The sequence below is a fragment of the Leiobunum rupestre genome, chromosome 3, assembly GCF_980474605.1.
Source record: "Leiobunum rupestre chromosome 3, qqLeiRupe1.1.hap1, whole genome shotgun sequence".
Taxonomy (NCBI): domain Eukaryota; kingdom Metazoa; phylum Arthropoda; class Arachnida; order Opiliones; family Sclerosomatidae; genus Leiobunum; species Leiobunum rupestre.
In genome coordinates, this window is record NC_143386.1 from 50,295,426 (window position 1) to 50,367,514 (window position 72,089).

The 72,089-nt window shown below is 34.5% G+C and overlaps 1 protein-coding gene across 1 annotated transcript; it reads right to left on the minus strand.

Moving 5' to 3' along the window:
* Positions 1-9,823: 9,823 nt before the first annotated feature.
* LOC149952510 (cytochrome P450 3A5-like) lies at positions 9,824-54,991 on the minus strand. Its single transcript, XM_090170184.1, has 15 exons — positions 54,876-54,991; positions 53,422-53,572; positions 27,463-27,562; positions 26,765-26,817; positions 26,297-26,393; positions 25,270-25,389; positions 24,170-24,258; positions 23,949-24,094; positions 22,261-22,376; positions 21,561-21,687; positions 20,590-20,750; positions 20,224-20,312; positions 19,669-19,812; positions 17,886-18,048; positions 9,824-9,973 (listed from the first exon to the last, which is right to left on the minus strand). Exons 2-15 carry the CDS (start codon positions 53,502-53,504, stop codon positions 9,896-9,898), a joined length of 1,566 nt encoding a protein of 521 aa, XP_090026310.1. The 5' UTR covers positions 53,505-53,572; positions 54,876-54,991; the 3' UTR covers positions 9,824-9,895.
* Positions 54,992-72,089: the final 17,098 nt, after the last annotated feature.

The following is a 72,089-nucleotide window of genomic DNA, read 5'->3' on the forward strand; positions in this document are numbered from 1 at the left end:
CTGACACCGAGTTTCCATATTTAGTTAACTGTCGTCAAACCAATATGTTAAAATTAAAGATATATTACATGTACTTCAAAAATAAAAAAAGTCAAATTTATCATGAATCTACAGATACCATAACCAGCAAGAGCTCGGATATTTAGAAATTTATATCAAAGGAGCTTAAGGAAGTGAAGTCATCTTTAGCAATATACACCATAGTTGTTAAAAACTATTATAATTGTTGGAAGTTTTTAGAAATCAATAGAGGGGGCGTTGATTCAGATGTTTTAGAGATAGAAACAACGGACGCCGAATCTGTTCATTCTGAGGACGATGAACAATCTAACTCTGATGACGATTCTAAGTCCAATGATGATTCTACGTCACCTTCCGATGATGAGATCGGATTTACGATCACATTAACAACAGAAGAGTATATGAAAATTGCTTCGATAAAAAAGCTATAAATTAAAATTAAATTATTTCAAAACCTATTTCTAGAGCAAAATTTAATTGCAGTGTTGTATAATAGTGCAAAAGGAGACGAATCTAATGCTCTAAATAGTTTTTGAAATGAGTTAGATTTAGGGGGGCTAGTTATGAAGTCCCCCGCCTCAATTAAAATTAAATTATTTCAAAAACTATTGCAGAGCAAAATTTAATTTTAGTGTTGTATAATGGAGCAAAATGAGACGAATCTAATGCACTAATTAGTTTTTGAAATAAGTGAGATTTCGGGGGGCTATTTATGAAATTAGCCCCACTCAATTAAAATTAAATTATTTCAAAACCTATTTCTAGAGCAAAATATAATTCTAGGGTTGTATGATGGAGCAATATGAGACGAATCTAATGCACTAAATAGTTTTTGAAATGAGTTATATTTAGGGGGGCTAGTTATGAAGTTAGCCCCCCAATTAAAATTAAATTATTTCAAAACCTATTTCTAGAGCAAAATTTAATTGTAGTGCTGTATAATGGAGCAAAGTGAGACTATTCTAATACACTAGTTAGTTTTTGAAATGAGAGAGATTTAGGGGAGCTAGTTATGTAGTTGCCCCCCAAATTAAAATTAAATTATTTCAAAACCTATTTCTAGAGCAAAATTTAATTGTAGTGTTGTATAATGGAGCAAAATGAGACGAATCTAATGCACTAATTAGTTTTTGAAATGAGTGAGATTTAGGGGGCTAGTTTTGAAGTTGGCCCCCCAATTAAAATTAAATTATTTCAAAACCTATTTCTAGAGCAAAATTAAATTGTAGTGTTGTATAATGGAGCAAAATGAGACAAATCTAATGCACTTAATATTTTTTGAAATTAGTTAGATTTAGGGGGGCTAGTTATGAAGTTGGCACCCAATTAAAATTAAATTATTTCAAAACCTATTTCTATAGCAAAATTTAATTGTAGTGTTGTATAATGGAACAAAATGAGACGAATCTAAAGCACTAATTAGTTTTTGAAATGAGTGAGATTTCGGGGGGCTAGTTATGAAGTTTGCCCCCCAACTACAATTAAATTATTTCAAAACCTATTTCTAGAGCAAAATGTAATTGTAGTGTTTTATAATGGAGCAAAATGAGGCGAATCTAATGCACTAATTAGATTTTGAAATGAGTGAGGTTTAGGGGGGCTAGTTATGAAGTTGCCCCCCAATTAAAATTAAATTATTTCAAAACCTATGTCTCGAGCAAAATTTAATTGTAGGGTTGTATGATGGAGCAAAATGAGACGAATCTAATGCACTAATTAGTTTTTGAAATGAGTGAGATTTAGGGGGGTTCGTTATGAAGTTGGCCCCCCCAATTAAACATAAATTATTTCAAAAACTATTGTAGAGCAAAATTTAATTTTAGTGTTGTATTATGGAGCAAAATGAGACGAAAATTATAAGTTATTGCGTGTTCGTCTAGAGTCAAAGGGGGGGACAACTTAAGGGACCCTTTTCTTCTTAAGAGTGTAAATTAGTTTTAGCGCTAGAAAACTTGGAACCAAACTTTTCCTTTAATAGTTTTTTTTAATTAATTGGCATTTTAATATTTTTTTTCGCCTTTTTAAAATTTCATATTTCTATATTTTAATTGCATTATTCGGCAAGCTTAATTATAGTACAGCTACTTTGAATTTGAAAGAAATAATATAACATTCAATGTAGACCGGAAGTAGGTGATACATTTTTCTTAGAGAAGTACGTGTATATTCGTAGGTTTCCATGTTTATCAAAATACGTTTTACAAGAAACATAGTGCAGGGCAAAATACAACGTGTAATAAGTTCCCTAAACTAAAATAAAGTGTATAAATAAGAAAGTATCCTTTGGCTGGTAAATCTGTGCGTTTTACATCGCTAGGTGAAGTAGCGCACACAGTTATGTTTGTGGCGTGATGCCAGGGCCGTGTAGAGGGGGGGCATAATCCCCGGGGCCCGGTTGAAAAGGACCCACGAGGGGGCCCGTAGCTGTAGGGCTCATCGAAGAAGCTCAAGGGGGGTTGCAAATCAAGATAAGTTGAGATAAGTTTTTAGGGCGGGGGGGGGCAAATCGAAGGGGCCCGCGAGTAAGTTTGTCCCCGGGCCCCAGGATACCTCTTACTTACATTGGTTATTGGCAACGGAGGATTGCACGCTAGAGATTGACGTTGAACAATTATTCCATTTACGGGGTGGAAAGTACGGGCTCCACTCAAAACTTCTTCCTGACGATCAATGTTATCAAATGCTTATACTGTAGTAACATTTGGGTGTAAGCGGTACTAATTCCCTTTCGACATTATCTAGCTGTTCGATACATAATAGTAGAAGGAAAGTAAGGTCGACCCGTCAGTCCCAGGATCGAGGATCGAGGATCCAGGATTTAAGGGGTGAAATAGGGGTAAAATCGTCGAAAAGTCAAGGTATTTATGATATTTCTCGCGACGATTTGTTTTTTCGTATATCAACATATTGTGTTCAGGCCAGCTTGTTCATTTATCTCCGCATATCTCGAAAGACACTTGAACGTATATATTATCAAGTTTTATCGTACGTAATAAGATGAAATGATGTAAAAATTGATAACCTAGGCGGCGCGCGCGCGGATTACCCGGGGGACGCGGTTAATTTAAATTTTAAACATGGAGTGTTTTGACGTCATGGAATATTTGTTGTTAAAGTGACGTAGAATGGAAATATTTTTAAACTTATTTTAATATCATTGTAGTACTTAAATATGCTTGACACTTGAACCTATATCACGAGTATTTCTTAAAACGAATATCTCAATCGCGTTTTATCGTACGGAATAAGTTGAAATTATGTAAGTTGAATGATACTTGATAACCTAGGCGGTAAGATAGTGTTCGCGCGCGCGTGCGTGGATTACCCGGGAGACGCGGATTGCCCGTGAGACGCAGATTGCCCGTGGGTGCGGTTAATAATAATTAATGTACCCAAAATTGGACCGCAAGTTTTTTTCTTTTTAGCGGAATCTCTATGGGAGTTTAACCTTACAATAAAGTTAATAGGTCCAGTTTGGGGTACTTTTGGTCCGAAATGGGGTACATAGGGCCAAAAATGATGACTTTGGTCGTTTTTAGGGTACTTTTGGTCTATTTTGGTCCATTTTTGGGTACATCAGAAAAGCAGTTGGAAAAACGAAGAGCCTTAATTTTTTTCCACCCATCCCCAAAAAAATACGATAAAAACCACTTACCTATATTTTAATTACGGTAAATTAAAAATACTTAATTAATGTACTAAGTTACGTTTCAAAAAACCTTTTGTAACAATTCCAATATGTAAATATAGGTATAAGGATTGAAAAAATACTTAAAGTAAGTGGTTTTACTGATAAACTCTAAAGGAATTTAACATTAATAGGTATCTTAGATTATTGTTTTTAATTTTATTCAAGTTCAAAACTTATTAAGAGTCCTTCAAAGTGCTATAAAAGGATTTTATTTACAAACTAAATTCATATTTTTTTCAAATTTTCAATTCGTTATAATTTGAATTTAAATGAAAACGTCGTGGATTATAGGTGCGTAATCTACTATTAGACCGAACGGATTATAAAATACTTAAATTAAGTGATTTTGCTGATAAACTCTAAAGGAAATTAACTGTAAAGGGTATCTTAGATTGTTGTTTTTAATTTTATTCAAGCTCAAAACGTATAAAGAAACCTTCAAAGTACTATAAAAGGATTTTATTTACGAACTAAATTCATATTTTCTTCAAACTTAGAAGTTAGTTTGAATGAAATACTTACTAATACCTGAAAAATGGACTTTAGAGTGGATAAGATTTGTAAATATCATTTTGAAGCTAATAATTTTCACGCTTTATTTAAGTCAAGCAATTACAATTTTAAAAATGAAAGCTGTTAAACAAAATAAAATTAGCATTTCTGAACTTTTTATATTAATTATGTTTTATTACTTATAACCATATGGATTTCAATACATTTGAAGAAGCGAGTAAAATAGTGGAAGAGTATAATGTGACGTGGTTAGATGCGCAAGAAATAAGAAAGCATTTGGAAGAAATGGAAAAGCATATTGAAGAGTGTAAATTTAAGCTAGATGAAGCTAGTCAAAGAGAAATTGTACTGATAAATAAAGTTAAAGATATAAAAACAGATATAATTGGATTGAAAATATTGCAAGATAGTTGGAAGAGAGCAGAAAACTTAAAAGCGTGTTTACAAAAGGTTCTTTTAATCGTAACTTAGTAAATTTTTTAAGTATTTTTAAATATTTGAATATCGGAATTGTATTTTGTTGCATTAAAAGTAGAGTTTAGATGTTTTATAGTATTTTCTATGTATTTGCATATCTGAAATATATTATAGTATCTTCCCGACTTTATTTGTGTATAAGAATTGTATTTTACCGTATTTAAAATATAGGTAAATTGTTTTTATCGTATTTTTATACCTTTATTTACATATTGAAATTGTTACGCATACGTGGTTACCATTAAATTTTGGAATATGTATAGTTTTAAAAGGTAACTATTGTAGAAAATAAAAGATATTTTAATTAAAACATTTCTTAATTTCTTTATTGCCTAAAAATATTTACAATATTTAAATGAAATTGTTACGCATACGTGGTTACCATTCAATTTTGGAATATGTATAGTAATAAAAGGTAACTATTGTAGAAAATAAAAGATATTTTAATTAAAACATTTCTTAATTTCTTTATTGCCTAAAAATATTTACAATATTTAATTTTTTTTATATTGTTTAACTTCTTTCATTTTTAAAAATGTAATTGCTTGATTTAAATTAAGCGTGAAAATTATTAGTTTCAAAATGATATTTACAAATCTTATCCACTCTAAAGTCCATTATTTAGGTATTAGTAAGTATTTCATTCAAACTAACTTCTAAGTTTGAAGAAAATATGAATTTAGATCGTAAATAAAATCCTTTCTTTATACGTTTCGAACTTTTATAAAATTAAAAACAACAATCTAAGATACCCTTTAAAGTTAAATTCCTTTAGAGTTTATCAGTAAAACCAGTTACTTTAAGTATTTTATAATCCGTTCGGTCTAATAGTAGATTACGCACCTATAATCCACGATGTTTTAATTTAAATTCAAATTATAACGAATTGAAAGTTTGAAGAAATTATGAATTTAGTTTGTTATAAATAAAATCCTTTTATAGCACTTTGAAGGACTCTTAATACGTTTTGAACTTGAATAAAATTAAAAACAATAATCTAAGATAACCATTAATGTTAAATTCCTTTAGAGTTTATCAGTAAAACCACTTACGTTAAGTATTTTTTCAATCCTTATAACTATATTTACATATTGGAATTGTTACAAAAGGTTCTTTTAAATGTAACTTAGTACATTAATTAAGTATTTTTAATTTACCGTAATTAAAATATAGGTAAGTGGTTTTTATCGTATTTTTTTTGGGGATAGTGGGAAAAAATTAAGGCTCTTCGTTTTTCCAACTGCTTTTCTGATGTACCCAAAAATGGACCAAAATAGACCAAAAGTACCCTAAAAACGACCAAAGTAACCATTTTCGGCCCTATGTACCTCACTTCGGACCAAAAGTACCCCAAACTGGACCTATTAACTTTATTGTAATGTTAAACTCCCATAGAGAATCCGCTAAAAAGAATAAAAAACTTGCGGTCCAATTTTAGGTACATGAATTATTTCAGAGGGAATCCATGTTTTAAATTCAAATTAACCGCGCCCCCGGGCAACCCCCACCTCCCGGGTAATCCACGCACGCGCGCGCGAACACTATCTTCTCGCCTAGGTTATCAAGTATCATACAACTTACATAATTTCAACTTATTCCGTACGATAAAACGCGATTGAGAGATTCGTTTTAAGAAATACACGTGATATAGGTTCAAGAGTCAAGCATATTTAAGTACTACAATGATGTTAAAATTAAGTTTAAAAATACTTCCATTCTACGTCACTTTAACAACAAATATTCCATGACGTCAAAACCCTCCGTGTTTTAAATTTAAATTAACCGCGTCCCCCGGGTAATCCGCGCGCGTGCCGACTAGGTTATCAATTTTTACATCATTTCATCTTATTACGTACGATAAAACTTGATAAGATATACGTTCAAGTGTCTTTCGAGATAAGCGGAGATAAATGAACAAGCTGGCCTGAACACAATATGTTGATATACGAAAAAACAAATCGTCGCGAGAAATATCATAAATACATTGACTTTTCGACGATTTTACACCTATTTCACCCCTTAAATCCTGGATCCTCGATCCTCGATCCTGGGACTGACGGGTCGACCTTACTTTCCTTCTACTCATAATGATGTATCTATTTCTTCTAGCCTTGAATAGGAACAAGAATGGCCAAGGCGATTGATTATTTTTAGCAACTCAACATTCCCTGTTAACGTTTTCATGACCCATGGAAGTAGAATATGCTTTGGCGTGTTTACCTGGCCGGAACTAACAGCGTAAATAATGTCTTGGGCTATCGACCAGGAGACCCTGTAGATACGATCCGAATACTTTAACTTTTTACCGCCAATCAAATTGTTAAGAAAATCGGTAAGGTGTGTAGGTATATTTAAAGGGATCCCTCACTCACAACAGGGGGAGGCAGAGGGGTAACATAAAATCCAGACTTGCAATGTGCTTGAAAACCAGTTTTTTTGTGACCCCTATGCCTTCGCCTGTTGTGAGTGAGGGATCCCTTTAAGTATTCCGAAGACAGTTCTTTAGGGTGAGGGGGCCATTTTTGTTCTTGGAAAATATTTTTAATGTTTTCTCGAAGTGCTAAAGCTGCTCCGCGAGTTAAAGATAGCGATTCCTTCGCTTCCACTATCGCTAACATTAAACGAACGTACGACTCTGAGAGCAGGTCAAGCGATAGACAGACGCGTGTCGTACGTAAATTTTTCTGTTATCGTTAAAAAATATTATGGACTCTCCAAACTCAATTTTAATTTTACGGAGCAGGTTATTCTTAGTCGAGTCAGATACTTCATGATCAGCTAATCCGTTATTACCCATAGATAATATAACCCTTTTCGTAAGGTCATGCAGATAAAAAAAATTGGGCTTCTTACGAATATTTCATGGTGTAGATCGTGAAACAGTTCTGCTAAAGCTCTGTTTTTAATTCTTTTGTAACGATCTGCCTCTTCTGAATCCAGTTGAACATCTTGATTTTTTGGTTTCCATTTTGTATAGTATTTGTAACACGACTTATGATAGTGAGCTTCTGCAGCCCCTATGTCTCGTGAGGTTATCGCGATTAGTCTTTCATCACATAGTTCTATTGCCGTCTTTCTGAGTGTTAGTCCCTTTAATATACATAGACGTTTTATGACAAAATATGCAAACCTTCTCATAAACTCGAGAGTGTGATGGACCTGGCCTCGAAGAACGTCTCGAATTGTCATCTTTCGCCGACGTTGATGGGTCTGGAATTCGTTTTTCGAATTTACCCAAAGTTTTTTTAGACGTAAACTTGTTTCTGCAATTTCGATGGCAGTATATCTCGCTAAATAGCGTTGTATTGTCATTAGCTAAGCGAAGAAGCGGTTCAAAGTTCCAAATCTTAGGCACATCACAGAGAGATTTCCATGACCGTTCGTCTTTATGGCGGGTAAGCTCCTGTGAAGGCGATCCTATATTGCAAAGTACGCATGTTTCTCTACGCTGCCCACTTTCTTTTCTATATTTTTTCAATATTATTGAAGTTAAATTTTATTAAATATAATATTTATATTTCACAACAAAAGGTTTACTAAAATAATGACCCCAACCTTGACACATACAATGAGAAACTATCTGGGCGTGTATTAGTTTTTCAAAATAATATTAGTTTTGGCAAAAAGAGCTGCGAAACCTTTGTGGTGGTTCCACGCCCTTTGAACTCCTTTTTGTCTCACCTCTTCGACCCCCCCCCCCTATAATTGTCTACATTTTACCACTACACTCCTCAAATGTCCGATTTCTACTTGTCCAAACCTCCCTTAAAACTATTCAACGTTGACCCGTCCGTATAGTTTTTCCGCCGTCTCTCTGGTAGGTTTCAGATTGTTTCTCTTTCGGGTCGCTGCCGAAAGCGAAATTCTGCCATCCCCCTTTGAGTTCTCTTATCGTAACACTATTAATAAGTACTCTAGCAACTAGTGGAATACCTTAAAATAAAGATAATTAGATAAAGAATACATTGTGTTCGTTAATAAAAATCTAGGTGGCACTTGTGAAGCCAAACGTTGATGTATTACGGAGTAAAAATGTGGTTTTTTGAATTTAACAGACAAACTAATCTATTAACGATAAATATTACGAAACATATATTGAAGAATAGATTATTATCTGTTATTTAAGGTACTGCATGTTGACCTGCGATATTAGGCGACAGAGATACGACCGTTTGACGATATGTTTCCGACGCCATCTTTAATGGGGCTCCATTTTTAACAGCTGGGCGCTAGAGGGCGCCGCCAAACGGTTCCTGACTCCTGATACACTACTGTACAGAGAAATTATATTTTCCTTTGGTCAGAAGATTTATGGTCGAATGGTCGATTTTAGGCACCTGGCTCATGGACTATAAAAGGAAGTCCCACCACTGTCGGGTTAGTGACAAAGGATTTAATAAGGTCACCTACTCTATGGGTTTTAAGCGTTACAATTACAGGCATATTTATGTTCTTTTAACCTAGTTTTTACGGATCTTTGGGTTTCCCCAATATAGGAGTTATTGCAGGTTTTACAATTAATTTTATAGACAACACCTTTAACATTGGGATTTTTGGTTTAAATTTACTTAATTCATTTTTAGGGTTTTATTATTTTACTGATAAATTTAATGTTAAATTTACTTTTTATCAATCAATTAATATTTCAGATTTGTTTTAATGTAAGGTAAAACCAACAGTTTTTAGAGGTTCCTGCAGTAGAATCCGCATTATTTAAGTTGTTTTTTATTATATTGTTATTAAAAATTCAGTCAATAACATTACCTGGGTAATCAGATTTTAAAAGCTGATCTTTTATTTTTTCTTTATCAACGATTGGTTTTATTAAATTCTACGAGTTTCTTCTTTTAAATATTTTATTTTAAATTTATTTATCATGGTATCAATAGGTAGTTTTATGGTTTAAATTCACGATAAATTTATTTTGATACCCAACATTTCGGAAGAAAAATTCGTTCTTCTTAAAGGATATTTACTCGTGTAAATATGGGTATTGCTTATGCCTAAAAAATGATAGTCGTGGCCTAACTATTTATGGTGTCAGTTAATTATTTGTAATGTTTACTAACAAAAATAATTGCTCTAACATTCTCATTCAAACAAAACTTTCTGAATACAAACTTTCTATACGTATTTAGACATTTAATATTCAATAACATATAAAATTTTTTTAAAAAAATTTAGTTGTGCAATTTAATGCTTTCTATTTGTTACACTTAAAATAACGTCTTTAGGTTGAAGTAATCCGCTGTTGTAATATTTCATTGGTATCTGAAAAAAAACCAGAAATAATTATCTCGTAATTAAATTAGCGGAAACAAAATTACAGATATATCCTTTCCATACAAATGCTTTCTTATTTTGTTTTAAATAGTATTTGGTTTTTACACTTTCACGGATATATACCATTTTAAAATGATTTTTGGAAATATTTTTCAAGGTACAATACAAAACATTTGGACAGATACACTTTGCTTTTTCCATTGGCAATATTGTGTAGACACGAAGTCTTATAAATCATAAGACGAGTGAGCGAGCGCAAAAGATTTTGACCTCAAATATGCGTAATTTGGACACGCAATATTTCACTAATTTATTAATTTCGGCTGCTCATTTTTGACAATAACCTGCTTACAAAGTCTTGTCTAGTAGCAGATCAAGCCTTGAACGCTCCCCTAAGATGCACTGATATTTAGTAACGGTCATCATATCTATGTTTGTGGCCTTGGATTGGTAATTTTATAGCTTCTCCAACCTCTAAGGCTTAAAGCCCACTCAGTGATTTTGATCACTTTTCTAGTTTCATCGCACATTCAACTAAACCACTCTATTCTATCCGTTTGTTATCATTTATTTCCATTAATTTTACTAAGTAAATAATCTGATTTCTGAAATAGGTTCACTAAGCATTTTGCAAAAGTGACATAATTGTCAAAACTGTGCCAGTTCATATTCTTTCCAATGCTAAAAATTTATAGATACCATCGAGATAGAGCGAATACGAGGTAAGAATAGAATGGACGATGTACCAACGGACATAGATGGCAATAGCGTTTCTATTGAGCAGCTAAATTTCAATAAGCGCACTAGCCTTCTTAGTTCTCGAAGCTCTCACCAGGCGACACTACTTCTACTTTTGAACTTCATTCCCTTCTTCCTTCCCATTTATTTCAAACACTTTTCCGTTGCACATTTTTGCCAACTATGGTTACTATAATACTTTTGGTAATATTTATTGTGAAATGTTGCCAACTTATTAAATTAATTGATTTTCGTGAAAGAATCTTTATAAGATTTTGATTTTGATTTGTAATTTGTATATGTCTTTCTTTGGTTTTTTGTTTTCAATATTTTTACCTATTTGTTTGCTGAACTTGAAATTAATTATTTATATTCAACAGTTCCTTAAAACAGGGCCAATGAAAGTTTCAACGATCTTCAAATTGTTAATAATTTTTCGACGAACAATATCGTTAAGATATGGTTGGCTATTTAGAATCTGAAACACTCAAACGGCATACAAATTTAAAGTCTAGCCAATAGGTGTTTTTATAAATTAAGGTGGACTTCTTGTTTGAATGTAGCTACTACGTCACAACTTTAACTTTGGTAATATAAAGAGCGCCCGCTTAGGGTGCGAAAACCTCGTATTTTCAGGTGTGCGTGCAAACCACGCGTGTGAAAACTATTCTAATAAAGATATGACATTGTGACGTAAGAGCAGCATAAAAACGATTTTGGCAAACTTAGCTGAATTTATAAAAATAAATATAATTTAAAATTAAATACTATTGAGCTTTAGCTTTTCCTTTTAATAACGGCACGTGACGCCCGCCGGTGTGACGTATTTAGTGGAACGTGCTTACGAGCATGCGTCGCGCGCCGTTCCTAAATCTTCATTAGCCTAATATATATTTATTGAAAATATGTAATAAGAACAGAATAAAAATTGACAGATATTTCAAAATTAACGTGTTCTAAATATTTTTCTAAGAATTTTGAAGTTCTGAAGGTCACCTCCAATAGGAAACTTTAAGTAAGGTGCTACCTGATTAGAGCTCGGCATTTGGATAAGAAATAATCACTTTATTTATTTTTATCCACAAACGAAAATTATCCGAAAAAAACGATTATTTTACACGTTAAATTGCTATATAGCCGTGGATAATATCCATGGATAAACAGTTAATCGTAATTTTTATGGTTAATCAAAACTTTAGTGGTTAATTTATCTGTTTCGCCGAGCTCTATACTTGATCTCGAACAACGCTTTGTTGAAATCTGTCACGTCGCCTTCGTTTAAACCATTGGCGACGGTTTATCGGTAAATAGCCATAACAAAAAAATTACGATTGGTGTTATGGTTGAACCTTTTTGAAAATAAAATTTATCTTCATGAAATAAATGATTTTATTTAATTAAACAATAGAGCGTTCTATAAAATCTGCCCAAAACCGGCCAAGCGTTTCATACAGACTATAGAGCTAATTCAGCAGGACTAACAACTTTTGTTATTCTTTGGTTTAAGTGAATTCGGCTTATGTCCGGTCCTTATATGAATATTTTAGCGACGTACCTTTTAGGAGTTGTAAGGCAGACCCTAGGTGTTGAAGTATGTTTGGGATTAAGCATATTTTCATAATCTTTGTTTCTTTTTAAACCCGTGGATTTGGGACAAGTATTTTGCTTTTTTGCCATCATACATTTATTACAAAAATCATTTAAAATAAGAAAAACGGCGTGAAAAGTCGGAAAATAGTGAAGCCTAGGCTAGCAACTACGCTACTATCGGGATCGCAGAGGCATGTTTAGCGTACTTTCGTCGCTTTTAAGCGCACTAATGTTTCGTAAACCAAGTGGAAATGACGCCAATGTCGTTCGTATATAATTGTCTACTCTAATTTGAATCTGTTGAAGAATCGTTTTTTACCGCTCAAAGTTACATATATGGTTAAGTATATTCGTAACACTATTAGGCACAATTTTGATCTTCGTCAAATATAAAAAATTGTTGTTACCAGCAGGGCCGTGCTTAGAGGTTTTGCGGCCCCGGGCGAAATGCATGGGCGAAACTGACAAGGAGACTACCCGAGGTGGCTATCTCCGATTTCGTTCAAACTCGGGTGGTAAGTAGACCTTCGTGTAACTTTAAAATCCCTAAAAGGGTGGACAAGAATGGGCTTTCGTTTTGCCATGGCAACCAAATATGTTTTTCGCAACTTTAAAAATGATTTTCTCTATGAAAATTAACATGGGAAAATCGAAGATTTTAAAGGAAAGTTCCAGATTTTGTTTTAGCTCTTATGCATAATATCGAAGACGTCTTCGAACAAGGAAATTGACTATTAAAATTTAAAAATTATCGATGCAATTAAAATTATTAGCATAAAATTAAAATATACGGGCGTCGCCATTTTCATATAACGCGGGCTCTCAGGTCGCAGCATTCTGATTGGCTCTAGTTCCCAGCGGTAAGAATTTTACCAAAATAGTAAAATGCTTAGTTTGTTTTGAGTGATTACCTCGGTTTTTCTTTACATAGTTATGGCAGGGCGACTTAATCCTTATGATTTAGACCCTTTATATACCGATTCAGAATTAGAATTGATGCAAAATGAGGCAATTCAGGAAGAAAATGGACGAAACGTCTGCATATAAAATATAAAACATTGACGAGGTAAAAACTGACTGCCAATGTGAAAACTGTATACCATTGTGCTTAGGCCTTGGCAATAACGATATCATTATGGAAAATTTAAAACAGTATCTTACTCATCAAGACATAAGTGGTGGTGTTATCTGTTGTAAACGTGTTAACAGGATAAGTTTGTTTCTACAGCAGCACATGCCAGCGAACCCGTCAACCTGTATTACATTGTTTCAGGGGTTTACGAATTTGGTTACAGATAGGCTCTCTCTAGAAACTGGCTATAGAAGCTATATGCACAACAGGAGACGACCAGTAAGAATAAAAAAATACTTAATGCGTAACTAAATAAGTGCAAATTTTAAATTTAATTGCTAGGTCATATAGGTATGCGGCTTATTGTACTTTTAATCACATGATATACCACAAATTGGGAAGAAATGTTAGACGTATCATTCCGTTATGTGTACTTCTAAAACCGGTTGCTGAAGTATTAGCGGCATGGGATTAAATGGATAAAAACCTCCCCTATGGTTAAAAATACTTATTTAAACGTGTAACCTTAATCAGAAATAGCCACCGCCGTAATATAAACGGTTTAGTTAGATGTTAGCATGCTGTTTTTACATTTAATTATTTATGTCAAAATATCACCTTAGTTCATTTTTACTCATTTTAAAATATCAAACCTGAAAAAATAAGTTAACACCAAATTTGTAAACTCATGGAAACTTACTAACAACTTTTCACTCTATGGCAGTTATTGTTAAAAAATGTAAACAAACTCACGGTTAAATTCCTAAATTCATTTGAGCTAGGTTTGGTATGTTTGCTATCTGATTATTTCATTATTTCAAATATTTTCAATACAATTTTTGGTTCATATCTGACTGGCCTCATTTTGTAACATTTCTTCATTCTGAAAGGGATCCGAAACCTGCGTTTCAGAAATTTGCAAAAAAAATTATAATGGGACTACGAAGTAGGTGCCGAAGATACAAATTAATCGTACCGATAAATTCAAATGTGCAATGTAGGTTGCAAATCCTTTAAAAGTACAGTAATTGAGAGCAAAAGTATATATTTCATTTTTTTTTAATAATTTACCATATACACCAATTACGTTATATCCCAGCTTCAGAAATGTATGTTATTTTTAAAAATATAACTTTAATAAATTTCAATGTAGTCGACGTCTTTTTGCTGCATTTCTCAATTCTTCTTTCTCCGGTCTTGGTATAGGAGCAATATTCTTCGGGAGCACTTTTATTAGTTCTTCATTCGTAGCTTCTCCATTAGTTTGCCTCTTTACAATATTTTCCATCAAATTGAAAATATAACTGTAAGACTTTGGCTCTTTCAGCGGTCTTGCATTCCATTCATTCGTGGCTTTGGAGAAGAAATATTCAAAATCGTCTTTAGTTTGGCTTTCTACTATCTCCGTTTGTATTTCAAAAAGATTTTATCTGCCTACATTATGATTTTGGTCTAATATTGTCAAAATTATTCTTGCCTCCATGATTGTATAATCAAAGTCATATTGTTTTGAACAGTACTTGTTCATTAAACTATGGAATGACTCAAGCGCAGACGTATGGGAAAAATTATTAACTTGTTTCAAATCTTTTAGTAACGGTTTGTTATTAATAAGTTTTACTACATTATTGTAGGCTGCGCTGTTTGGTTTTATCCACTTTATCCTCCTTTCTCCATCCTGAGTTAACCTAGCGTGACCACATTCTGGATACTTTTTAAACTGAGAGAAAGTGTGCTTATTAATTATGTGATACTGAAATGATTTCCACATTTCAATCAACATTTCTGGGTCATTTTGACATTTCTCCGAGCAATACCACAAATGTCTGGAAAGTGCTTTCACCCACGGCTGTAGATCTTCGTTACATTTTAATTTGGCCATTGCCCTAATTTTTTTACCAACTCCTTTCGCCAGATGCCAAACGTCGAACTGATGATCAATTAGTGGGTGCTCATTCCGTAAATAGGCTCTGATTTGAAAATGGCGATCGGTCGTTAATTGATCAATCTTTACAGTACCTTCCATGCGATTTAGAAATTTTTTAGCCCTAATAATTCCATGTTGGTTGATTTGAATTCTACTTCTGTTTTTTGGATAAGTTCAAAGTGTACACATTTACTCGTATTTTGACACATGAAATAGTAGGTACAGTAGCGGGCACTGTGGCCGGGACTATCACAACGACCATCCGCTGACAACTTAACCTCTGGACTAGTTTTCAATTCTTCTAATATTGTTTCTTGCTCCCTTTTCCAAGTTTCTTTTATTTCGGGAACTAGAATATTCTTCTGTATGCCATAGAAAGTTGTCTTCCCAATACCCTTTAATCCCAAAAATTCAAAGAAGGAGTGAAACCTGTGAAACGTCCCACCACTTAGTAAAACTGCTGCGGCAATAAGTAAATTTCCAGTGGGATTTCTTCCAATGAGAGGTTGTGATTTCCAGGTATTTAGATGACCATTTAAACAATAAAACTTTATAGTTACAAGGCTACCTTCATTTTGAGATTTTTCAGCGTCGGAAATATCCACTGGACTTGAACATCCATCATGGTCACACATCACTTTCGATAAAAGTTTGTCCAATTGACTTTCAAATACTCTATACTTTCGTTCACGCACTTAAGTCTGTGGTATTAGATCTCTTTTTAATTCTTCTAAAACCGCTTTAGGGGAAAGTGTGTGGTCATCAGACTCCTCACAGCCAGGTTCGTAGAATGAAAGCTTGTCAAATTCCGTATCACTTTGAGAAGATGATATATTAAAAGGACTACTACAATAGTTTTTTGGCGTTGATTGAAGTATACGGTTACACAATGGATTACAAAGTGGACTATTTTCCACGTTGCTTTGATGTGATTGATATATATGTCTGGAGTATGAATGGTCACGAGGCACATGAATTTTTCAACTATCTGTTAACGCTTTCATTTATTCACAAATTGTCTGTGGAGTACAAGTATCTGTGCCAAAATCTACAGTTTCCAAAACTATTTCATCACACTGCACACCTAAGCTTATAGGCCGTGAAACCATTTCTTCACACTGCACACCTACACAGTACACAAATCGAGAATCACTACTAATGTTACTTGAGTTCGCTGTAGGGGCTGTAGATATTTCTAAATCATCACTCTCATTGACCAGTAGCTCTTCACTCTCATCATTCTTTGGTGTTGCACTCTCAACTTTGGACACCAGAAAAAGCGTTGGAATCGAACCATAGTTCAATTTTGTATATGTTTAATTTTTTTTATCTTGAAGAATTCGAAAACACTCTTTGGCAAAATGCTTTCCACAAACTCGGTAAATGTTTTTAGGAAAATCAGGCTTTTTTAAAGTGCCTATTTCATACCCAGCTATAGAAGTTTCAATTTTATCTTTTGCTGATTTCTTGGCGTGGTTGACCCATTCTTTAGTTAGCTCTACATTTTTTTCTAAATCAGGAAGAGTGAAATATTTTACATATGGTGTACGACGACTATTATTGTCACAACCGTTAATCATAAAGCTTGGCATTTTGAAACAGATATGCGACCTAATTTTGGCCCCCTAACTTTTTTCTCTCGATATTTGGCACCAAATAGCCCCCTAACTCAATGACAACAACGAAAAAAATTTAAAACAAAAACCACGTGATCCAAGCAGCTATCCTTCTATTGGCTAATAGACGCTAGCATAAACTCTATTTATGTCTTATTCAACTTGTTAAAAAGTTCCACGCGCGTCTTGATATTTTAGCGTAAACGGGATCGAGCGATTTCGAGCGTGCTCCCTAAAATAAAAAAAATGCGCGAGCCTTTTACCCTAAAATATTAAAGAGCGCGTGGAACATTTTAACAAGTTGAGCCAATCAGGGAGCTGCGACCTGAGAAGCTTTAAACTTAAATAAAATGGAGGCTATTATGAACATGTAACTAAAAATAAATTAATTTAATTTTAAGTTTAATTAATTTTTTCTCGACAATTTTTAGACATATCTAAGCCCGTCTAATATTTTAAACAACAAATTAATGAAACCTGAACCTTTCCTTTAAGGGTCCCCCCTAACAATATTTTTCAAAAAAATAAAAAAAGGTTCATCAATTAGATACATAATTCAGATCATGGCTAAATCTGGTACATTTGGACCAATATACGTCAATTTTGGTAAATATGAGTAAATATACATATATTGAGTAAATACGAGTAATCAGTTTTTAAGTTGTGAAAAACATTTTTGGTTGCCATGGAAAAACGAAAGCCCATTCTTGTCCACCCTTTTAGGGATTTTCAAGTTACATGAAGGTCTACTTACCACCCGAGTTTGAACGAAATCGGAGATAACCACCTGGGGTAGTCTCCTTGTGAGTGTAGCGGCCCTCCGGTATATACATCAGTATGGTAAAATTTTAGCGGCCCTGGGCGACCGCCCTGCTCGCCGCCCCCTAAGCACGGCCCTGGTTACCAGTACCATCACTTTCGAGTACTTCTCATCAAATCAATATTAAAACGTCTTACCGGTGTTTTATCAGTAGGCGAAAATTGAAAATTCCGTAAGATATGTAGCAGACACAGTTTGACCTCCGTCAAAGCCAGTCTCATGGCAATGCAATTTCTCGGACCGGCTCCAAACGGCATGTAAGTGTACGGTTCAATGTTGCTCCTTTCTTCATCCAAAAATCTAAATTAAGCGGTAAAAATAATTACTCGATTTACCGAGGTATTAAATAAGTTAAATATGTAATAATTAAGTTATTCATTAATTCGAATGCCCAGTAGTGTTAAATAAAATATCAGAGGAAGAGCAGTCATTTTCTGATACAAGTTGATTTAGAAATAAATCAAATTAAGATTTTTTTGTTATTTTATTGGTATGGTTCGTGGGCTGTCTACAATTACTTACTTGAAATGATGCTAAAGAACCGAAAAAAAAACAATGTTATTTTGTAGAACTTCGAAAATAATATAAGTTAAAATTAATCAAAATATTTTACGGAGTTAACAAATGTTATGAATTTTGAATAATAATAACCTTTCCCTTTATCAAAAAAAAACAATTTGGCTCATTTCGGTTTAATTTCAGAAAACGAGAACCGCTGTTGGTCTAACGATAACAATGAATACGGTTGAAGAGGTAAAAAAGAACAGAAACGTTTGAGGAAGGCGTGATTTCACCATAAAGGGGTCTTTCAGCTGCACGACTGCCAATCTAATCTACGCTCTCAGCTGCAAGGTTTGCGATATTCTTTACATTACTGAGATTCAGAGGCGGCTCGCTGATCGTTTCAGAGAACATCTCAACGGCATTAGAAAGTCCGCAGCTAAGAGCTACATCACCGATACCTTTAACAACACGCATACCATCAATGACGTCTCCATCCGCGTCTTACGTACAACTAATTTATCCACCAAGCAGAGGCGTACTGAAGAAAATCGTTTAATTTTTAATTTGGGTACTGAGTTTCCCTCTGGTTTAAATGATAAGTTGGTTGTTCGTTTTTCCTGTTAGGTCTTACGCGTGTGGTCATCCAGGTGGCGTATTTTTGTTACGTTTTCGTCTCTCTCGATCGGCAGTGGGTTTTTGGTCTCTGGTTTGGAGTTATGTTTGCAAGCATTTGATGGTTTTTATGCCTCCCATTTTTGGTATTTGCCTTCCCCTGTCAGTTTTTCCCCGTTCCCCCTTTTTTTCATCAAACTTATTATGAACATCCTCCTTTTTGACATTCCTTTTTAGTTGGTTTATTTGTGTGTCCCGTGTTTTTATTTTTAAAACATTCCGTTAGTTAGTCTTAACTTGTACCTTCATTTTCAAAAATAAATATATTTTAGTTTCCCCAAACGTTGTTGGTCTTTTTTACCTCTTCAACCGTATTCATCGATTTAATATGCACCGATACACCCCCATTCTTAAATCACATATTTTCAAAAAGGAGGCGAAGAATTTCTTGTTATTATGATTCGTTGTGTTAATTTTTAATCCCCATTGTTGTTATGGGAAATCTACAACTTCATTTCCTTGAAATACTGCCATTTGCGAACCCAAAACATTAAAACAAGGAAAATGTAATTTAATTTAAAAAAATGCCGTTTTACTTTTTTGCGGCAATGGCGCAATATTTTTCGCTTTACTATTTACATAAACAGGATTATGAGTTGGATGAATTAAAGAAGAACGACTTGTTTTAAACTTCTCGCTCGTTTACACAATTCGGATATAAATTTTAAAGGCTAAAACTACAAATCATCTCTCTCAATTTCATTACATCTTTACTAAAGATAATATAATTGTACATCACTTTACCTTTCAGGTCTAAAAGATTCTGGCTCCGGGAAAAACTCTTCATCGTGATGCATTGCATAAATAGGAACCTCGATGATCATACCTTTCGGAAGGACCAGTCCCGTGTCGGGGAGGCTGAACTCTTTCATGCACGTTCTCTCTAACCTGAAATTATTTCAAAAGTGAGCCCAAGGTATCGTTTAAAAAGCTCAGCTGCACTTAAAAAAAATTATTTTTAAAATCTTTTAATATTTCCTGTTTTTCTTGTATGATACACAGTAAAACAATATTGTGTTTGAGTCACCATTTCATTATTACCTAATTTAAAATAATCCGTTGTAGGTCAAACTTTATTTGGTTAGTTTAACAAGGGAGCAGTTAAAATACAAAGAAAATAAGCGAATACCCAACTTCATACCGGTGTCAAATTATTGTACACCAATAGCTATTAGAAAGCTCTTACCTAATGGATGGAAATAAACTATTATGCACTACATATACACATTACCATTATATTAGTTATAAGGACGCCAATCCCAAAAAGTACCACGTAGTTGCAATATATCATACACTGACCTGGTAGCTGGGGGAGATAACCTTAAGGTTTCGTCTATTGCAGCTCCGAGGTATTTCGCTTCGTGCAAAGCATCAGCATCAATTGAAGTCTGTTAGATAATAAATAAATGGTATTTTTAAGCCCCACTTTGGGGATTTTGAAACTAAAAAGCAGTGGTGGAAAGGTATTCAACCAAGATGTGTGAAAGTTATATTTGGACACTATTTCTATTTAAGAAAAATGCATTTATAAGAAGTTATCTATCCAAATGTTTGGCACTGTTGTGCTTTTAAAAACGTAAATACTACTTTCCGAATGTTTAAAATAAATCTAAGGAATTACAAACTGACACCAAGTAATGTTAAATGAGTTAGCAAGGTCATTACCCTGCCTTTCCAAATGCGATCCACTTCCTCAATGGCCTTTTTCTGGACTTCTGGGTTGAGTGCGAAATAGTAACTGGCTGCTGTTAACGTCGTCGCCGTGGTGTCGTATGCAGCCAGGAAAAATATTATTGTCTGTGCCAGAAATTCGTCTTTAGTCAGAGCTATTGAGGAATAAACAAACTTAACTTCAATGGCAAACACGAATACATAATTGAAAGTTTTTGTTAGTAAATATAATTAGAAAGTTCGATAAAAATTTGAGTGCATGACTTTGAATCCCCAAAAAATCGTATTATGTTTTAACATTTTCAATTTATAATTGACTTGTCAATGAAGCAAACGGCTATCTTTCCATAAATTGTATTAAAGCTTATATCAAACGATTGCTTAACACCAAAGCCTTAACTAGAGTTTAAGTGATCCACCCGCAAAGCTCATTTACTTTGACAGTTAAAATTAACCAACCAGTGTTTGATTTTCAAACACTTAATAATTGCAAAGAATGATAAAACACTGGAAAAGGGGCCAAAAAAATCTAAACTCTTACAAACTTAAAAAAAATCACAAATCTTAGAGAATCGGAACCTGGACCAATTAGATCTTTGAACAATTATTCTCAATAAAAACCAACCACGCAATTTCTATATCCACTCTCCTGAACTGAGGTCTTCAGGCCCCTATGGTTATGTTCCACTAAACCCTAAGGTCTCATAATACTCATGGTCGCGATTTCAATAAATTAAAATTGACATATAAAACTGCAACACCTTAAAAAAATTTAAAACTTTAATAATTATCCAAACATTTCATTTAGCTGGGGCTCTCGACGGAGGCTACCCAGCTAGCATAATATTATGGTTTCACGAATATAAACAAGGTTATCATTAGATACATTTTATAAAACCTTATTTTAAACGTCTGCCTAACACCGAAAGACAAACTTAACGAGATAGGAAATAAATTTTGCGTACGTTTTCTTTTGATGTTGTCGACGCTGTCCACAGATTTTTCTGTCGTTCCGTTGGTCATTCCATTTGCAAACGTCTGTTCTTCCTCCTTCATACTGTCTACCAGAAGTTGCAGAAAGTCATGATGTTCCTTTAGAAAATTCCATCTGACATTTAACTCATATTCAACATTAAATCACTAAACTGTAATGAAAAACGTTTCAAGTTTTCCGTCGGTTCAAAAAAAAATCCGGTTTTTTCCAAAAAGCCGAACCCAGGGGGTTTTCATTTGGGTGTTTTTTTATTTTAGTATACAATTTCCATATTTGTATAAGACGATATGTAAAAGTATACAGATACTGCAAAGATGAACTAAAAGACTGGTAGAAGTACCGAGTTAGAATTTTCAAGTTATCAAGCCTGTTAACTTGGTAAAGTTTGTATCACATTACAATTCAGTCTAAGATATATATATTTAAGTGGCCATTGCACATTGAACAAGTCGGTTTTTCATTTAAAATCTGAGATTTTGAAAAAGGGTTTTTTCTGAAGTGGGTGGGTCCAAAAAAAACCTGTTTTCCGAATTAATTTTTATTAATATTTTTGCCATTATAGGTGAAAACAATAATTTTACCAATAATTAAACGTAAGATATTAGGCAATTAATATCACGATGGCATATTATTTACTTGACAGAAATGAAGAGATCAATGAAAGTATTTACCTCATTGTTCTTCTTTCGTCTTTCAACAATGGTTTCTACAGTGTCCACAAAGAACTGTAGAGTGTCCGTGGGAAAGAACGATATTCCAACAGCTTTGGCAAGTTTCGGCAAAAGAACTGTGGTGAAATGATTTTTAAATATCTAATGTAAATATATTGATTATGTTTAAGATCACCTACACGGTCGTAGTAATTCTGCCCAATAATTAAGATTTTTAAAATGTGTCAGCTCACTTTTCTATAGGAAATTTAATGCTCTCAGGCGTATGAGATAAAATAGTCACTCAGCTTAAAATCCATTTTCCCATTTTGATCTAAGCACTTTTCAGGTGCAAGATATAACATATTACCATTGGGGAGAATACCATGGGATCGAATTCCCAATCGATCGAATAAAAAACGTTGTCCCATTTGAAGAAATCACCCCTAACCTATCGATCCCTTTCGATAGAATCCCATTAGTTAGAAAATTGGTGTTACATACCATTGGATCGAATTCCCAATGGACCGAATATAATAAATAGTTTCACTTGACAGAATCCCTTTAGTTCGAAAATTTGTTATACCTAGCTTTCGATTGAATTTTTAATGGAACGAATAAAAACCCGTGTCCCATACGACAGAATCATTCCTAATCCATCGAATCCCATTGAAAAGAACCCCATTAGATCGAAACGTGTTAATAATAAGATACGAATAGATATTTAATCTAATGGTGGGTTTCGGTTGGATGGGAAATAAATGATCTTTAAACAGTTAATTTAATTTGCGAGTGGATTCCGAGTCGCCGTAGCACTATGAAAGAACACCAAACTACACATCTTAGGTTGGATTAGATTAGCACTTAATGATAAAATACGCGAATAAGTAGATTAGTCCATAATGAAAAGGGATAAAAAAAATAAACCATAAACAAAATTTTTAATGGTACAGAAACGTTTTGATGGAATGAGATTGTCGATGGAATGAGATTGTCGATCGAATGGTTTTCGGGCGAATGATAATGAATTCAGCGGTACAGAAGCCAGGATTAAGGATTGGCTAGTCATGCAACATTGCACTAACTCAAAAAAAATTGTTAAACAGTACTGCAATATTACTAACTCAGCGTTGATATACAGTCAGGAGGTAGCCCAAAAGGTTTTTTCGTATTGTCGACTTCAACGCGCAAGTGTATTTAAAATGCATTTCTAATAGAAGGTTCAATGATGGATAATATGCTAACCTTCGCATTAAAAAAAATTAAATTTTTGATATTGGAAACCTTCAAACCGGCGCCTACGCGGTTCATGGCCAAAAGAGCGCCAGAGAACTTCAAAGTATAGCCTACTAGCCCCTGGAAGTAGGCTGCAACAAGCACAAAACCAAGCAGCAGGGACTTTAAATACTGTTTAAGTTTACTTTTTACGCTGGTTACCTCGATTTGTTTACAAAATCCTTTTTTAACCAATCACGTGAACCCAAACCTTAATGTTTGCTTTCCTTGCCGCTTGGTCTTGCTCTTGTTGCAGCCTACTTGCAGGGGCTAGTAGGCCACATTTTGAAGCTCTCTGGCGCTCTTTTCACTCATCGTAGGAAAATGGGGAAAAACACGCTTACTGCTCAACCCACCCCCTACAACTCCATAAATGTTTGCATTACCTTTTGAAACACCCGGTATTATCGAATTCTGAGAAAAAATCTTCTTACCAGCAATAATTGTTTTCCAGTTAAGTTCGGCGCCAAACACTTTTTTGGCGTGTTGAATAAAAAGGTTGTTCGGGTCGGCGTGAGAGTCCAATTTAGTCCCAAAAGCGACATTTGCAATGACGTCTAACGTGAAATTTCCATAAATTCTTTAAACAAATTCGAAAAATCAATATATGAATTTGTACAGAAATAAATATGTTAAAAACGAGAAAATCGCTCACTTTTTACAATCAATTGGACTTCCATCTTCAGAGATCTTCTTAAAACTATTAACTGTATATTCAGCACACTCTCCGATAAGAGGTAACATCTATATAAAATTAAAATCCAATTATATTTTTCTTTCGTTGCTCATGATTTTAGTAAATAGACCATAAAAAATAACTCGATATAATTCTTGCAGTCCATTGGTTTTAACATCTTTGTTGATATTCGTCAAGAGTGCACGCGACGATCTATGAAGCCTTTAGATATTCAAATCGACCAAGGAGATTTTGGGATTTTCAATGCGTTAATCTTACGTCCTTAGTGTACACAACTTAAATTTCACTATCTTCGCAATTATAATTGTTGGGTGAATCTTTTATTACACTGTTAGATTTATATCACCAACTTTACTAGCACGGAAGGGCTTAAAAGATACTAAATTATAAATAAACCTTTGAAAAGAAAAAGGAGAAAATGTCTACATTTTCAAAATTGAAAAGAGGTGGGAAATGTGTACTTTTTTAAGTTAGAAAAGAGAGGGGAAACGTGAACCTTTTCAAGTTTGAAAAGAGAGGGGAAACGTTAACCTTTTCAAGATTGAAAAGAGAGGGGAAACGTTAACCTTTTCAAGATTGAAAAGAGAGGGGAAACGTTAACCTTTTCAAGATTGAAAAGAGAGGGGAAACGTTAACCTTTTCAAGTTAGAAAAGGGAGGAGAAATGTGAACCCATTTCAAGTTTGAAAAGAGAGGGGAAATCTGTACTTTTCCAAGTTTGATAAGAGAGGGGAAACGTTAACCTTTTCAAGTTAGAAAAGGGAGGAGAAATGTGAACCCATTTCAAGTTTGAAAAGAGAGGGGAAATCTGTACTTTTCCAAGTTTGAAAAGAGAGGGGAAACGTTAACCTTTTCAAGTTTGAAAAGAGAGGGGAAACGTTAACCTTTTCAAGATTGAAAAGAGAGGGGAAACGTTAACCTTTTCAAGATTGAAAAGAGAGGGGAAACGTTAACCTTTTCAAGTTTGAAAAGAGAGGGGAAACGTTAACCTTTTCAAGTTAGAAAAGGGAGGAGAAATGTGAACCTTTTTAAGTTTGAAAAGAGAGGGGAAATGCGTACTTTTTTAAGTTTTCCAGTTGAAAATGCCGGAGTAATAGTATTTCGAAGGTTTTTCCATTGTTCGTCTCCTTTAATTATGCTTATCATGTTGTCCGTTAAAGGATTCCCAGACTTGAACTCCTGTTTGGAAATGGGTAAATATGGGGAAAAGAGTTATCACCTACAACCAAGAATTGATCATTTAGCGAGAATGCTACGTCAAAGTTTAAAAATACAACAAAGGTGTTGGTAATACGGGAGAGTTTAAAATTGTTAAACAGAAAATTTCGTGTCCTAAAGTATTATCAAGCGATTGATTTCGGATAGTGGAACTAGTTTTTAAATCGTATCAAGCTAAGTCTCTCATTTTATTTAAATCTATTATTATTATTTATTTATTAAATAATGTAATTAATTATCTTTCACCCCTCCCTCTCCTCCCTCTGTTAGCTATTAGCATCCCTATTTATCCTTGTTTTTTTGTTGTTATTTTGTTAAACCCCCCTTTTCCCCCGTTTTCGCATTTGAATTCCTACTTTCTAGCTCTTTCCCTTTGCTCGCGTTTTCATCTGATCCGTTCGCGCGTGTTATATAAAAAAAATCAATTGTTAGGCTTAGTTCTGTTGTAAATCTCGTACCGCCAAAAAGGCATATTTGCCGAAGCAATTTGTTAATTAAATTAACTTTTATACGGTCTTCTTTTTCATTTTGTCGTTATTTATCAATATTTTGACCATGGTGGCCTCCTTCCATCGATTAAGTCTTTAACAACATCACTTATAAAACCACCAAAAGTTTTGGCTTGAAAGTGTTTTACTAGGAAAAGATTTAAACCAAAGCTATTATTATCTATATGCACTAGTCTTCTTATACAATTTCCAGCCCCAAAACCACTTAATATTGGGAGTTGCTTTAATAAAATATATGATCAAATTTTAAAATCCGTTTTTTGTATACGCCTGAATGTTTTTATTACACTTTAGCTTTTACATTTACATAAAATAAGTTTTTATTTTCAGGAATTTATAAAAAAAAATTAGGCTATTACCCTTCTCGTGTGAAAGTGGTTGAATTCCTTAACGAATATGAGTTTTATCAATTCGGGATCTGCCACGTAAAGCGCCGGTTTCTCTCCAGAGTAAGACCTATATGGTTACGAAAGCCCTTTTAACAGTTTTGAGAGGGAAAATCTATCATTATGCTGTTCCAATAGTTTCATTTATTCTACTGTAACTTAAAAAGGAATTTGGAAATTGCAAAAGTAATAGGAGAAGCTAAAATTTTTACAGTAATTTCATCTGAATCAATTATTTTGTGTGTTCGATACTTAAATTATCAAATGTTTCTATTAAGAGGGTTGACATTAAATAATTAAGTTATTATTTAGCCGATCAAAATTGGTTATTCACCACTTAGTCATTTAATAAACTATGTTAGTTTATCAGGTAAATGTCGGATACAATAATCTAATTTATATTAAACGTAAATTAATGTATTTTTTGGTAAACGTACTTACCCAAATAATCTTCCATGTTTTTTGTAGAGATCACTATCAATATCGTGAGCAATCTGAACAAGAAATGATTAAATGTATTTAAGTCTTAATAAACCGAATGAGTTGAGCGAGGTTCCAAACGGGTTCTAAACTTAAATTTGTCTTTTGCAAAACGTATTCGAACGATATTAGTATTTTATTCCACTAAAATATAAAACTGACATAATTTATTATTTCATTATGACACTTAAATCATTGAGACTCATGTGTTTGGAGCGGTTGTTGAATTACTAAATCGCAGGGGCTCAATCGAATATCCGATATTAAGATTTAAATAGGGCTTCAAAAATTCGACTATTAGGTTTAGCTGATCAAATAGTCAAAAAAGAGGTCGATCATATTTGCTATCTTGTATCGAATAACTAGCCGAAAGCCCGTCCTAGTGGTTAGAGATAAGCAGAGACATGTAATGCAATAATCAAAAAGAATAAATTTGTTAAAATCATGGTATATTAGGGAAAAGGCAAAAATTACTTTGTACATAGCAATCTTAGTAAATATGTTCTCGAAACTGACAGAACCGAACGAAAGCGAGAAAACTCCATAAAACGAACTAAACTCCTCAATATTAAAAATTCTGCTTGGTATTGGATTAGTTCTAAAGATATGGAATTTTGCCCTATGGCATTTAACACTAAATTGAGACAAAAAAGGCTTACCTTTCCAGTTAAAAATCCAATAGCGTTCCCCAAAAGCGGGATGGGAGTATCGCTTTTCACAGGTTTCCCTTGCCAGTAATTGTATCTTCGGAAATACACCCTACAATTATTTCTAATTAGTGAATTTATTTTAAACAGTAAACCTGCTAAGTTAAATATATTGAAAATAAATATTTTTTAACATAGATTTAGATACATTTTGACAATACACGCAAGATACCACCTTTCGTATACAAGGGAGCCAGGGTTGGCACGATTTTGCCAAGGGTGGAAAAAACTGCAGTTTTTTCCACCTATTGTTTTCCTGTTAAAAAACAGTGTGGAAAATCGTATTTCGAAGGTTTTTACCACTAGTGGCAAAAATCAATAAAAATAATAAAAGGCTTTTATTTTTTTATTGAATTTATACTCCTTTTATTAAAATCAGTATATTCTTCTATTCTATTCACTCTTCTTCTGCCTTTTTTGCATCTTTCCTATGTTCAACTTTTTTCCTTTTTTTCTTGTTTTTATCAGTTTTTCCCACCTGTCCCGGCAAAAACCTGATTTTGCCGGGTTTTTGCACACCCTGATGGGAACTGTTTAAATCAAGCGTATGTGTATGGCGATATTAACTATTTGAATAAATTTCCTGTCAAAGAACTCATTTGACTTTGTTCCCTAAGATATGGTAATTAGCTTCCACATATTTGATCGCCCTATACCAATAAGTTTGGCACCGCTTGTTAATCAAGTTTGTACTGTTTGTGCGTTGTTTACAAATTTACAAACTCCAATCATTAACCTTTGAGTAATGAATTTTCATTCATGGATTTAGACGCGGAGGTGGAAGATGATGAGGGTAGTAAGATGGAAAATGGTGGTGGAAGGGAATCAGATGAATCGCTGTATAATTAAGAAAATTAAATCAAATGAAAATATTTTCCACCTAAACTAGTGAAAATGTGTACATAGTACATGTTTGAATTAATGGCTTCAAAAGTCGCTTGATGACTTAGGCCTAAGGTGGTGCCTTGGGTATTAGCCTAGCTGATCATTATTATTATTATTAAATCTTTTATTTGAAAATAATTAAAATAAAATTTAAACTTATTTAAACTTAAACATTTGGATCGAGTATGACTTTTAGTTTTTTTAAACTAGAATGGGAAAAATATATTAAACTTTTAGTTAATGAAAAATATATCACCATTTTCATTTAATTTTGTATTAACGCATTAATTGGAAAATTAAGATGGTATTATACCTTAAAAACATTTAATTGACATTGTATAAACTTGTCATAATATAGTTAACGTTAATAACTTTTAATACTGTACAGGTATTATTTCTTAAAAAGTCACTTAACACAATTTCATTTTTAAAATATTAACTATTTATTATTACTATATGGCATTCGAAAAATGTACCATTATATAGTTAACTTTGAACTAGAACTTTTGTGGAGTATAGTTTTATCCAAATCACAAAATGCAATATAACTAGCAAGGAGACTACCCGAGGGGTTTATCTCCGATTTTGTCAGAACTCGGTTGGTAAGTAGACCTTCATGTAACTTGAAAATAACTGAAAGGGTGGACGAGAATGGGCTTTCGTATTCCCATGGCAACCACAAATGTTTTTGACAACTCAAAAACTGATGTTCTCTAAGGAAATTAACATGGGAAAATCGAAGATTTTGAGGGGACCACTTTACAATATTTTTCAAAAATTAAAAGTTTCATCAATTAGAAACATAATTCAGATCATGGGTAAATCTGGTACATTTGGACCAATATACGTCAATTTAGGTAAATATGAGTAAATATACATATATTGGGTAAATACGAGTAAATATAAGAAAATTGGGTAAATTTAGGTTAATATTCTTAAATTGGGCAAATATAGGTAAATTGGGTTAATTTAGGCAAATACACGTAAATTGGGTGAATACACGTAAATTGAGTACGTAAATTAAGTCAATAGGGGTAAATATGATTAAATTGGGTAAATTTGGGTAAATATTCTTAAATTGCAACTATAAAAGATTTTAGCTTAAATTAATCTATCCAGTAACTCAAACAAAACAATAACCTCTCAAAAGAATACCTAACTGAACCGCCTAACAATAATATAATAAAGTATAATAAAACCTAATTTTCTTTTTTTTTGTTTGGGGGGGTAAAAAGAAAAAGGAAAATTAAGTTTAATAAAGACAAGTTATCTCCTGTACCTTCAAAGGGCACCGTGCAGCAACACCAAAACTTAAAAGTAAGCTAAACTAAGCTTTTAGGCCCATAACCTAACGATGAGAATAACTTTTATAATCATAAAACCTGCCACCCTAATTTTCTTAATAATAGTTTTATTAGGGCCAATAATCTCCCTAAGAGCTTCCTCCTGATTCTTAGTCTGATTTGGTCTCGAAATAAACTTGATAGGCCTTATCCCCTTAATCATTAATAAAGTAAATATTAGTAGCTCAGAAGCGGCTATAAAATATTTCTTTGTGCAAGGGGTGGCCTCCTCTATACTTATTATCAGATCCGTACAAATAGAAATAAATTTTTCCTCCTCTTCTTTTACACTCTTAGCATTAATAACAAAAATAGGGGCAGCCCCCGTACATTTCTGAGTCCCCACGCTATTAGAGAGCGTCAGTTGACTAAGCACATTTATTATCCTAACATGACAAAAATTAACCCCCTTACTTCTAGTGACCTTAACAATAACTAAAATAAATCTCTTATTTTATATTGTGCTATCATTAATTTTTGGGGCCATCGGGGGATTTAACCAAACCACCACAAAAAAAATTATGGGATTTTCGTCTATCTCCCATTTAGCGTGGCTTCTAGTGGCACTAGAGCTTAACTTAAAAGTTTTCATAATTTATTTTCTTGTCTACTCAATCACCTTAGCTATTTTAGCGAATATTTTAGATAGACATAATATTAATTCACTCAACAAAACCATATTTATATTCATAGGGTCAAAACTACCCCTTTACTTACTGATATTAAGTTTGGGGGGGATACCACCCATAATTGGATTTTTCCCAAAGATCCTGGTCCTAATACTGCTACTGACAAATGCTAGATACCTCCTTATTCTCTTAATATTATTAAGTTCTATAATCAACTTATATTTTTATCTACGAATTACTTACACTGCCTTAGCTATATTTAGTCAAAGACCACCAAATCTGCAAAAAGAACAAAACTGGGTACCAACCTTATTCCTTTTATTAGGCCCTCTAATCATCCTAAGCTTTTAAGGCTTTAAGTTAAAAAAAACTATAAACCTTCAAAGTTTACATTAATCAAAATTAAGCTTTAATAAAGTATATCTCAAAATTTGCAATTTTAAATTTTTTTTTAAACTATAAAACCATAGTAAAAGGAGTAACCCATAAGTAAATTTACAATTTACCTCCTATTTTCAGACATTTTACCGCGATGAATATGCTCAACTAACCATAAGGATATTGGGACACTATATATAATTTTTGGGGTGTGAGCCGCTATAGTTGGCTCTGCCCTGAGTGTCCTAATTCGAATTGAATTAGGGCAACCAGGCTCAATGATAGAGAATGAACAAATTTACAACGTAATTGTAACATCCCACGCTTTTGTTATAATTTTCTTTATAGTTATACCTATTATAATAGGAAGTTTCGGAAACTGGCTAGTCCCCCTAATACTAGGAGCCCCAGATATAGCATTCCCCCATCTAAACAATATAAGATTTTGGTTACTCCCCCCTTCTTTTCTCTTACTCTTGAGATCAACCATAGTAGAGAGTGGCGTCGGGACAGGATGGACAGTCTACCCCCCCCCCCCTATCAAGAAACTTAGCCCATAGAGGGCCTTCTGTCGATCTTACTATTTTTTCTTTGCATTTAGCAGGTATCTCCTCAATTTTAGGAGCTGTAAATTTTATCACGACTGTTATTAACATACGAACCCCCGGAATAATTTTTGAACGAGTACCTTTATTCGTCTGATCAATTAAAATTACAGCAATTCTTCTCCTACTTTCGCTACCAGTTCTTGCAGGGGCTATCACAATACTCTTAACGGACCGTAATTTTAATACTTCTTTTTTTGACCCCGCAGGAGGGGGGGGGGACCCAATCTTGTACCAACACCTATTTTGATTTTTTGGACATCCAGAGGTATATATCTTAATCCTTCCTGGGTTTGGAATAGTTTCTCACATTATTAGACACCAAACAGGAAAAAAAGAACCGTTTGGGACACTAGGGATGATGTACGCGATGTTAGCTATTGGAATCTTAGGCTTTGTGGTATGAGCTCACCACATATTCACTGTTGGGATAGATGTAGACACACGAGCATACTTCACCGCTGCCACAATAATCATTGCTGTACCTACAGGAATTAAAATTTTCAGCTGATTAGCAACAATACACGGATCAAAGCTAAATTTAGACCCCTCTCTGTATTGAAGTCTAGGCTTTGTCTTTTTATTTACTATAGGGGGGCTCACAGGTGTAATCTTAGCAAATTCTTCACTAGATATTATTCTCCACGACACCTACTATTTGGTCGCACATTTTCATTATGTCCTATCAATAGGAGCGGTTTTTGCCATTATAGGGGGGATTGTTCACTGAATACCTCTATTCACAGGACTAGTTATAAATCCTAAATGATTAAAAACACATTTCATCCTAATATTTTTGGGGGTTAATTTAACCTTCTTCCCCCAACACTGTTTGGGTTTGGGGGGGATACCCCGACGCTATTCTGACTACCCAGATGCCGACACCTCATGAAATGTTATATCTTCACTTGGTTCCACGCTGTCCATAATTGCTATAATTTATTTAATTTTTATCATTTGAGAAAGCATAGTGGCCCAACGAAGTATAGTTTTCTCCTCCCATATACCAACTTCTGTAGAATGGGCCCATCAACACCCACCCATAAGTCATACTAACACCCAATTAAATTTAGTATTCAATTATGGCAACTTGAAATAAAATTCTCTTCCCAGACGCAGCCTCACCTATTATGGAACAAATAATCTTTTTCCATGACCATACTTTAATTATTTTAATCTTAATCACTATTTTAGTTTCATATATAATAATTAATTCATTAATTAATAAATTCTCAAATCGACTCTTACTAGAGGGTCAAGAAATTGAAACTTTCTGAACAATCATCCCCGCCTTCATACTTATTTTTATTGCTTTCCCATCACTTCAATTACTTTATATAATGGATGAAACAAACCACCCAAACATAACTATTAAGACGATAGGGCACCAATGATATTGGTCATACGAATATACAGATTTTAAAGACATTATTTTTGACTCCTATATGAGTCAAACAAATGACCTTTTAAGAAATAATTTCCGACTACTAGAAGTAGATAATCGAATAGTAATCCCAACTAATATTAATGTTCGTCTTTTAATCTCAGCCACAGACGTAATCCATTCATGGGTAATGCCCTCAATAGGAATTAAAGCAGATGCTGTCCCAGGGCGAATCAACCAACTCCCTCTTTTATCCCTACGAAATGGAGTATTCTACGGCCAATGCTCAGAAATTTGTGGGGCAGAACACAGTTTCATACCCATCGTTCTAGAAAGTATCCCAACACAAAATTATATCGATTGAATTAATATAGAGGGTTGGGAAAATATATAAATAATATCATTAAGTGGCTGAAAGTATAAGCATTGGTCTCTTAAACCATTCTATGGGTCCCCCCCTTAATGCAGAGGGTAGTTAACAAATAACAGTATTTTGTCAAAATACAATCGCAATCGCCCCTTTTATTGCCACAAATAGCCCCCATAATATGAACTAGCCTTTTCTTTTACCCCCTTATTTTAATAAGATTAACTTTAATTGTACTAAGTTTTTACAAAAAATTCAATGCGAGGACTATAAACAACCGCCCGACCCAACAGAACAAAAACTTAAACTGACAGTGATAACTAATTTATTCTCCACTTTTGACCCATCTACTTCACAAAATTTCTCAATAAACTGAATTAGCGCCTTTAGCCCTATTTTCATTATACCCTTATGATTTTGGCTGTTACCAACGCGAAGCAATACTTTAATAAGTACAGGAGTAAACTCCTTAACTAAGGAGCTTACAGCCCTATTAGGGAGAACTTCAACACAAGGGATACCCCTAATTATTATCGCACTAATATGGATAATTCTAATTAATAATTTAATAGGACTATTTCCATTTATTTTCACCGCCACTAGTCACATAATAGTAACACTAAGCTTAGCCCTCCCAATCTGAGTCACATTTATACTATTCGGATGACTAAATAACACAAATAGGATATTTGCACACTTACTCCCCAACAACACCCCAATTGCTTTAATAACCTTCATAATTCTAATTGAAACAATTAGAAATACAATTCGGCCTATTACTCTCGCTATCCGACTATCTGCTAATATAATTGCGGGGCATCTCCTTCTAACGCTCCTTGGTAACCAAGGAACAATTAGTTCTTTAACTAAAAGAAGAGTAATTATTTCGACACAATTCTTACTCTTAACCCTAGAATGGGCAGTAGCTATAATCCAAGCTTACGTTTTTATCGTTTTAATCTCTTTATACTCAACAGAAATCCATTATGAAGAACTTTCACCCCTACCATATTGTAGATCAAAGCCCATGGCCCTTAACAACGTCACTTAGTGTCCTATTTATAACTTCAGGTATTATCAGATGAATGTACCTAAAAGTTAACTTTTTACTATTAATTAGACTAATAATGGTATCTCTATCAGCCTACCAATGATGGCGTGATATCACTCGAGAAGCAACATTCCAAGGCATACACTCCAATAAAGTTATAAGAGGACTCCAATGAGGTATGGTCCTCTTTATTATTTCAGAAGTATTTTCTTTATCTCATTCTTTTGAGCTTTTTTGCATAGAAGATTAGCCCCTAATATCGAAGTGGGGATAATCTGGCCTCCCCAAAGAATTCAACCTTTTAACCCACTCCAAATCCCACTACTTAACACAACAATCCTCCTATCTTCAGGCATCTCAATTACATGAGCACACCATAGACTCCTACATAATAATTTTTCACAAGCTAAGTCAGCCTTAGCTTTCACTCTAGCCTTAGGGGTATACTTCACACTTTTACAAGCGTGAGAGTACATAGAAGCCCCTTTTACCATCGCGGATTCAATTTATGGCACCACATTTTTTGTCTCAACAGGGTTTCATGGCTTGCATGTAATTGTAGGATCTACCCTTTTAATAGTTTCCTTACTACGCCATAACAACTTTCATTTTTCAAGTCTTCATCATTTTGGATTTGAAGCCTCAGCTTGATATTGACATTTCGTAGACGTTGTCTGGTTGCTTCTATACTCAATAATCTACTGGTGAGATAGCTATCTACTTAGTATAATCAAAGTACAATTAGCTTCCAACTAAAAAGTTTAAATAAATTAGATAATCATTATTACACTAATTTTAATAACCCTAATAATTAGAATCTCATTTATATTACTCACCTCTAATTTAGCTTTTGCCCCCCACACTGCCCTAGAAAAAATCTCTCCATTTGAGTGCGGATTCAACCCTTTATATAAAACCCGAATCCCGTTTTGCCTCCAATTCTTTTTGATTGCATTAATTTTCATTGTATTCGACATCGAGATTGTAATTATAATCCCCATCCCTATAAGAGACTTTATGTCAATGACATTAGTTACATCCGTTATTATTCTAATACTTATTTTGATACTAGGGCTATTACACGAATGGCACCAAGGAGCCCTTAATTGAACTTAAGGTTAGTATTTAAAAAATAAAATTTAATTTGCAATTAAAAATTGTGAGCCTACCTAGCCTTAACCCTTTAATAGTAGTATAATATTACATTCAGTTTCGACCTGAAAAAAGAAAAACCCTATTAATCTTAATAGAAACCAAATAGAGGTATCTTATTGTTAATAAGAAAATTGAAAACACTCCTATTAAAGAGACTAAATAAATAAAGCCGCTAACTTTAGAGATGTTAATTGATAACATAGTCTTTATTTTTATGTTGTAAAAAACACCTGGGATTTTCAGACCCAAACTACCTTTGGTTAAAAATACTTATAAAATTCTTACCCTAGTTGCTTCAAAACTAAATTCTAATTAAACTATACAAGTAGTAAAAAAGACAACAAACTATAAATAGTAAAATAAGACCTAACTGTGAGCCTAAAAAGTTATACTGATAACTTTGCATTTTTACTCTTATCTCACCTAAAACTTTATAAACACCTACACCTCCTATTAATTCATTTCAACCTAAGTCCCCCAACACCATTATCCTCCCAATTTTATCCCCTAAAAGCATCCCAGGGTAAGAACTAACCCAATTTAAAAATCATATTCCCAATAAAAAATTTATTATCACATTAACAAATTTGACTAAAAAGATTCTATAGAAGACATTTAAGGCTACTAAGAATAACACCAAAAGAACACAAGTAAAAGTAAAAACTTTCCCCCAAAAAGATAAATAAATACCAGAAACATAGTCCAAAATGAGCCATTAAACTACCCCCCAAAAATTACCCCTAAAAGTCTTATACCCCCAATAGAAAAATTTATAATACTATCCTCCTTGTAAGCTAGTAAATATCCCCCCTGATAATCTCTTATACATAAATAGTAAACTAAACGAAATCTATAAATTATCGTCATAAAAATACCAAAAAAAAAGCCAAAAGCAATAAAGAAATGTTTAGACCCTATAAGATATAGCTCAATAATTAAATCTTTGGAGTAAAACCCACAGGAAAAAGGAATCCCACACAATCTTAAAAAACTTACTAAGAGCCCTAGACCCACAAGAGGGGTACTCTGTATTAGTCCCCCCAAACCCCGAATATCCCGATAGCCAAATATACTATGAATAACAAAACCAGCACATAAAAATAATAAGGCCTTAAAAAATAGCATGAGTCAAAAGATGAAAATAGGCTATTTCCCAAAGACCTAAAGAAAATGTAAACACTATCAACCCTAATTGACTTAAAGTAGATAAAGCAATAACTTTCCTAAAATCTATTTCCACACAAGCACCTATACCACCCATAATGAGGGTTAATAAAGAAATTACCATTAAAACCCCCCTTAATTCTTGACCTAAAAGGCCCTCAGAACGAAGAAGTAAAAATACACCTGCAGTCACTAAAGTAGAAGAATGCACTAAAGCAGAAACAGGAGTAGGGGCAGCTATAGCGGCAGGCAACCAACAAGAGAAAGGTAACTGTGCTCTCCTAGTTATAGCCCCTAAAATAATTAAAGCCCCAATTAAAGAACGTAAATTGGGTAAATTGGGTAAATAAACGTAAATTGGGTTAATTCTGGCATTTATATGTCAATTTGGTTAAATACGAGTTATTATATGTAAATTGGGTAAATACACGTAAATTGAGTACGTAAATTAAGTCAATAGGGGTAAATATGATTAAATTGGGTAAATTTGGGTAAATATTCTTAAATTGGGAAAATACCAGTTATTATACGTAAATTGGGTAAATTGGGTAAATAAACGTAAATTGGGTTAATTCTGGCATTTATATGTCAATTTGGTTAAATACGAGTTATTATATGTAAATTGGGTAAATACACGTAAATTGAGTACGTAAATTAAGTCAATAGGGGTAAATATGATTAAATTGGGTAAATTTGGGTAAATATTCTTAAATTGGGAAAATACCAGTTATTATACGTAAATTGGGTAAATTGGGTAAATAAACGTAAATTGGGTTAATTCTGGCATTTATATGTCAATTTGGTTAAATACGAGTTATTATATGTAAATTGGGTAAATACACGTAAATTGGGTAAATGTGGGTAGAGACGAGTTATTATACGTAAATTGGATAAAATTTGGGTAGAGACGAGTTATTATACGTAAATTGGATAAAATTTGGGTAAATACACGTAAATTGGATAAATGTGTTTAAATACATGTTAGTTTGGTAAATTAGGTTAGTTTGGGTAAATATACGTTGGTTGGGTAAATACGAGTAAATACACATAAATTGGGTAAATATTGTAAATTGGATAAATTTCGGTTTATATACGTAAACTTTGTTAATTTGTGAAAATATTGTAAATTGGGTAAATTACGATAACTATACGTAAATTGAGGTAAATATATACGTAAATTGGGTAGGTTTGTGTAATTATATCCGTAAGTTGGGCAAATTCACGTAAATGTCAGTAAATATATGAGTAATTGTACGTAAATAGGGTAAATACACGTAAATTGGGTAAATTTGGGTCAATACGAGTTATTATACGTAAATTGGTAAATACAATTAAATTGGATAAATGTGTGGAAATACACGTAAGTTTGGTAAATTTTGGTAAATACACGTAAATTGGGTTAATTCTGGCATTTATATGGCAAATTGGTATCTTTGGTAAATTTGAGTACAAATATGAGTAATTTTACATAAATTGGATAAATTTTAGTAAATATGTGAGTAATTTTACGTAAATTGGATAAATACTTTGAATACATACAGTGCCAGACTATAGAATCCTACTATAGAGGCCAACACGAAGCTATTTCGTTGGAATGGCCTCTCTACTAGGAAATTTCTTTCAGTAATTTCCTAGTTGGTAGGCCAATTAATTACCCTTTTCCCAATCAATGGCTTCTGTACTGTGAACTTTATTTCAATAATTCAAATAAAAATGTGTTTAATCTATGGAAATATGACTTATTTATTTTTAGTATTTCACTAGTTACGATGTCACTAGGAAAATGATTTGGCAAAAAACGACCAAAATATTAGAAAATAATTCAATTTTTTTGTAGTTTAGTCCAAAAGTGATAATTCTAACAAATAATTTCATCTTCACGAGTTCTACTACAGTCGAACAATTGTCCCCATGGAGCTCACTATTGTTTGCACACTGTTTGCGTCTGAATACGTCCGTCGCGTGTTCTATTGTACCCGTTCTCATAAAGTAAAATTTTTCCGAACTTGAATTAGAGAAGGAAATTCAAATTCTACTAATTTTGGTTAAGCAGTGGGCAACGTTAAACGGATTTAAGGTTCGTAAAAAAATGCTCTATAAGGTTGCCTGGTTCGAATATATTGTACTCCAAAATTTACGGCACTGCGATTCGCTATGGTTTTTGAGGAGTCCATGACGTCACCCAGAGTAGATTTGCAGGCGACATTATACGACACAGAATGATCTGAGGACGACGGTAAACCACTTATGAAGTTGTTACCAGTTTAATTGGAATTTAACTTAAGGAATTATGCAAATTTGCTTAAGTTAGTAAAATATTTCACTTGTTTTAGTATAGTGCGTGTAAAACTCGCTGTTTGATTTTGAAAATTGACTTCTTACTTGAATGTATAGCATGCCCTTTTACTAAGCGAAGAGCTTGTGATTTTAAGTATTTTTCTCTATTTTAAAACTTTTTGTTTCATTCTTTTTCCTAGATACTCATTAAACAATACAAAATGCCATTTGGAGGATTGAAATGGGCCTTATTTGGTTGTGAAAATCAGTACCAACTATCTTCAAACATTAAGAGCGATCAACCAATATCCTACTTCACATTTCCCAAAGATAAGAAAATTCGAAGAATTTGAATTAAAAGATGTAAAGATATTGTCAACCCAGATTATAGCAGAGTTAGTTCTGATCATTTCACGAGAGAAGATTATGTGAGAGATCTTTAAGTGGAGTTATTAAACATCACGAGTAAAAAGCTATTGAATGAAAATGCAATCCCTTCACTGAATCTTCCTTTCCCGGTATCTAACTGCTCTACAATCTCAGATGGAAGACTTTCTCGGGCTATAATAAGAGAGCGTTAGAAGCTTGTGAATGAGTTGATCAATTCAAGTACATAGTGCAAAGACGATTCAGCCCTTGGCGTTTCCTCGTCTTTAGCCGAAGCTAGACAAAATGAATTAGAACTTCCTACTCCTACCACGTTTGAAGTTATATGTGATACACAGAGTTAATTGCATTCACTAGATTACAAAGTCAATACAGAAAAGGTTCCTAGTCAAGATTTTAAACACCGAAAAAGCTGAAAAGGAGTGGACCAAGCTTAAACACCTTGAAAATGAGAGAGAAACCATTTCTAGACAATTCATTGATATGAAAAAAGTCTTGATAAAGAGAAGATCAAATTGCAAAAGTCAGAAAAAGAGAGAAGGAAGACATTTAAGTAATGCTAAACTTCAGCTACTAAAAAAGAATCGAAAATTGAGTATGCAAGGGGTTCACTCTACAAAACTATTATTAAAGGCTTGAACAAAAAAGTGAAATGTTTAGAAGATGATAACACCAAACGTGACAAGTTGAAAGAGAAACAAATCAATATTTAAAAAAGTGTTTTCACAATGCCAGATTCAAATGTTGCTTGGTAAAAAAAGAGTTAATTGGGAAAAAGAAGACATGAGCAAGAGAGCATATATCTACTTGCGAGAAAAAAACATATCCCGCTACCAGGAATTTCAACTTTGCCTCTAAAATTGATCTCAGAAAAGGTCTTATAAAAGATGTGCTACTGATGATGAAAGCCGCTGGTAAAGAGCTGCCAGAAATACAGAAGTTATCTGTGATATCATTTGATGAAGTCAATGTCCGATCACTGTATGAATACGATGTAAAGAACGATCAAGATATAGGGAAACCTAAAAACCTTGAAGTTGTTATGGTTTGAGGTTTGTTTACAAATTGGAAACCACCTATTTAACCAGAATTCGACCAAAAAAATGACAACGGCAATATTGTCAACTGTGAAAACCGAACTCAATGATATGGGGTTGGGAATATGAGTCTTGGGCGTGAACTTGGAGTTAGTATAAGCAAAACATGGTTTCCTAACCCTTCGTTACCCGATGAAGTAGTGTATTGTTTTGCGGATGCCCCCATGCTTTAAAGCTTGTAAGAAACTGGTTCTTACATACATGCTTTCTTTTAAATGACACCAAAGTTTGTAAAGAACCAGTATTATGTCTTTTTGACCAAGACCAATGGGAACTGAAGTTGTGCCATAAAATTACGAAGCTTCATTTAGAGTGTGTAAAAACTGAACGCCAAAATGTACGCATGGCCGCCGAGTCAGGGGCGTAGGAACCAGCGGGGGGCAAGGGGGTCACTGCCCCTCCCTTGAATTTTACTGAGAGGGGCAACTAATGTTATTGCCCCCTCCACCTTTTTGGTCTGTTGAAATCTTCAAAAGGCTCAAATTATCATTTTAAAAGCATATAAAGCTTGTCTTTTCCCGCCAATTTACATATTAGTAAAATGTACACGTGCATTCGGAGAAGCTACACTCCATTATAAATTCCAAACCATTCTTCAGACCCCTTTTGGTTTCTCTTTGCCCCCTCCAACTTCTAGAACGTTCCTACGTAGCTATACGCTGTCAAACGAATGGCAGCAAAGTCCCAAAATGAAGAGTCATATCTAGCTACTTCTGAGTTTATACATATAGTAGGCGAGTTGTTTGATACCAAGAATAGCTATAGTAAGAGTGATGGGAATAAAAGTGGTTACGGAGTTGATCTTGAAAAACAATCGGAAAAATTAGATAATATGACCAATATGGTGCAGTCAATGAGATGTTATAACAAAAAGGATAAACTATTAAATAGCCTCCTGATTTTCCAAAATGCAATTATAATTTCAAATAAATCCCTTAAAAACATGTATTTTGATCTCTACTATAAATATGTCATTGCATCACCGTCCAAATCAAGACTGCGTAGATAATTTTTTTCACAGCTTCGAACTAAGGGAGGTTCGGATGATCATTCAACTCCCCTTAACGCTTAAGCTCGTATTAGAATGATCATTATTGGGAAAAATCCTGGAATAATCCAGAAAAATGTAAACACTCAATCTCAAGCAACTGATGAATATTTCGTAACAGATATTTACAAACAATCAGAAATTACTTTTGATGATATTGAATTTGGTTTGGGGAAAGAGGATTCATTGTTTTAATATTGAAGACAGTGAATCATTACAAGATGAAAATGGTTCAAATTCACCAATAGTGAGCCCATTGAAAACAATTCAGTCTTATTTCTTTTCAAATGCAATGCCAGTGACCCCTTCAAAGTGCTCGACTTTGAAAACCAGCCCACCAAGACTTTGTGTAAATAATAATAACATATTAGTTCAGCTTACTCCTTCACCAAAGAAGTTAAGTTTAATTCTTGTCCACCCTTTTAGTTATTTTCAAGTAAAGTTACATGAAGTTCTACTTACCACCCGAGTTTGAACAAAATCGGAGTTAAACACCTTGGGTAGTCTCCTTGTAAGTATTACTTAAATTAAATTACAACCTAAAAACTGAATATTAGTAGCATTTTAATATATTACCAATGTGTAGTGGTAATGATAATCTCAGTTGTAAATTATTGAAAAAAATCTAAGACATTTATAAGTTACTCATTAATATTATTTTTCGAACCTATAAAAATTAAAATTAAAAAGTTATATTTTCAATCCAAAATGGTTTCAATTGATAGTTCTAAAACTATGATAAAGTGGGAAACGTAAATGTAAAAAAGAAATGGTTAAGATCTTAAACTACTTTTTTTCGACAGTTGTTGATTAAAATTTATGTTTTGGATTATTATTCCATTATTGAAATAAACTGAAAAATCGCACCATGAAAGGCCAGTTCACAGTGTTCCAAAAGCCCGATTTTTTCGCCACATTTCCAGAGTGCGCATATAATAAATGTTTTTTCATATTTCGTTTATTCGCAACGCTTTTTCACCGTAGTTACATTATATGACTGTTAATAATAATCAGCTAGGCAAATACCCAAGGAACCACCTTAGACCTAAGTCATCAAGCGCTTTTTAAAGCCATTAATTCAGGTGGCCGTGTTACAATGCGTAGGAGGGTGCGTGGTGGCTAGCCCTGCAAGCCACGCAAGCCAACAGCTCCCTACACTAACTATTCTTCTTGTCTCCCCATAGTCCCTATCTAGTGGTGTGATGGGGTCACTGGAGCTGTGGGGGGCTCCATACCCGGCTCTCAAGGTCATGTGATCGGGGCGCTGGGTCACTGGAACCTCATGGGTGTTCCACACTCGTCATTCTGTGACCTACTAAGGAGGGTAGTTTGCAGTGGAAGAGGAAGCCATTCTAGTCCTCAGCTGTGCGAGGGTGGGTCTCGGGCAGCCCATGGTGTCGCCTTTTGTTGGGCCGTGATGAGGGCGTTTGTTTGCTATATGTGAGGCGGTCAAAATGGCTGTCTCACTGGCCGAACGTTGTTTCGCAAAGCGCACTTTTGTCCAGGGCTGGTTGTTTAAGGTGGCCGCTGTAGTGCTTAAGGCGAAGCAGCGGGGTACAAATACATATACTTATATGTCTCCCCATAGTGGCCCTAAATGGGTTAGAGTGTGCAATAACTGGTGGCTTTACCGGGGAGTCGGGCTCCGGCTCTTGTAACCCATACGGGCGGTGGCGCACTGGGAGATGTTAGCTCTGATCAAATGGTCCTATCTCCACCTCCGACTTCGGTCAGGTTTGGGCTGGATACTGAACTTCGGCTCGACGGATTGGGTAGCCTGCTGTGGGGCGGCGAGCCTCCATATGCGGGCACGGCGGTCCTGTTTCCCGGCCTTTTGGAGCCCACCGGGATCTCCGGTGCCAGCTGTGCCGGGTTACTTGGGCTGCTGTGTGCTCGTCGTTCCCCTTTAGGAGCTCTTTCCAAAGGGTTTGGCTCCTTACCTTCCTAGGTAGGGTGTCGGCTGGAGTTGCTAAATCGTCCATTCTAAATCCCACTGCTGTGTGCGAAGTGGGGATTGGTCCACCCATTGCTGCACCTTCTGCTGGGTTGAGTGGCTTGCGTCAAAGGTGAGACCATCAGTAGTAGGGTTCTGCTACCCATGCTGGATTTGTCACCTGTCCGGGCTAGGGGGACGCTGGCGTAGGGCACTATGATGATAGGCCTCCGGTGGTATGGTCTCTGTTACTAGGTACACCGGGCTATAAATTCTGACACACTGTCTCCCCATAGTAAAAGATATACGAAATTGGCTCACAACGCTTGGATTCAAAGATGGCTGATTTCGTGGATTTGAAGATGGTTTTCGTATCTTTATTTATATGCGAAACATCGTCATAAAAAAAAACTATGTGATATGAATTGCTTAATCTATCCAATGTAAAAGTCAAAATTGTTCACAACGCAATAGGAAGCTAACTTGGCTGCTATGGGTCACTTGAAAAAATAATTAGATTTCACAAATCCAGGTATTCTGATTTCTAAATAAGTAAAATATTTAAAAATATTTATTCTATGCACTCTCTGGAATTTTGGCCAAAAAATCGGACTTTTGGAACACTGTGTGATTGTAGCCATTTGTCCCATAACGATAATTGGGTTTCAGTTCAGGTTTGTCATAATTGTTCTTTTTCATTAAAAAATCGCCCAATTCTAATACTTCACTTGGAGTTTTCAGTTTATATTTGTACGCACATTTTACCTCTAATAAACCATAATTAGAGGTTTCTTTAGGGTCCAATACCGCATGATCTGGGGAATGATGCAAGGAATGATTTTTTTTTATAATAACCACTTCCGATGTAAAAATTTGGACATGGTGTCCAAGATTTCTTAAGGATTCTTCGTATCTCTTAACTACAATGGGTTCATTTGCATTCCTATAATGAACAGCTGCAACTTTGTTAAGATTTTTTCTTGCCAAAATTCAATTTAACCTAGCTTCGGTCCATTCTGATTGTCTATTAATAATGATCTCAAAGTTAGAAGCAGTTAATCTATTTTACGACTCTCTAGCCAAGTTTGGCTTTTCGATTGTACTTCTCAAGATTCACTGCTGCATCTCTTGTCAGCAAAATGGTATAAACGGGTTTGGATAAGGGAAAATAGCACCCGGTTTCTTCGTAATCCTTGTTCACGTGACTAGGGAAACTCAATTCGAGTGTAGGTTTTAAATTGAGGTGAGAAAATGGGTATTCCTCTATCGTATGCAGCAACACATAACCATCTTCTAATGTTGATTCCATAGGGCTCTTGGATTGTAAAGTGGTTTTTAATATTCTTCCAGAATTAACCATTTTGAGATTTTCTAGGCTCATAGTATTTAGCACACGTTTCATTTAGACGAGCCATTTGTTGGATTAGAAAAATCAATGCCATCACCCCTAAAAAAGCCAAAACTGGGTCCTCGAGGACGATGCCACGTATCAAAAGTCAAAATTTAGGCCAGAGATTCCAACAGTAGACCGGTTTCGCCCTTTTGGGGCTCATCAGTACTGAGTAGGAACTCTGACTATCCTCGGAAATCAGTCGATATCAGTAAAACTAATAAACATTCACAGTGCCCTTTTCACGATGCCACGTTTGGGCTATATATGTGCATGTAACTGTGGGTGGAGCTTCGTTCAAACCCTTGGTTTGAAGTGCATTGACTAGCTATAAAAATGATTGCAGAACTTTCATCTGCCAATTACGTAACCGCACACACTGCCCTTTGGCTCTTGTAACATTTGGCTCTCAAATGGCAAAGATCAAGCATCCTATTTAGTAAAGATAGCTTAATAATAATTACACAAAATAAAGGGTATCTTCCCTTACCTATTTGTGGATGTTTCTAACGTCGAAGGAAGTTCTAGTTTCTCTAAAAGAGTCAAAGTTTTGGCTATAGAGCTGTAAAGCTCTTCAATATTGTAAAGCCCGCATTTGCAACCGCAAATGTAGACTTTGTCCCTAACAGTCTTTCCCTTTACTTCAGAGAGCTATCTCGTTGTTTTGGGCCAACGCTGCTGGGGAAGGTAGGGATGACTCATCCTTGCTCGCGTCGTCCACCTTTGGAATTCTCCGAAAGTGGCGAACTCTGACCCGAAGGGTTAAGAGCGGCGTAAAGTTACCGGTGACGCTTACTATTGCACCACAGTGAGTCCGCAAATATTTCTTGGCGGGCTTTCTTCTCCAGCCAATTAGGTTGGAGACCGGTAGCGTCATCCGAGGGGCCCGCTATATAAGGGACGTCGGAACAATGGACTTACTCTCTTGGACTAACTCTCTTGGTTGGCCCACGAGGGGTCGGAGTGTGCAATTACTGGTGGCTTTACCGGGGAGTCGGGGTCCGGCTCTTTTAACCCAGCACGGGCGGTGGCGCACTGGGAGATGTTAGGTCCGTCCAAATGGTCCTATCTCCACCTACGACTTCGGTCCGGTGTGGGCTGGTAACTGGGCTTCGGTCCAGGCTAACGGAGAGGGGCCGGGCAAACTGGCCGTCTCGGCGGATTGAGTTGCCTGCTGTGGGGCTGCGGGCCTCCGTATGAGGGCACGGCGGACCCATCTCCCAGCCTTTTGGGGTTCCACCGGGATATCCGGTGCCAGCTGTGCCGGGTTATGCGGGCTGCTGTGTGCCCGCCGTTCCCCTTTAGGCGCTCCTTCCAAAGGGCTTGGGTCTCAACCTTTCTAGGTGGGGTGCCGGCTGGCGTTGCCAGAGCATCCACTCTTATTCCCAATGCTGTGTGCGAAATGGGGGCTGGTCGACACATTGCTGCACCTTCTGCTGGGTTGAGTGGCTTGCGTCAAGGGCGCGACCATCAGTAGTGGGGTTCTGCTACCCATGCTGGTTTTGCCGCCTGTCCGGGTCTGTGGACGCTGGCGTAGGGCATAATGATGACAGACCTCCGGTGGTGTGGTTTCAATCTTACCGGGTACACCGGGCTATAAATCTGACACATGTAACTCTCTTGGTTACGGACTCCGACCTAACCAGTCAAATCTTTTGTATTATCTCTTCTAGAGAAAGTTTAGTTGCCATGTCTTGTAACATTTGGTAAATATATATATATATATATTATTAATAAAGAGTATTTTATAGTTTGACTCTCGTACATGGCTTAGACATAAGCCGACAATTTCCAGGCTTCACAATGTATTTGTTAAAAATTGTTGGAAGATCAGCAATTGAATTACTATATCCAGTAATTTTGAAAAATCACCCCATTCTGCTCCGATAAGACACGGTTAACATTCATATTTATAGCCGACGCTTAATAATAGGCTGGCGTTCCAAACCGAATAATTTTATTTATTATATAAATAAAATATAATCAATTATAAGTAAAATATAAATATAATATTAATTAGCGACTTAAGTACGTGAAATTTATAGAAAACAAACCAAAATGTTTACTGCTCGAGACTGCTTTCGACTTAAACCTACATTATATCGCGAATTGTCGTGCACTAACATGGCGGCCTTTTCCCCCTAAAAATCACAGTCACGCTTTCCCGCAGAGTTCTAAAGCTTCTGGTGCTCTCCGCTTTTAAGATCCAGGTATTGGACTTTAAATTTATTTATTTATTTACTTATTTTCGGCCCATTATACTCTTCATGTTTAGTACTATACCTATTAGCAGATATCCATACCTCTACTTGGAATGCTTTTCATGACAGATTTTCGGTTTTTAAAGCGTCAGTATGTGAAGTTAACAAACAACAACGTGAGAGGGGAGCTCGCGCAATGGGGATTTTTTCTCCCGTAGGCAGGGCCAAAGTAGATGTTTGGATTCCTGCTTTTAGGGTATTGAAAGGGATTTCAAGTAGCCCTTATACTGAATCTTTTCTAGTCCTTGTGGTTAAGGCATAAAACAGTTATGTTCTTACATTAAAGTTTTTTAAATACCTGTTTAATTCCCTTAAACGCAGAAAAAAATTATATCGACCAAATTCGAGACTAGTATTTGGATAGTACGTTATTTCCTTTTTTAATATTTTCTTTAAAATAACACAATTCAAAGAAATTCTATTAACCTGAAATATTTAACAATATTTTTGTCTTTAAAATATTGATTACAGATATTAAATATATGGTGTATTGATTAACGCGTCAAACTATACGTACCCAAATAGGGGCGACGTAAAAATTTTGTTATATCTAAGTCAAATACCGAAATACTTAAATTATATTTTACGTGTTGCAACCTCCGTTGTTTCGCGAATTCAGGGAAGATCGTTGGGTAATCTGGCAATGATTATATATGAGTCGTATTGCATAATTTTAAAAAATTGGAATAATAAGGGCCAATAAAGGCTCGGAAAAAGAGTTTAAAAGGTCTAACTTCTTACTGTTTATGAAGTAAATTGGATAAAAAAGTGTAAAATAAGTACTTAAACACTCCACAAAAGGCCTGAATTTAAAGAGCAGAACGTTTTAATATGTTCTGTGCCAATAACCTGAATGGTCTTAAATATTCGAAAAAGTTTTACCCACTTAAAGATCTAAACTATTTTTTTTCTACAGTGTAGAAATTGTACATAAATCTCTAAACATAGTTATAAACAAAACAAGACAAAATCTGGAAAATTGTGTTTCAACCCTTATAAAGGCAATATTAATTTTAATCAAATCGGCCATGGCCGTAATATTAGTTCCACATCGATGTGGTGAAATACAATTATCTTTTTCCATATCTGAAATCGATAGGAAACAATTTAGAAAATCCACGTGCGCTCGACAGGCGTTTTCTCGCGATAAAGGGTTAATAAGTATGAAATTAGGTACACAGGCATGACTAGCATAGTGCCAAACGTAACCACCTTTACCTATATTCAAAGTTGAGCCCCGAATCTCAAATCCAATCCAAACTATGAAGAAAAATCGTGCATACACTGATAAAAATAGTGGTTTACAATGCGTTTGAAATTGGTTTATATTAAACTTTTAAATGTTTAATAGTTTGAAAATGGTTTCGTAATATATTAGACCATTTACTTATTTATTCCATTTAATCGAATGATATTTTATATTCTCAATATAGAACGTTTATAAACCATTATTTTAATGGTTTATTTTCAAACTAGCAAAGTACTTATTATTACCAAAAGTGGGGTGAAAAATATGATATGTACAATTTTTCAGTTTTATAGAGATTTATCATGTTTTATGTAAAGACAGGCAAATTGAATAACTTTGGCTAAAGACGAGTTAAGATTTACTATAATAAGTTTATTTGTTATAGTTCTATTCGCTAATAGTTGTTATTTAATTAAAGTAATTTCAAAAAAATCTACTTTATCATAAAATATTATAATAAATGTAAGATAAACTATTTTAAAAACGTTTAAGATGTTATTTTCATCATCAACAATATGAATCATCCAAAAAATGACACAGCTGAGCTCCATTTATTAGTCGAAATTTAATTCAAAATAAACCCCTAACCATGGCGCCACCTGTCGTGTATTGGCAAAACCATGGACACTGTATCTCTAACCGGACGGGAAAAGCAGCCTAAAAGAGGTACTCCTCACTGTCCGTTGGCGTCCTACTTCGTATTAGCTGAAATAGTCGACCGTACTCGATTCGCAGGGCCGTCAAGGTCATTCGAAAGAATGTAAACCCCCATTTCAAACGGAACGTTTTGTCGACCACGTGACGAATTATATGGCCTTGACAGCCCGAAACTTTCAAAATTCTTGAACCTCCCCCCCCCCCTTTTACAGAGATACGGTGGCGGCGGCAGGTGATTTTGTATGGTGGAAGCTACAGCTTTTCCCGTCCGGTTAGAGATACAGTGTCCATGGCCAAACTAAATAGTCGTGGGAAAACGAATGGTAGCCAATAACAATGGAAAAAGCTAAGTAACAATAAACAATTCAGAGCGCTCTGCGGACGTCAGAGAAACTCTCAGAGTGTTCCAAATTAAAAGAAAACGCAACTTTTTAATGGAGTCTCTCATTTAACTCGTCTGAAAGTTACTGTGACGTCAGCAGATATCACCGCTCCAATCGAGAGCTCTCTTAGTCTTGGGGAAAATTTCATAATGGCTTCCAAAGTATGCCACCTCTGGCTTTTAAAATGATCTATACTGAAAACTTTTTACACATTAGTAATTTCCTATAGAATGGTGTATCATACGTAATGGTAGTCATTTTGATAGTATTGGGGTATTCGCCTTAAACCTAAAGCTGTAGCTCAAGCTGTAGGTCATTTTATTTACTATTTAACCTTACGGAGCATATCCTGATAATACTACTTGCTGTTTCTATGCTTCAAAAAGGATGATTGAAACTATATCCAAACAAGATATCACGGACATGTGTTTAGTACATCTGGCATATTGAAGACAAATTTAATAAAGTAAATCGCACTTCTTCTATGGGATTTGGCTTTCGACTGATTGCTTACAAATTAAAACATGTTGTTAAGCTTGATCAAAGGATTAAAATTGTCCATTGCCATTTTCCCCTACCTCTTATAGTTTGTCCAATATCAGCGGTCAAAAGTTGACAAAACTTAGTCTAGTCTATTTGTTAAAGGAAGTTACGGCCCATCGGTCGCTAGTTCGGGCTCATTATCAATAGTTTTCTTGCCAATATTCGTGGTGCTTCCCAAAACAGAGGGTCGCAGCCATAGAAATAGAAATTAGACTAGAAGCACGATTGGATTGCGCGGGGACGTACCAGCTAGAATTCTGCAATCAGAGTGGAATCGCGATAGTCGCGCCATCTCATAGAAACAATTTAAACTTAATAAGTAAATATGGTCACGTGGAATAACATAAAACAGATCGTAGGCAACGTATTAAAACCTTTTTTTTTATTTATCTGACATTATATTAAGTTATTTAAACAGCTTTAGGAAAATCATAAAAATCTCAAGAATCTACTATGTCTACCGTGTCACCCTTAAAGTCACACGTTAACTTTGCGCAATCATTGTTATTCTGAAATTCCACAAATCATCACAGTTTAACTAAATTTTAATTATTTCAGTGTGGTTTAAAATATGCCTACATGAGATTCTAAAATCTTGGTTTCAGTATCTTTTAAACTATCATCAGCATTAGTCAAGTCAAATTGAGTGGTTTCCGGTAGCTCACTTTTTCCGTACGTTTTCTGAAATAACCTCTGATAAATAAGGAAACTAAATAACAATTACTAAAATCAATAAATTGGCATACTCTTGAAGATGTAAATATGCTTTGTTCTGGAATAGATATTTTTGGGGGCTCTTTCAAATTCTTGTTTTAATAAAGAAATTATTCATATTTCAGTTAGTTTTTTATTTCAGAATATATAGGGTAATTTTTACTTGTGTAGGTACAGCATTGGATGATAAAATACGCGAAAAAGTAGATTAAATTAACTTAACTTTAGGTACAGCATTTGCTTCCAATGATGCCTTCCATTTTGAAAGTAAATTTCATCCGGCAGAATGTGTTTACTACACACAAAGTCATATCAAGTAATTGAAGATGGAGTCCAATTTTCGCGATTTACCGCTAAAACCCATTTTCCTAGTAATTCATCATTTCTCAGAGGAAATCTTAGTGTAAAAAAATCTCTTATTCCGAGATTATTATAAAATATTTACTATAATATTACATACTTATGAAATGATAATTTTATTTATTTCCCAGATCTTTCTTTACAATGTGAAAAAGCGCAGTGTTTAACCATTTTTGCGGATATGCTTTTAGACACAAAAATTTAAACACGAAAAGAATACCGCTGCGCACGACGTGAGGCGCAGCGGTCCGCCTCCCCCCCTCTTCGAAATTCGCGTCGTAGCCATGGCGGCAATGTTTAATGCGTTTGTCACTTGACGCGTACATCGCGATTCCACCCTAATGTGGAAAGGGCAGTGCTTCTTGTCTAATTTCTATTTCTATGGTCGCAGCGGCATTTGGCATCGTTCTGATCGCGCGATGAACGAACTCAGTAAATAAATAGTTAAATATTGAGTTTTAACTATCGTGTGACCGTGACTTTAGACGACTGTGTGACGAAAATGGATAAATCAGTGTTTGATCTGTTGTGGTGTGACCGAGGGTGTGACTGGTTATTTCCTATCAGCGAGTGTTCAACGAAACGGTTAATCATATATATTCTGATTTCTTAAATTATTTTATCTTATGTTATGTTATGTTTTATTGTATTATTGCTCATAGAATATTGAACAATAATTAATTCCACATACGATAATTCAACGAATAATAAGTTGCGAGAAAAGAAATAATAAAGAAGTAGAGGTGTCAAAAGTTTCACAAGAAAACTCTATTGATAGTGAGCCCGGACTAGCGACACGAACGTGACATCTTTTAACAAATAGACTATACTAAGTTTTGTCCACTTTTGAGAGCTGATACTGGACAAACTGTAGGAGCTAGGGAAAATAGCAACGGACAATTTTGCTCCTTTTATCAAGCTTAACATGTTTCAATTTGAAAAAATATGTCGAAAGCCAAATCTCATAGAAGAAGTGCGATGTTTTTTTATAATCACCCTATACACATAATCTTAATACGCGCATCAACGACGTCATTTCACAAATGTTCAGGAGGGGCCAGAACTTAAATGTCCGTAGGGCTGGGAAAACAGGTTTTTTACCTTTATTGAGAAAACCTTTATTATACCATCAATGGTCTTATCCAAGCCGTTTCAGGCTTGTATAGATATGGTTTAAATAAAGACTGATTTTTAAAATATGTTCATAAATTAGTTTGAAAACAACACTTCGTTGGTCTAGTAATAAACCATCCTTGCATTTAATAATGACTGGGAAATGGTTTTAAGTGAAACCTCTATATTTTGAAGTGAGCCATTAATGGTCTTTCGTGGCCATATTTATGGTGTATTTTTAAACATTATAAGAGGCTTTAATTAGTCCATTTCTACAAATGTTTTACATTTAAACGTTTCATAACCGACAAAGGTCTGTTTTAAAACGTATTAGGGTTTCGATTTTGGACAAAAATTTTAAAACCCAATTTGGTCTTCAATCAAACCTTTGTTTTTAACAGTGTAGGATCTATAAGCCTTGGCATATGTTAATATGGTTAAGCATAGTGCCAAACGTAACCACCTTTACCTACATTTAAAGTGTGAGCCCCGTCTCTCCAATCAAAACCCATCTACGAAGAATATTCTATGAGGTAAGAGCCATGGCACATGTTAATATGATTAAACATAGGGTCAAACGTAAGCTTCTTTACCTATATTCAAATTTTAGGCCCCGTATCTCAAATCCAATTGGAACTACAAAGAAAATTTGCGTACGCTCAATAAGCCTCGGCGAGTGTTAAAAGGGTTAAGCATAGCGTCATACTTCAGCTTCTTTATCTGCATTCTAAGTTTGGTTCTCGTATCTCAAATCGAATAGAAACTAATCTATTAATAACCCATTCTCCGGGAGTTGTTTTGGGAACTTTCGTACTCTGTGTAGGGCAAAAACGAACGTCAGCCGTAATTAGATTTATGCGGCGCCGAAGGGCCCCTTATTTTTCTAAGGCACCGTTACCTGTCACACCATTAGAGGTAACGTAAATACGTATTTTAAAAATAAATTAACTTTTTAAGTGCCTCAGTTGGGTAATAATTAGAGAGTGTAAATCAACGCCCACGATCGGAAAAGGGGGGGTGTTTCGCCCCCAATTTATCTGATAAAGCTGAAACACTCACACTATGTAGAGGTATAGCAGTAATAACGATTACAAAATAATCAAATTTTTAAAGTCAAACGGATCCAAAATTATAAGTGTGTATTTTTTTTAAAGATTTAAAGGGGGGTCGGATGAAAGGGGCGGACAAATCACCGCTACTACTTTAAACTTAGTTGTGCAGATAGAGAAAAGCCTACTCATTATGCATGGAGAAAATGTTGTTGTTATTTCACTTCATTAAAAAGATATGAAAGGTGTTGCAAATATGGACGCCGACAACGCCAACAGCAATGACACTTTACAACTTTCCATAGAAAACAATAGTACCACTCGATATATATATATATATATCGATGTGGATCTAAAAAGTTAAATCATTTCAAGCCATACGAACGAAAGAAGGAAAGTATTTTTCTGATTAGATTACGGCTGAAACATTATTTCAATGATTTGGATAGTTATTCTGCTAGGTAATACTATATGGAAAATGTAGCTTACCAGTAAGCGGCGTATCCTGATACAAGCAAAAGGGCCAAGGCTATACCCAACTCAAACACTGAAATTATGAAAGAGAGAAACATGTTGTCGCTCCCTCTCCGTTCGCTCTCTCAAAATGGTGTGGCAGTTCTTCGGCAGAAGTGTTATACTACTACACGAATTTTGAAAGAAAAAGATAACGTTATTATAGTGATAATGCGCTTGATAATAAGTTGAAAGTTAGAATTGGATATAGCGATTGTGTACGTAAGACCAGATGATTTCAAGGACATTAACTTCACCTCAGGGAAAGTAGCGGTAAACCTTTTCAAAGTTGGGGTACTTAAATGAAGGAGGATTGAACAAGGAAAACCAAAATGTGAAAAACTATCTCTAGAGATAAATATTTGAAATATAAATCTCTATGTAAATAAAAATTTATATTTTAAATAAAAATAATTATTAACACAAACATTTATATTTTAAATAAAAATAATTATTAACACAATGATAAATATTTTAAATAAAAATAATTATTAACACAAAGATTTATATTTTAAATAAAAATAATTATTAACACAAAGACTTGTATTTTAAATAAAAATAATTATTAACACAAAGATTTATATTTTAAATAAAATAATTATTAACACAATGATTTATATTTCAAATTTTAAGAATTATAAACATAACGATGAATTATCTCACGTATCGTTGCAAGCCTTCTAAATTTTCCGAAAACTGATACAAACAAAATTTTTCATAACTCTACTACTAAAATGTTTTTAATTATTTTCATAAAGTCAGATATCAACTTTTAAAAAAATAGAAAAATGTATTTGAAATCTTTAGTATAATAATAATTAGCTAGGCTAATACCCAAGGCACCACCTAAGGCCCAAGTCATGTAGCGATTTTTAATGCCTTTAAACAGGTGGCCGGGTTACAATGGGTGGGAGGGTGGTGTAAAACCCTTCATACCACGCGAGCCCACACTAAATATTACCGTTTAACTCAACAAATTTTAATGGAAAGGGGAAACCAAAGAACTCGGGGGAAAACCCCTTTATCCAGTAAGTAGAGAAATTGCAAACTCTACGCAGAAGGAGTAGTTCCGAGTTTTGCGAAAGTACTGACCAGTCGCCAATATGCTAATTTGATATAATATAATATAATATAATATAATATAATATATAATATATAATATATAATATATAATATATAATATATAATATATAATATATAATATATAATATATAATATATAATATATAATATATAATATATAATATATAATATATAATATATAATATATAATATATAATATATAATATATAATATATAATATAATTAATCACATATATAATATAACATAATATATAACATATATAATACAAAATTATATAATATAATCTTATATAATATAATATAATTATATATTTACGTTTTTTAAATGAAATTGTATTCAATTCTTACAATATCTTTTCAAATAGATTTCGTAGAATGTGGCTGACGAAAGACCTTGGTTTAATTATATAGCTTGCGTTATTTCTTACTGGCACGTACGAGAATACTGTTACACAAGAAAAACTTGAGTCTCCCAGGCGCACGCCCAGCAGAGTCTGAACGTTAAGAGAAAATAGTCGATTATAAAATATATTGGCCTTGAAAGGGAGGGGAAAAAACGGTTCTAGAGGATGAAATGAAAATGAAGAGTGGACACTGGAAGCGATAGAGCGTGCTAATTTAGGTCACGTGCGCTCTTATAAAAATTTCGCAATCTCTTTCGCGGTTTCTCAACGTACATCTTCTATCTGTCACCCCGTTATTAGTTATTATTGAGATCTAAGCAATTAATTTTTGGTCCAATTAAAAATGTTGGTATTTTACGGTTTCCCAAACTTCCACCCTTCTTTCGCTTTCATCTTTCTCCTGATTGGTTACTGATTACGTCACTCTATTCCCCTCCCTCTCCCGCCCGATTTAGGAATTTCTCTCTTTTGAGGGAATCTTTTGGCCGCTGAGTCAACAGCGTTCTTTGATAATGACACGCTCTGCGGGTCTCGGCGCCTGCCGTTATACAACCATTGATACAACGATAACAGCAGCACCGTGTTAGCGGCCTCCTGCTCACGGCGGCGGAAGAAACTTCTAAATATTAGAAACTGTAAAATTGTAATTATCGCTTTTATATAATGCGCAGTTTATTATATTTAATGAATTGAATTAACGCGTACAGGTACTTCTAAACAGAAACTTCACACTTTAACCATTCAAATTAGAAATATTGGAAATAGCTCTTGGTATCGCTGGCATCAATTGTATTATACAACAAGACGTACGACGGTCAGAATACACACAATCCTTCTAATGTGTTAAGTTTGTTTGAGCTATTCACAGCATTCTGCAACGCTGGTATTACAACCAAAATATATCCACGGTCACACATATATACATATTTACACTTATTTGTTACTTCTAGTCATACTTTGAAAGCATCGAAGATTCTTTCGATCAGTGTCACTCTTATTTTTTACTTCTGATCACACTTATTTGTTACTACTAGTCTGCCGTTGAGTGTCACACTTATTTCTTCTGGTTATACGACAAAGACTAGTTTGATCAGTTACATACTTATTTGTTACTTCTGATCACACTTATTTCTTTTCTGATCACACTTATTTGTTGCTTCTGATCACAGTTATTAGTTACTTCTGATCACACTTATTTGTTACGTTGAGTGTCACACTTATTACTTCTGGTCATACGCCGAAGACTAGGTCGATCAGTGTCATACTTAATTGTTACTTCTGGCCTTGAAAAACGCCAGAGGGAAACGGGCGCGTAGACCTCTATAAACACACGGATTTACAATGTTGGAAATTGCGGGGGTCCGTATACGCTGCCCAAAAAACATTACATAGAATTAAATTTAAGGAACGTATTTGCAATTCTAGGTTAAATGTAAACCACAGATATTCAAAAATATAACTTTCATGAAAATCGAACTTAGATTTTTAGGCAAAAATATAAAACCACGAAAATTGGGGTCCCGTAAATGACCCTGAAAACTATACTTAAATTTAATATTTACTAAAGTTGTAGGTCCGATGAATCCTAACCTATCCAAAAATATTTTTTTTAACGTTATCGGACTTAATTTTAAAGAAAATATCATTATATCAACCACACAAAGCCAAACTACCGGAAACGGTAAATTGGGCAAATGCTCAACTTCTTGGGCTTCGATTTCAAAAATGCATGAAAGGCTATCAATGGCGATGCATCTACACTCGAACGAGATATTATTTCCTCTTCTACCGTTGAAGAGATATACGCGACACAGCGCCATCGGCATCGGCGGCATAGGCAACGGCTACACTGTACGTGAGATTAATACACACAAATCCTTAGGATTGTGTGTAAAAATCAGTTCTGCGAACTGAAAAAAAAAGGTGTTTATTCCATTTAAATAGTACTGCTATCAAGGGACAGATATTAAAATTATTATGCGAGACTTACTTTACAAAACAACAATTTCAATTAAATAATAAGATTTTGTGATAAATGCTCTGAGTATTTCTGTGGAATTTGTATTTATTAGCCACCAAAATGTCACATAAATACTCAACAAATAATCAAAAGTTCTTGTTAACTATGGAGCAGTGGCATAGACAAGGGGGTGGGTTTCCTGGTCCAGACCCGCCCCCCTTGTGTCTACCTTTGACTGTTCTAAATTTCCACCCCCTTCTTTACCCCCCTCTTAGCATTCACATACTTCGACCCCTAAATTATTTAAATAGACTTTCTAAAATTATTTTATGTATTTAGTACAATACCTTGTGCAACCTCTCGGTATAATTCAGCGCCCCCAAATAAATGCTTGAGCATCACACACCCAACCGATCCGAAAAAATCGATTGCCCAACTACAAACTAATATCATATAACATCGGTTACCTAATTATGATTTAAAAAATAACCAAATAAAGCCAATTTCGGTATAACTTCAGGAGTGGCAGTTAAAAATTACGATTTTTAGTATCACGGTATTGGCGCCCCCCGAGTATTGGCGGCCGGTTTACGGGCCTGTGATTATGCACTAAAAAATAAACCTAATTAAATTGAAAGGCACATCTCTGCGACGTCAGGAGTCCAGCGGTGGTGTCAGATTTTTGTGTTCGACTAGTAGTTGTTTCTCTAAATGCCGCTAATTAAATAAGTGTAGCTTTCAGATCCGAAAAATTATTTGTATTAATTGATTTCCAAAATAAATCTAACTTTAATTGACTATAAATATAGAAAAGGTGGAGAATTGAAGTTTCAGGAATACGATGGTGCTTTCAGAATTTGTCTCCAATGAGTAGTTTTTTTATCTAGATCGGCGGGATTAAATGAGTGTAAAAATCTTCGAAATAGAAAAATTCATTGAAAATTCGGGCTTAGGGATCCAGTATAGGTCAAAGTCATGCGATCCGTAACAGTTTAAGTTCTTTAAGACATAGACTTACAGAAGGCAGGGATTGAGTCTAGGAATAAACAGTTAACCTATAAGTTTACTTGAATAAGGCATTTAACTTCTCAATGGTTGCCACTAGGTTTTCATTTTTGTACGAGTCACATTACTCAAAGGGAAATTATTTATAAGCTAATTAAACAACTGCAAAAGAAGGATCGGCCTTGAACTTGATTTCCTCGAGCTTGACTGCATTTAAATATCAGCGAGCGATGACCTTAACGGACTTGGTCGTTTATATGGTTATCATGCTATTTTTCATTTGGTTTAAATATTTCAAAACACAGGGTAACACTTAAAATATTTGCATACGGGCATAAGGTTTATCATTTATTATTAACCGAGAATGTAACTTTTTTCAATTGTGGGTGAAATACTATCTTGAGATGATTTTTAGCATTGATTAAAATCGTCCTTACGCTTGAAAAGTAAGTTAATTCCTTGAAATCTTATAGATTCCGTAAAACTGGTTGGGCTACGACGCGATTAAAGCGCCCACTGGTGATCTACTTCTTCCTCCCTTTCGTGACGGACTATGATGCCTTAAGCATAATTATATGCATTTCAGCTATTACTTTAAGAAAATTAATTATCACAAAAAATTCTCAGATCAAACCTCTCTTTCGCGATTAACCATTTAATGGCGCTTTTGGTGAAGGCATATTGAAGATTTTGCCGCCTTAAGCGACGAAAGATTGAACTAGCCGCCCCCTTAATGATAGCATCCCTTTAAAATGAAGTATATCTTTTATATAGAAAGTCAAAGAAATACTCAACATAATCCGTTCATCTTTTAAATGATTTTCCTCTACATATTACAATGAATTGCGTAATCGTTATGGATGAGTAATCGTGGAAGTGTTTTAGATCGGAATTTATTGGGCCGTACTGCGAAACTCGTCGTCTGCTGGAAACCAAAACCACGTATATTGAATTACGGAGTTTTGTCTGAAAATAATTATTTAAATTCAATTTTGATTTCTGAAACCAATGACGAGAAACGCAGTCTTCTGTCAGAAATATTCGCGAAGACATCAAAGTTTTAAGTATTTTTTTGAAAATGCATGAAAGAGTTACGTGATTTTGGTAACCAGGTAGGTGTTATCCTGCTGTTGCTCGATTGACCACAGAGAGACAAAAACCACGTAACTAGTTTGCATTTGGAACATCCATACTAAGCTGCTTCACTTATTTTGGAATACAAAATATTTTTCAAATAAATTAATGCGATTGAATGTGTGACAATTCTGAAAAGTAAAACACGATTAGGGCAAAAACCCTTTATAACCAGTTGCTTTAAGAAAAATGAGATCTACTTTCGATTACAAAATGAAATTGTTCGTTTCTTTGTTTTAAATCCCAATGGGTTGTTTTAACATATTTTGGTGAAAATAGGCCTAATTAAAAAACAATAAAAGTCGGAGAAAGGGCAAAATCAATGAATAACCACGTACAGTCTTTGCAAAAGAATTTAAGATATTTATTATATAAATTTAGTGTGTAACGTAATTTTCTTAATGTTAGAAACTTACGTAAAATCAATTAGGCGTTAGTCTAATCACTTTTAACATACAGATTAACATGTTGGGGATTTTTTTCAATAATCATAATTGATACTATCTCAAGAACCAAAAATAAAAATAAGACTTGTTTAAAACGACATTATCATCAACCGAAAAAGCATTTACTGATTTTAATGTACTCTCGGTAAACGAATAATTTGTAACAGATATAATCATCGATTACTGTTAACCAAACTCTAACACTATTGTAAACTCATCTAGTTTTAGGTATAATACACGTTCTGTAATAAAAAAAATACTTTAAAAATCCCACGAAAAAAACTATTTAATAAACTTCACTTTCAGTCTGATAACATAAAAAAGCTATCTAGACTAAAAACTCAACGAAAGAAAAAAATAAACAAGTGGATATAAAAGGTAAATTACAAAATGTTTATAACTATTAAGTTATGTTAATTGGTTTTTATTTACCAATAAACATATAACAAACAAATGCCTTTTGGTTTTTGTCCCACAAAATCAAGCTATGCTTTTCGAGAGAGAGAGCCCCATGAACAGCTTAATAGTGAAAAGCTTCTAAAATTTTATACTTGGTCCTTGGTCTAATTGATCAAACAATATTTGTGATCGAAATATCCAATCAATAATAATAAATTAAGCAATTAGCTATGCAATAAAAAGTGCCAATTTTAAATATTTTTCAGAATTACCCTAAATAACTAAACTGTATCAATATTTCAATAAGATTTGTATTACTCCTGCAAGCTTTAGTAGTAAAAATAATTTTACCACTAGGTTAATAAACTCCAGCCATAAAACTTTGCAGTATTTAATATTACACGGTGTCGTCCCTTTCAACTGAATTCCCATTCGATCGAATAATTTCATTTTCCCAGCCCAGTTAATGTTAGGTAAGGTTAGGCTAAGTTAGGTTTATGGCCTACGTAGACGATAGTAAAATGGAATTTAATTAAAAGTCGCACATTTGGGCTATTTTCGGTCCATTCGACCAAATAATATAAAGCCTCAGGAATGGAAGGTGTAGCTCTATCTAGTGGAACTTTTGCCCCTCTCGTTTTTAAAGAGAGACCGGGTTGGGTTAACCGTTTCCAGTTACTCTGATTTGCTTTGCCGGAAGTTTCTAGCTCGGCCAAAATACGCCGCCAATAATATCAATCCTTCCATTCCTGGGGCTTTATATTCTTTGATGGGACACCTTAAAAACGCATTCGGTCTAATGGGACCAAAGCATTTTAGACCTCCCAAATACGTCAGTTCTACCCTTAAAACAGGTCAATTCAATGATAATAAACCTAACAATATTAACATGTATAGGTTACAAAGCTTAGTATAGACTGACAGGCTGAGCCCAAAAACAAAAATTAAACATTTATGAATAATTATTTCCAGTTTATTTACAATTATTATAAACTTTAAACGAATAAATTAAAAATGAAACTCGAAAATGTTTGTCCGACTGACGATTTCGACCGTTTATTACTTAGCCACATTCAACAGAATTGATCTTCTTTGTGGGGGTTATATTTTACCGTGACTTGCAGACGATTCCCGGATGACGTCACGGTGCGACATTGGAACCGAAGGAGAGACGCAACTAGTGTGGCTTTTGTTGGGTGTCGGAGCATCAGTGCAAATGCACGGGTCAACGGTGAAAACAATGCTACACTTTTAGCCTCTTTTTCAAAATCCCCTCTCATTATTTTATATGGATATAAATAGGTTTCTCGGACAACCCGCTTTGAGAAGCTCTCGGAGGCAATAGCCACCATTGACCTTTCGTTGAAGTTGAAAGAAGCTTGGTTGATCGTAAATGAATACGTCGTGCACGTATTTATTCTCAAGTACGTAGGAACTGGGTGGAGGCAATGCCCCACCCAAATATTTTGCTGGAGGGGGCAGCTTATGTTAATGCCCTCTCCAACTTTTGGTCGCTTCTGAATTCATAACAGAGTGTCCGTGCAAGAGGAATTGACATTTGGTCATGAGATTGATTACCGCTGACTGACCAAAACATATTAAACCCCTTGAATGATCTGAACAATAAAGTAAACTATGATTTATATTTAAAAGATGAAATAAAATTATTATTAATTAATTCATTTATTTATTATTCACAAACCACGAAGCAGCGTCGAAAATGTCAAAAGCCAGAGAGAAAGTGCAAAATATTTGGAGCTGATAGAAATTCTTTACGTGATATTCGTTGGTGGAAAGGTATAACAAAATAGACCAATGTCGGAATAAAATTGACATTTCTCTTTAAATTGCAATAAAATATTTTTTGTCATAATTATATCTCTTATTAATGTTTTAAATTGTTTCATATACTTAACGAGGAACAGTACTTTAAATCATTTTATCTAAATAAAAATCGTATCGTATCCACGATGTACCTTTTACCTATATCAAACACAAAGGTATGTAATATTGGTTTTTACCTATACGGTAGAGTTTAGTGTTGACGAACTCTCGTATCCGGCCGGATGTCTGTCAAAGAGGGAACCTTTTTACGTTTGGTAGCATTTAATAAAACCTAATACAAATTAGAATAAACTATATATCTTAAATTGTGGCTTTATCTTCTTACGGCGGTCAGCAACTGCGTTACTTTGAATGTAGGAGATAATATGTGGAAGATGGAAGCTTCTCCGAAGATGATGTTTTACCTCGCATCGCATAGAATGTATTTGCGAGATCCACAAGATTTTGTGACGACCGCAGAAATTCACCTTTATGATATATGACAGTAAGAACTGATCCGTTATGTATCCAACCCTTTTTAATAAAAATAAGTGTAATTATACATTTATTTTAAGAAACGTCAAAGCGTATTGTCGAAAAAAAAACCCGTCGAAAGAAACTTTGGCTAACTACAAAAAATACCGTAATAGTCTAAATAATAAAATAAGAAATGCTAGAAATTTATACTTTAAAAACCTACTCTCCCATAGTATAGATCCTAAAAAAGATGGAACATAATAAATAATATCTTGGGTAGGGAAAAACAGAATGCAACTCGTACATCAACAGACCCAAATATATTTAATACTTTTTTTAATTCTTTTGCCAATCAGGGTAATTTAAGCTCGGGAAGTGAGGACTCTTATAAATGGGTCAAAAGAATCCCTAATACAATGGGGCTAGTTGACACTAATGAGAATGAAATCCTACAAATCATTGGGAATTTATCGAGCGACGCGGCGCCAGGGATCGACGGTTTTTCTCCCCGTATATTAAAACAAATCGCTATACACGTCGTATCCCCGCACACCTTTTTGATTAACCTATCTTTTATTTCGGGCTCCTATCCAGAAGCTCTGAAAACGGCGATTATAATACCAGTACTAAAAGGGGGTAACATAGACGACCCTGGCAACTATAGACCAATCTCACTTCTGTCCGTTTTTTCGAAAATATAACATTGTTACGAACAAACAATACGGTTTTTGAGAGAGTACGGGAGTTGAGTTTGCGGTTGCCAGGGTCCAAAAAAGAATCCTGGATTTTCTGGAGCGCGGGTTCTTTGTGGCTGCGATTTGTTTTGACCTGAGGAAGGCGTTTGACTTTGTGTCGCATGAACGCCTCCTGTATAAACTTTCGCTTATGGGAATTAGGGGAATGAGCCTTCAATGGCTTAAGTCGTATCTTAGCGGGAGGAAAACAAAAACCAAAATTGACACAAAATTATCAGATACTGCTATGGTTCAGTCGGGGGTCCCTCAAGGGTCGATTTTGTCACCGCTTCTTTTTTTATTATTTATAAATGACCTCGCGAATTTAGACGGAAAAGACTTATTAACTTTAGACGCGGATGATACAGTACAGCTGGAGGGAGATAAAGACTTAAATATATTAACTATTAAAGCTAATGCTAAATTAAGGGACATAAATGGAGGGCTCAAAGAAAATGAGCTTCACTTAAATAAAGAAAAAACTGTCTATATGATAATAACATCTAGGAATAAAAAATACGATGACTCAATAGAATTATATATAGAGGGAACAAAGCTAAAGAGAGTTACATAATATAAATATTTGGGTCTGTGGTTGGACGAGAAATTAACTTTTACTAAACATGTTAATGTAATGGCGAAAAAAATATCGTATTATATATACCTAATAGCGCGCAATAAAGGATGTTTTAACACGATCTAGTCATGCTAAACTTTTACTATAGCTTTATATATTCTTCTCTGTCATATTGCATAATTATCTGGGGAAACACTTCCCAGCAAAACTTCAAAAGACTATTTAAACTACAAAAACGAATTATAAGAATTATAGATCATAAGCCATACCTAGAACCAACGCAGCCTATATATAAAAAAATAGATATACTTCCGGTCTCTCAGATATTTATTTACTGCTGCCTAAACTTTATTTACAAATCTGTTAACGGTACATTAGCGATCAATGAATTTCCCTATAAAAAAAATCCGGAATACGATATGAGAAATAAAAACCTATTAGATATTCCAAAATCGCGTCTTAACTTGAGATTAAATTCTATTTTTTGTAAGGGAGCTAATCTTTATAATGCTTTAAAAGTGAATGGGGTTAACTTAAAAAAAGAAGTAAACAATATGTTAAAACCGCCAAATAGCTTGTTTTTTTTATAAAACGAATGACTCCTTTGTATATATGTATATATATTATTATTTTTTTCCCTTTGTTTTCTATTTTTTTTAAATTACCATTGTATTTTCTGTTTTTTTAATTTTATTTACTTATTTATTTAATTGTTTATTTATCTCCTTTCTTTTCTATGCTTACTATTTTTAATATTGACCTTATTTTGTTTTGATTAGAGTTCAACCTAAAAATAATATTGTTTAAATGTATGAAAACATAGCCAGGGCTTAAAAGTCAGGAAATGACTTCGCCCTTAAAACCAAACTGTAGAGAACGCCTCCTTTGTTTCGATTAATAAATTAATTATTATTATTATTATTATTAGTATTTAGTCTTCAAGTTCTTATTTGCTTTAATTTCCTGCGGGTCCAATAAGTTGCCCTTCCCACCCAAAACTAGTCAAAATAAAATGCAGGAAAACCATTGCCCTTCTTATGCGCATTCAAGAGTCACCATAATTATGTAGTGAGCCACTACATAGATACATAAGTACTTTCAGGAAACTATAGAGGTATACATTTGGAATGTCTAAGGGCCCGGTGCAGAGACGTTTTTTAACTCTCGTTACTTTACAATCCTCGTAAATTTACGAAAAAGGGGGCAAGACCAATTAACTTAAGATTATTTTCGCGAAAATGGTCTGCAGAGTCAATTGGTTCGTAACCTTACGAGTGACCTGAAGGTGTCGTAAAAACGTAAACGGTGCGAAATATTGAAAACAACAATGGCGGAGTTTGTCACTTTGCTCGCGATGCGAAGAGCTGATGAAATTAATCGAGGAATAAACGTCGTTGAACCAGTTGAAAATGATAGAATTTATCACGAGAGACCAGACGCTTTGGAGTTATCAGACAGAGTTTTTAGCAAATTATCGACTTCCAAAAAGGCTATTCATTAAACTTTTGGAAAAGCTAAGGCCCGACCTTGACCTGAAACATTGTGAGGCCGGCCAGTATCTGCAGCTTCCCAGGCAGGAATATAATTTTTTATCACTATGCAATTTTTTAAACTACTATTATATGCTTCAACACTGGTTATATGACAATACAGTTTTGTTAACTTTTTATACAACCTTTTGGAATACATTTTTTCATCCTACTCTTTCATACAAAAATGATATTTTATCTAGGCATATTTTTTAAGTGACGCAAAATGCCATTGGTCGAAGAAAATATGGGAAGGAAGTGCTTTTCCTAAGACATAGGAAAAGCACTTACCTAATCTCACCCCTTTCCTGAGCTAGGGGGCAATACCAAACCAGAGAAAATTTGTTGTATAGAGTCAGTTTTTGCGAGATGTTTCACCATCTATGTACCGTTGGAGGTGAAAAATTTGCATATCGCAAATAACTGAGTGAAAAACATGGTAAAATAATTTGGTTTTCCCAACATTTTCCCACCGTGTGTTACTCTTTAATGTTCATAATTTATTTTGCCACTTTTAATCATTGTTATTTTATATAGATACTCATTTGCTTGCATTTTTACGTGAGTGGATGAATACAGTGGGTGACGGCCAATGATCATCGCCACATGGTGGATAGATCCACAGCATCAAGGATCATGGTTGTGTTACAAATCCCATCAACCAGCGAATGCACCGATATGTCCAAATTCCATCTACCCAGGAAGAACTTAAAGAAACATCTCTTGGATTCTTCAAGAAGACCAAGCTTCCTGGGGTCATCGGAGGCATCGACTGCACCCACATACCTATCCAGAAGCCATCTGGTCCCTGTGCCCACGTTAACATTAACCGCAAAAAAACGCTTTACAATTAACGTACAGCTTCTATGTGATGCCAACACCCGGAATCTGGAAGTTGCAGTGGAGTGGCCCGGGAGCACTTATAATGCCATCATTTGGGCTAATTGTGGCCTCAGGTCCCACCTCTCTTCCGCAAATTTGGAAGGGTCATGGCTCATAGGAGACAGTGGCTATCCCCTTGAGCCTTGGCTCATGAGACCCATACCTGATACAGAAGGTCAAGCTCAAGAGAGGTTCAACCATCGCCTCTGTAAGACTAGAAGCTGCATTGAAAGGTGCAATGGCCTCTTTAAGTCTACTTGGCGTGCGTCGAGTGATTACGGAGGCAATTTACTGTATGCCCCGGATAAGGTTTGTAAATTTGTATTCACTTGTGCCATCTTGTACAATTTCTACCTTGACGAGGGTGTTGAAATGCCCGAGCCAATGGTAGAAGAGCAAGATGGCCCAAGCGACCAGGACCCCCCCATGTGAAACCACTTATGCCCAATTACTGGTTCGAGCGAATAAAATTTTAAATCAATTGGTAGAAAACTTGAATAGGCAAATAAATTTACATCAAGAATAATTTCAGTTTCCTACAAATTGATTTGATTTGATTTTTTCGGCCTGTAATTTTTTTAATTGAAACTCATCTGGCCCATAATTAACTTTCACTTAGGGCATACTTGTAGAGCAAATTTTCTATGATGTAATCATGGGACTGATGTTTCATGGTCAATGATTCTCTTTTTGGAAGTTAATAATTTGCTAAAAACTCTTATTTATCTAATAACTCCAGTGATTTTGTTCTCTTGTGATATTTTTCTTTGTTATTTTAATACTGGTTCAATAATAAGTTATTCCTCGATTAATTTCAATAGACAATGAAAAATAATTTCTCTTCGCCAATAAAATTTTTTAATTTAAAACTAAAAAACTGCAATTAATTAGCAAATAATTGTAACGCTATATTTAGTTCCCGAATACTTATTTGCGTTTGGTACTATATTTTCGGTAAAATTCAATTTAGTTTTAGTTGGGAAAGTGGTCCTACGTGTGTGGCTAATTACTGAGCTCGCGCTGGTGGCTGGGTGCAGTAATTGGTCTTGGATTTACGATCACTTTCTTCAACGCCTTTGTCAAAAGGGCCGTTTCTAGGAAGAGTTGACTCTGTAGGCCTAGGGGTCGCTCTACCTTTTATACCCTGTCCTTATCTTTTACTTCGGAATTGGCGGTAGCTGCTTTCATTTCTCCCCTTCTTAAAATACATATCGATGAATTGTCAATCCCGTCTAAAAGCCCTCGTTCTATTTTTAGCCCTCGCTCTTTCTTAATTTATCGTATCCATTCTTTCCCGTTTTTACATTGCTCCCAAGAAAATGAGGATTGCCAAGCCACTGTTAAAATATCGTCTAGTGTTCATTGTTGTTTAGTGTATTTTTTTTATTGTCGGGTTTTTAAGGAGAAACTCCGCTCCTAGCTCCGCTTAATTGCTTTATTAGGGCCATAAATGGTGCGTGGCCATATTCCCGGTTTTTTCCAGAAAACCCATCGTCACGAGTATTCCAAGCGAGGGGTCACCCCTGTTCGCCAATTGGGCAAGGGGAAGATCAGCCCCTTGGTTCCCATTCGGTCGCGGCGATGGTAAAGGGTTTTTATTGACATTGGCTCTAAACAAAACTGAGGTGTTGGGACCCAAACGAAGGAGAAGTCCGACATAAGAGATCCGCATGATTTGATTGAACAAGTGCGCGGGAAAAATCCCTTCCATCTCAGTGTCGTCATCTCGGTCGCGATCCGAAAAACGCAGGACCAAGTACGGGTCCCTTGATCTTCGAGACAAGGTGGTTCGCGGCAAAACGCAACGGGAAAGTCGGCGCGGCGAGCCTGCGAAAAGTGTCGGCTCACGTTAGGAAGCGCTGGTGCGTGGCGTCCGTCTGGAGCTCATGGCGGCGGCTTAAGTGACAGAAGCATAGAAGTTGGACCTTCGCTGACTATGAGTATCAATGTATATTTGTTTATTTGTCAAGGTTGCAGGTGGGCTAGGAGTGCGGGAGTTGCATAAATATGGTTTTATATCTGTTATATATTGTAAATAGTTTGTTTTAGATGTTTAAAGTGTATTTGTTTTTCTGTAGTTGCTAGTGTGATGCAAAATGTTTAGTTAAGTGTTTTATTTAGTTTAGTTGTTTAATATATGTGTGATCTGTTGTATTCCGGGTTAGTAGATGTTTGTTTTCTAGGTAATGTTACATTTAATTTCAATTAAAGCTTGGCAATCCTTATTACCCTCGTTATTAATTTTAAAAGTAAGTTTAACCCCTAGACAGCAGCTATCGCTACCCCGAGAAACGAAAGGTATATATCTCGCCCGGGATTTTATTTATAAAATTGTAGCAACTCAGGGTAAGTTGGCTTTGGTTTCCCTGCAGACTATGAAATAACGCTACATAATGGATATTGAAATATTTTTAATTCAAAAAGGGCGCCAAGCTTTTTGAAATTTGTTTTGTCTAATGTGCTACAAACCTTCGGTAGAAGGAGGCTTCATATTAGGTCAAAACAAGTCGGCCCAGCCGGTATATTAGTTTCACATCGACACAAAGTATGGTTAAGCAAAACATGAGGAACATAATTATTTAAAATAATTGAAATTAGTGGACATAAGATTTAAATTTATACTTAAACTGGGATTCAAATGTGTTTTTTTTTTGGAAATTTATATCAAACATTTGGGTATGGTTAAAGCACGAAAATTCATATAATTTCACAAATTCATAAAAAAAATACTCGTGAATGTAATTAAGCTTATGTCCGACTGCTTTGGATTTTTTGGTCTCCAATATTCTTTGTACATAAATAAATTCTTGATTAATGCATATTGGTTTTGACTTAACTTGCAAGGTAATCTGACAAAAAGTTTTATTTTAATTTTCGATCTATTTGTGTTTTACGAATGGTATACGGCCAAAAGTTATGGTTATAAAAATTTATCTTCATAGATATAAAACTACATATGCCCAATGCCCCTAGTTTTTGGAAGAGTATAGGAGTCCAATAATTAATAGTTGAGGTACGTAAGTGTGAAGGGTAATAGAGTCTTCAATGCTTTAACTTTTTAAGCGTACGCGAGTTCTTAATAATATAATATCTTCTCCCGATGGTGACTTCAATTTATTATTGTTTTTTATGGTTCCATTATTGCTTTTATTACCCAAAATGAAGTTCATCAGGTGTGGATTGAACTCTTAGTTTTGGTGTGGTGTAAGTTTGTAACGGGTGATGAAGTTTTTAAATGTCTCTTGTTGATTTATTTTAATATTAAAATCCCTTGTCTGCCTTTTAACCTTGCGTGATGAAACTGGTAAGGAATTTCTTTATCGTCTCTTGTTGATTGAGTTTATCACTGAACTTTTAGACTAGTTTGTCTATCAACCGTGTGAAATAATTTCCAAGATTTAATAACAATAGTTTTCTCCAGAAAGGAAGAAAAGATAGAAATCGAGCTATTAGTTCCTTATGATCAGAAAAACAATAGTCATGGCAAGACTGAAGATAAATGATACCATCTTGAAAGGTAGAATTTTAAATATAGTTTGACGTCTGTTATAAAAAGTAACATCCAGTGCAATCTTGAATGATATACCGAAAACATTTTCTTCCTTTTATGAAACTTGATAGAGGGAAATGGTCATATTGGGAACCCGCATGCGTTCGCGGCACAAGTATTTACATTGAAAGACTCGAAAGGGATTATGGGAAATGTACCACCATTTTCAAATTTTGGGCTCCAATAATTCAACAAAAAATGGGGCAAGTTAAAATCATATAATATCGGCATTAATTATATTGGTAACTTTACAAAATCAAATCAATGAAGCGAAAATTGCAATTAAAGGTTACTTAAACAAAAATATAACAAAATTTTTTCCATAACATAAAAAATAACAAACATATGATTCTGATTAACTAATTTTTATGTTATTTTTTGTTTGTTGATTAACAAGTAATTACAAATTGAATAATAAACTTATTTCAATGCAACGCGACGAAAAAGAAGGTTCATGACTGTAAATGAATATAAATAACGTGTAAATCGCGTAGCTCAAACGTGCAATGATAAAGAAGATAGTGCGAATGGTATTTATTATTTTATTAAAAATGGCCTACCGGCCATTCTTATTTAAGGGGTCAGCCCAATTTTCTATGGCTAATATTAATACAGCCAAGCGCAGGAGAATCAATAGTCGGGTCTCTAAAAATTTTAAGACTTTATTTTAAGCGATTTTCATGCCCATATTTTAAAACCCTTTCCTTAAATTTGGGCCTTCAAACTGTAACAGTAAACGGAGAAAATTTTAAATTGTAAAGGAATACGTGTAAAATTACATCATATAGAAACTAAACTAGTAAAAAAGTCAGCAATAAAAGAGATTTGCAATCAATTTAATCAAGAAAGTTATTAAAGTTAACAGAATAGGTGCAGTTATAGCTTCTATTTTCACAATATTAGCCGCCTAGAGTTAAATCTAGTCTTGTCCTTTAGCTGAGAAAAGATCAGTCATGAATTTTCGTTTACTAAAGAGACTTTCAAGAGACCCTCTAGTTAATTTAAAATACGTAATTCAGTTGCCGTAAATTATGAACCCAAAGTTACGACTGTATGACTTATTTCAATTTGACTAGGTCTTTCTTGAAAGTCCCTTTAACAATTCAAACAGGCTATTGCAGTGTAACTGCACTTATTTCATCAGGCCTTTCTAGAAAGAAATGTGGTCATTTTAATGTAACTCTATTGTCACTCTTTTTTACTACCAGGATCTTCAGTTTTTAATGATGCATGCCAAATTTAAATACTGATGCATAATTATACTTTAAACCAGAAGTTTAAAATAAGAAGTGCAGACTTGGATAGATAGAATTAAGTACATGTCTGTTTTATAAATTCCTTAAGAGAATTAGCTTACATAGAAAGTTGCAAACTCCTTTAACCCTTTAATTTCTTATGTATTTATAAAAAAAAGTATTTAACACATAAAACAGCATATTAATTAAGGTTATAGTATTTTGCGAGTAGTAGTTCGAAACAAAAAACTGCAGAATCCAATAACGACAGCATAGCAGACGTCTATACAGGGTTTCCACATTTGATATCTAAAATTTTCCTCTTGCGATAATTTCATTAAATGAAAAATCCCGCTTTTCGCGTTTTCGACCTAGTAATTCACATTTTTTACGTCTCCGAGGAGACAAAGTCCCCTAGGAGGGGTTATACAAACACCGTGTCTGTCTGTCTGTGTGACTGTCCTGCGAACGCGTTCGCATTTTCCGTGCAAAGGTTAATCATTGCGTACGCAGTTTCTCGAAATTTCTGCGTTCGCAGTTGCTAGGACTGTCAAAGGGTTGGCAAAACCACTGTGCGACGGTGAGCGTAAACGGTTAAATTTGCGGTTGGGTTTGGTTGGTGTTTTTTCGTTAACGCTCACCGTCGTGACGGCTTTAACTCAATTTAATTGGATATTTCATTATTGTAATGTTTATGTGTTGGGTGTGAATGTTATGACGGTTGTGGGTGTTGAGTTTGTTGTGTTTATATTATGACGGTTGTGGGTGTTGAATTTGTTGAGTTCGTTTTTATTGAATCTGTTTTGTTTGTGTTTGTTGCGTTGTGTTTGTACGGGCGTTTTCTCTTCAACTTCTTCTTAATGACTTTGGGACGGACCGAGTGCTGAGTGCTGAGTGTTATGCAACCTCTCAACGTCCAATGGCAGTGTTTCCACCAATTGTACACGGTATTCGTCTTAGTATCAATTTGCCATTTATTAGCGCCGGCCGGGAATCGAACCCGGGTCTGCCTCGTGCCAGAGATTTACTCTAACCACTCAGCCACCAACGCTTGTTAAGTTACGGTGTTTTTCTAAGAAACAGCTTCGGAGAATGTCCTTTACAAAGTTATAACGTTACATCATTTTAAATATTTATAAATTATATTAATCTTATATTTAATTAAATATTTATAAATTATATTAATCTTATATTTAATTAAATATTTATAAATTATATTAATCTTATATTTAATTAAATAATTAAAAATTATATTAATCTTATATTTAATTTAATATTTATAAATTATATTCATCTTATATTTAATTAAATATTTATAAATTATATTCATCTTATATTTAATTTTTATATTTATAAATTATATAAATCTTATATTTTATTAAATATTTATAAATTATATTAATCTT

What these genes read in the sequence shown, in the direction of transcription:
- LOC149952510 (XM_090170184.1), bottom strand. Translation starts at nt 53,504, where the DNA reads ATGTTTCTCTCTTTCATAATTTCAGTGTTTGAGTTGGGTATAGCCTTG. An exon ending in ATCGCATTTGGAAAGGCAGG is followed by an intron (nt 20,313 to 20,589) that starts GTAATGACCTTG and finishes ATTATCTAACAG; the next exon opens with ACTTCAATTGATGCTGATGC. An exon ending in GAATCTTTTAGACCTGAAAG is followed by an intron (nt 18,049 to 19,668) that starts GTAAAGTGATGT and finishes CGCTTAATTTAG; the next exon opens with ATTTTTGGATGAAGAAAGGA.